The following is a 72,089-nucleotide window of genomic DNA, read 5'->3' on the forward strand; positions in this document are numbered from 1 at the left end:
TTACATTGCACTCAGAATTTGATAGTAATGAAATTAAAAATAGCATTACTTTCAAGTCAATATATATGATTTTTTTTTAACTGTTTTTAAACTCTGTACTTAGTAGTTCCATTATTTTTGAAATCTGGTCAGGAAAGCATCTTTCACACCTCAGTGTAGTCGCAGCAGAACTTTATTCAAACTGTGATTTATTGCTTGCAATAAAAGTAAGAAAGAGTTCAGACCCAGATTAACGCCTTGAAAATGTACTAAAGTGTCATCATGACTGACGTATGTTGTATATCCTTCTTCTGAGATACCAATGAGGGTTGATAGCATAGTGAAAAAGTTTGGTAAAAAACTCTGGATTTTCACAAGCAGGATTTAATTATAATATCAATAGTATCTTTTGCTATGATCTTTTCCCTGAGGTGTTAGTTTATATTAAAAGATAATATAATTCAAAAAAAAAGAGAAATATATACCAACACTGTTAATAAACAATGACCAAACTGAAGACAATAAGAATTCTATCTTCAAGTGGACTGGAATTTTGTCAGTGATGCATTAGTTTCTCTCGCTGCCCTGTTCCAACCCTCTGCAACTGCTTTCTTCTCCCAGAAAAATGTGTCTTGAACTGTTCCATTAAGCAAAAAAAAGGAAAAAAGGTAAAAGCAAATGCAAAATCATAACTCAAAATCCAGCACTTCTTAAACATTGATATCATAAATCTGAATGATATAAATATATGTATGCATATATAGGTAACGCTGTAGAATAAGACATACATTTGTAAAACAAAAGAAGAGAAAGAGAAAGGTAAGCAGTTTCAAACCAATTAAATCTAGATTTGGATCTGCTTTCTTTGCCTTAATCCAAATTTTTGTGTTGAAATTTATATATTTTTGTTCTTAAATAAGATCAGGAAATTAAATAGAGAAAAAGATCAGCTTTAAAAGCCTATGATTGTTTATATTTGCTTTAATCAAAGAACATTTTCCTGTCTAGATCTCTGATTGGCATTTTTCTTGCCTAAAAATGATGCTCTGGCTTACAGTAGTCTCACCTTAAATAAAATATTCAGTTAAAAAGCCAGTCTGGTAGTTACCTCATAATTTTCTTATTTTTTGAGTACATTCAAGGCAACATGTGACTAAATTTTGTGGAAATCTTGATGTCTTGTAGAAGGCACGCTGAGAATTATTTGCAGGGAAACACTGCAGTGTTGTTGTTTTGGGTTTTTTTTTGTTAACATGGTGTTACTTAGTCCATAAGAAAGTATCATTAGCTTCATTATTTCTCATATTGGATTTTTCATTCAGAAGCTATGTGATATTTTAAAATGTAAGCTGCAAAAACATTGGAATAATAACTTTTTACACTAAAGTTAGTACCTAACCATGTTTTTAAACTTCTTTGTGTTCAAATGTGCAAATTGCTGTGGTATGAGTAAATCCAGCCTTTCCTGCCCTTCAGGAGGATATCTAATCCTTATTGCAAGATGCCTGTGTCTATTGAAGACCACATCCCAAGGCCTCCTGTCTTTCTGGAAGGTTTCCTCCGCTCCCCAAAATGCCTTTGGCAGGAACCACTGGGTAAGTCCTCAGGCTTGTACTACATAGGTCAGATGATATGGTCTTAACATTCATGATGATTTAAGTTTGGAACCGTGTAAGACTTAAGCCTTTTCAGAGAATGCTGGCTTTGAGATGAAAAATTAAAACCTTCACTGTCCTTGCTGCCTGCTTTCCTTATCACTTCAGTTTATCTGACTTTCAGAGAAGGTTTGATGTTTTGGAAAATAAAAAGGTTCATCCTTAGTTTATTTGTGACATAAATATACTCTATCAATAGTGAAATGAAGATCTTACTTAGTGGGTTCTCTACTTAAAGTTAATGAGTGAAATGAATGCAGAGCTTCTCAAAACTCAATGAGGAATAGTTCCTGAATTAAACAAATACTGTGGGCAACAGGGAATGAGCACTCTTAATGTGCTACAACGACAGGAGAGCTAGAGATTTACCCGTGTTTCATTGTGGAGCCTCCATCAGGATTAGAGAACTTTGTTCCTTTAATTAATACAAGGCAAAACTTTTACTCCATGGCTTCTCATCCTCTTCTGTCCTTTTTTTTTTTTATTTCTTTTTAATTTAGTTCTTTAACAAATCCCTCTTTTCAGGGACCAAAAGCTGATATGTTCTGGGGAAATGCCAGCAAGATGTTAAAGATTGGCACAACTAGCTACTGTCATTCTATCAAGACAATAGGATTTGAGTGAAAGGGGTAGAGTTCTCCATGCAGAATTTAGCTGCTTAATCCTCTCTTGTGGGCTGGCACAAAATCAACAAAAGAAAGAAACCAAATTACCCAGCTCTGCTTTGGCAGATTTAGCCACTGTCAGCAGGCCAGAAGTTAATTCCCTCATATTCTTGTTTGCCACCAACTACGGCAGGCCTTGCTGAGCCAGCTTTCCTGTGTAAATCTGTCAGCTGAAATGATGCACAGCATGAAGAAGGAGAGAAAGGACATGCAAAGAGTGTGGTCCTTTCGCCAAATCAAGTCCCTATAAGTGTGGGACTGGCACTGGAACTACCTCTTTTTCTTCCTTATGAGTGACACTTTTGACATAAGATGAGAAAGATTTATAGTTTCTTAAACTACCATCACACACACACAACCCTTTCTTGCCAATAAGTAAAGATTGTTGTTACATTAAGCTCTGTGCGTGGGAGCCTGTTTCTCTTCTGGCACTCGACACAAGCTTCCAGCTGCTTAGCATCTTTCTGAGACTCAAGAGTGTGTAGGGTATGATATGTTAATAATGAGCACTACACAGTCATCAAGGCCAGTAAAACTGCAGTGAGGGTAGGAAATGCATCATCAGTTTGCTCTGTCACAAATACTTACTGACTAGTCACAGCGTATGGTGCCTTTTATTGTGCCCAAACTAAGCTCTTGGGTGGATAATGTGACATGGGAGGAATCAGGCTGTTGTGTGTCACTCATTATTCTCTTCTCTTAGAAATCAAGTAGCAACACTACTGTGAGAGGAGGTAAATCAGGTGCAAAATATTTTCAGCAACATGCAGAACAACTGAAATCACACAGCTTTTTGGGATCTCAATATGAACCCCTAAATTGATATAGTTTCATGAAAATTTTTACTTAGGGGTATTCCTTTAAAGCAGAAACAGGCTCACTGGTGAAAGTGAGAAAAATAGGAAGAAATATACAATCTACTTGCAAGGGAAGGTATATATATATAGCTTTTTATAAATGTAATGTTTTTCAAATGAAAATTACAAATGCCCAGGGATTTAACATGTTCTTAGTGTGAGAACGGACATTTCCTTAAAGTACTTACTGAAACATGTTTGACAGCATGAGTAATCCTGCAAATATGTATATCTGTGTGAAATTCTCAGATAGTCAAATTCTGTGTTAACAGTTCTGGTTGCCTTTTCTTTGTACAAGAAGGAGTTTCCACTTATATTAGACCAGTATATAGCATATATGCTGTACTAGGATAACAGTGTATGTCTGTAATGTAAGCAGTAAAATTTAGTGAGTTTTGTTAAAGTTCTGATAATTTATCTGTTTCAGATTATGTATAATGTCAATGATTGTGCAGTACAATTAGATTTTCTTTTTCCTGTGGTGAGACAAATTTTTATTAAATGCTCATTACAAACATATATATTGATTGTAACAATTGGATGAAAAGATAGATGAAATATTGTTTTCCTAATATTTGAACTCCTTTCTTGACATCAGCAAACTACATCTGGCTATATCACCAGTATATTATACCAGACTTACTATTTATGGCTACTGAACCTAAATATTAATGAGCAATTTTGTAATATTTATGTGCTCCAAATCTTGACACAATCAGTAGATAAAACTTGCTGTAAACCCTAAATTAAATGGACAGAAAACTAGCACAAAAAGAACCTCTCATCTATTTGTTATTTCTAGCTCTAACCCAAGACAGATGTTCATGTTATTAAAAACACTATGGAAATGTTTAATGGAAAATTGCCAACACTCCTAAACAGGTTAATCTGGATAAAACCCAGGATGCTACCTCACAGAAACAAGTGTAAGTTGACATACTTCTGGGGAAATAATCAACTGCATAAATACAGTATAAATACAGGGGATATTTAAACGACAAGGTTCTAGTTCTGTAGAAAAGGATGCAATCTATCACTGGTGGTGTCATATTTTTTTTTGTAATAGCCTTTAAGCATCAAAACTGGATTTTGGAGAGAGTTTAAAAGGGAAGGAAAAACAGACAGATCATACTTTGGCCTCAGCTCTAAATCTAAGCAATTCATTGAAACACCTGACCCTGGAGCAAAATCATGCACACTTCCTCTGTAACTAATGAAGAGAAATCAGCACTTCCAGAAGAACAGAAAATATTTTGGTCAGACTATGGAGATCTTCCTAGCTATCTCAATAAAATGTCTAAATTTGCATGTAATGGCTTCAGGTCTAAGTGTCTGCAAACTGATTTTTAGAAAGCCTGTAGCCTTGTCCGTTGCTTAAGTGATTTAAGTGCAATTTTGAACTGTGTTTCTGAACGTGTTTAAGTCACATAGAGAGACACAGCAGGCATTTTCAAGACATTAGATATGTTTACCTCATGATTATGACTGCTATCCCTGCTTATCACTGAGGTTTCAGTGGTGGAAGACAATAAGCCAACTCTGGAATTAGAAACTATATGGTTGCAATGCTGCCGTGTTGTACTTGCTGAGAAGGTGAGCTTATTATGCAGAACCTGAAGTTGCTCAGCCTTGCCAATAGCACACATGGCACTTTTCTTCACCTCCTAAATGATGTATAATGCTGCGGAAGTGCTTACCCGGGTGTGCCTTTTGCACTGTTCTACCTCATCTAGACATACTTAATATCTCAAGAACTAGTCCAAAAGAAGAATAGCCAACAGAAATCTACTCTATAGAAAAGGTCATGCTAGTCCTTTCAGCCTTATACTTGTGGGCATCCCTGTGCAGCACATCCAGTTGGGATTCATAATTAACAAACACTTGGGGGAGGAACGGGGTTGTGTGTGGAAACTGGACATTTTATTACAAGTTTTATGTAGATTAAGAAATGCTTCAGAAAAGAAAAGCAAAGCTGGTTCTCTGGAGAGATGCCTGCACTCTAATGGTCTAGTCAATAGGAGTGCATGGGTGTAACTGAGAGCAAGGTTTGGCTCACACAGTTTGAAATCTATTTGAACTCTTAAAAAAATAAGTTTTAAAAAGGATTTCCTTCCTGTCAGCAAAAAGCCACAGACATCAGAGGAGCAGAGTCAACCACATGTGTGTTTCTTTTCATGCTTCCTAATCAGATGTAACGATTGCTCACACTGTATGGATAGTTTTTATTCAAGGATGTGAATTCCTGTGTCTTAGGAGCCTGCCAAGTGTAAAAGCAAACATAACAAGCCACACATGAGGTGATATATGCCCTTAGGCTTTCCTAACAGTTTCTCTTCCATCCTGGCTGTTGTAAAGTTCTCAAGAGAAACCACAGCTGGCCTGGGTCCAGTAATCATCCTTTTATTGGGCTGGTAAGTTACTTTTCTAAGAGTGCAGAACAACAGCAGGAGGAAATGCACTTACAGGGGCTATAAATAGTTCTGTAGAAAATCTAAAAAAGGTGTCATAAAGTGCATGACTTAATCCACCATGCATGACGCCATTATTGACAGCGATTCACCAGTCTTATTGTGGAACAAGGGGAAAAATGAACATGCATGTTAATAAACTGAAATGCTGAAGAGTCACCAATTTTTTTCATATCATAAAGTTTTAACTAGAGTCCACTTTTTCTAGATCTGCCTATACTACAGATACCACAGTTTTTGCAGATGCAGTTGATCTAGTTCATGTATAACCAGCAAGTAGTAACAGCAATGCAAAACTTAGGAAAGAACTGCCTATGTTTTTATCCAATTTCTCAAGTAAATTTTGCAGCTGTATAAAGCTGTACGCTATTACAGACAGACTGGTAGCAGTACCCAAAGTAGATAATTAAAACCATACATAATTATGGGTATCTCCATGAACTCAATGATTATATACTCTATATGTCTACATACTCTAAAACAGTGCCTTTAGACAGCTTAAGGCTTTGGTTTCTTAAGAAATCTAAAGAAATATATAAATTCACTCCTGGGTTGAGAGTCAGGAGAACTGGGATTTATTTGTAGTCTGTTTTACTCATCCGTGATCTTAAAGATATCACTTCCCTCTGTCTTTCCTCTTCTCTGCCAAACATTATGGAAGAAGGAAGGTTGGAGCAGACATGGTTCTCCAGAAAATATTTACACAATGACGAATAAAATTGATTTTAATATTGGTGACTTAAAATCAGTTTTTCCAGTTTAAGTCCTGTCTCTGGCTGGGACTGTGCACATTGTTTCCCTGCTGAACATGCACACACACAGACACAAAAAGAAATTATTTTCATTCAGGCCTATGATGAATGTCAAAACTGCCATTCATCATGATCTCTGCAGCAGGAATCACAACTGTCATGCAAATACTTTCCTTCAAAGTGGGGGGAAAAATGCTTCTCATGATTAATATTAAATTACACTCTTTCTGCATGCTTTAGCTTTGAGTGTTTTTGTAGCTCCATTCATTCCAAATAATTAAGAGTGAGTGGTGATGGGCAGACAAAATGACATCAGGTGTCTGAAATGAGAAGACTGAGCTTGTGATATCACTAAATTTTTTCTCTGCTTTTGATTCTGCAGACATATGAAAGCAGCAGTTCACAAACATCAAGTCCATTCTTCTTTTAGGAGGATATTGAAGCTGTCTGTGAAAAGCATTTGACTTGGAAAACTAGTTAAGAAAGAAAAACTGCTGCAGTTTGTAGCTGTGATTAGATGATAGATGACCTGGAAAATAAATAGATAAAAACAAAATCTGGATTAGCAGCATGAACTATTCTTAACATGAAATAGACGAAAACTTATTTAACACCTCCCCCCCCCCCCCCCCCCCCGAATTTTAAGGTCAAAGAGTGTCAGCTTCAGCATAGTGTCACTTTACTCAACTATAACATTCTCTTATCCTTTAGCAGTGGACTTCCTTTGTCTTCATGTGTTTGTTGGTTATCTTCATTGAGATTGCTTGAAGTTACTGGAATACCAGTTTTTTAAATAAGGACAATGAATATACTTCCCAAAATTATGCCGCTTGACACTGAACAGAAGACTGTACAGATTGCTGTCTATCTAGTACAGCCACACCATCCTAGTAATGAAAATGTAACCAGGGCTGTTCTTAGTTCTGGAGGTCAACTGGCATGAAGCAGTCTGTGTACATTGCAATAAATTCCAATAGCAGCCAAACTGCCCACTGGGAACAGTTTCTGCCCATATTAAATCCCAGACTTTGCCCAGGAATTTTCAGGGACAGTGCTACTTGGCTGAGTTCAAAATCATTCAGGAGGTGTACAGCTTATCTTATATTTCTTTATGAAGAAGAAATAGGCTTGTTTAAGATGTGATTCATTCTACACATTCAAATATAGTCATGTAAAACAGGTCAAACGAAGCAAGCCATTGAAGATGTCTATTCCTTTTGTCTGTAAAGTGAATCTAGAGAGACTTATTAAAATATAGAGCAGAATTCTAGACATCTGCAGGGATGAATTTCCTTCATATGACTACAGTAGTTAGTGATAATGCATAGCTAGCAAAAAGCTTTACTTTTTGAGTATATGATGCTACCAACTTGGATAACAGCTTCTTCCAGGCACAGAATCCAGATCCACTCCTAGTTTTCAGATATCAAAAGGCTTTTGCATAAATCAGTTTATTTACATGTCCAGTACAGGTTTTTCAGGAATCTGAAATGAGCTGTTATTCTTGCAAGTGTGGTACGAAGTAATTAGACGTGGCAGCAAGAACTTGCATGATGATGAGCTAGAGCAGAAAAGTAGGAGCATAAGAAGAGCATGATAATAAGACCAGTCCCCTCCAGTACCGGTAGTCACAGATATCAAAAAATCCCTTTCTGAATATTTATCTGTATGAGCACGTATTTGTTCCTGTACTCTTACTGACTGAGTCAAATAACATCACTTCTCTGGTTCTTAACAAAGTTTCTTTCAGCTTCTAGCCTAACTTTATTCTTGACAAGTCTGTTTTTACTTTTTCTTGTGCCAAGTTCATAATTTATTTTACATAGTCATTTTACTTCCCTGCTGTTTGAGTCCATGAAATCCTTGTGTAGAGAAATCATATCTTCTCTCAGACTTCATTTCAGTGAACTACAACAATGAAGGTCTTCTGATCTACTACCTGTGTCTAGTCCAACTTTTATGTGTCTGTTGCAGTTTGAATTAGCCTTACTTGAATACAGCTTTCAAAAAAATATACAGTTAAAATTTCTCTAATTCCTTGCAATATTATTTCAGCTTATTATTTCTTTCAGTCTTTTCTGCAGTGTCAGGTTATCCTGATGCTTATTCTGTTCCTTTATTTGAGTGCAATGAGATCTTTGTGTTTTCCTAACATCTGAGGTGTGACTGTTCCCATCCTTTTGCATTAGATGAGAACCTTTCCTCCATGTTCAACTTCTTCACAGTTTTTGAGAGCTGAGGCAAAACCACCCCACTCATATTTTTTTGAAAAATCCTTTATTATATTTAGCCATACTCTCATCCTGAGATCAGAAATTTTGTCTGCTAAGGTACTTTGACAGCTGAGTAATTGTTTCAGTATCTCTAAGGTTTAACTAATTTTTTAGCTAAATCTCTTGCTTTTAATCATTTCTAAGTAATGAGATTTGTTTGTTTATTTGTTCAGGTTTTTTATTCTGTATGGCTTCTCTACTTAATCCTCATATTCTTTATGGCAGAGGTGATTCGTTGATACATTCATTGAAGAGGAATATCCATGGATGAGAGATTTTTCTTTGGAAGCTATTTGTTTTGCTTGGGATAAAACATCAAGGTAATTTCAGAGCCTTTAAGAATATATGACAATTTCTTCACATTTCAGTCACCGAGTTACAAAATTTAGTAATGTTTTATAAGTTTTAAGATTTATTTGTGAGTGTTCTGTTCTAAAACTGAAAATATTACTTACTGACTTACTTTTCTTTATATTTTAATGTAATTTAAAATGAGTAAATTCATTATGACTTTATCTAAGGTTATTTTCTGAAGCTATTGTATTACTACTAATGGAAAGATAATATCTTTTTCAAGGTTCCATTACACTTTGGCACAGTGTAGTGTTGGCTGTTGTGACTATACTAATACTAGTAGAATATGTTTTCTAACCTTTATCTGTGAAGTAAAATACCATAATGACTTACTTCATACTGATATTTATCTTCCTGACAGTAATAAATCTGTTCCTATTCAAATCCCACCTCAGGAGCCTACAACATGACTGTAGTAATGAGAACCCTTCCTTGCATAGAAGGAAAATCTGTCAAACCTGAGATATTTTGACATAAACACTTAAGGTTCAGTGAACAAGCAGACTTCTATAAAACTTTTCATCAAAGTTTCATCAGGAATTTTTCTCACCAGCTCCACACACATCTCCCATATAGATGATAGAAACTTTAATCAAACACAGATGTTCTTAAAAACGACAACCAGACAAACTACCAGCACCTGAAAAACAAAGACTTGCTCCTCTTTCCAAAGGACACGTCTTGTGCTAATTACAGTGCTTTCTGGTTTTTTCTCACTGGTTCCTTTAAATTGCCTGAAACATTTGATAAAGTGGGACACTATGTGGAGCCCAAGTATAAAGAGTCAATGGCAGGTCCTTTTCATATTTTGAGAGTTCCCATATAAGGAAACCATATTAAAAGGTTGGAAATACTAATAGAAGGTAAATTCACAGTACAGGACAAGTAATAGCAGTTTAATACATACAAATAGTTCTGCTAAAGTTATCTAAGGTACAAAGGGGGGGTATGTGTACATGTACATATACATACACACATATACATATGTGAAGGATAAACAGTCAGGACTTAGGAGCTCGAATGAAGCAATGGAGTAATTCATCAGTATTTTTCCAAATGCCAAACCAATAATCCTACAAGACGTGACATGACTTCATATGAGCTTGATATGAGAATCACAGACTCATAAAATAGTTAGGATTGGAAAGAACCTTTAAAGGTCATCTAGTCCAACACCCAGCAATGAGCAGGAACATCTTTAACTAAATCAGGCTGCTCAGTGCTCCATCCAATCTCACCTTGAATGTTTCCAGGGATGGAGTATCTACTACCTCCCTGGCCAACCTGTTGAGTGTTTCACCTCCCTCATGATAAAAAACTTCTTCCTTATATCTAGTTTGAATCAACCTTGTTTTCTTTTAAAACCACTATCCTTCATCCTATTGCAACGCCCTATTAAAAAGTCTGTCCCCAACATGGCCTTATTGGTTAGCTCTGTAAATGAGAGAGCAAGAGTAACCCATGATAGTAAGATTCTGGTGCATCTGCATTGCTTAGTACTAGCTTTTTCACATCGGTAACACTTCTCTTAGTATCTCATCTGGACTTCATGTGATATTTCTTACACTAAGGCATAATTATTAATTTTCTGTGTTTTCACAAGTCAAAATGTATGAAATAATAGGTAAGGTGTGTAGCAGCAGCATGAAGTTTTCACAGCATGAAACTCAGGTTATGAGTTGTACTGGTGATGGGTTGACATATAAGGGTACATAGATAACTGAGATCGCTTTTTGATTGTAAAGCTTACTGGGGAAATACTGAATGACTGTGCAATAAAGACAGATTGAAGCCAGGTTCAGGTCCATATATATTGCCTCTAATTTACAAGTCCTTGCATTTTGGAAACCCTGTGTAGGCTTGGATCAGTCAACAACAGAGCAAGGTAACAGTCAGTGTAGATAGAGTATCAAGAGTCAAAGACTTGAGGCTGTGCACTGACACTGCTGTTTACAAAAGCAGTAAACCCCTTAGCTCCCTAGTAGGTCAGATGCTACTACTTCTACGTCTTACTCTCTTTCATTAAAAATCTCACTCCATGAAGCAGACTTGACCTACATCTTTTAAAACTGTAAGACTTAGCCTAAAGTTGGTCCGCAGTCTAAAGACACAGTTTCAGGCTTGAAGAAACATGTTAATTTGTGTACATTTTTGCTTAAATTGACAAGTCCATACTTAGTTCCAAGCCAGCAATGAATTGTGGAAGAGGTCTCTGTCTAATTTGAGATCAAACTATACTGACACTTCTATAATGATAATTTTCTATGCTTCTAAATAGACTGCAATACATTTCTGTTGTTGACTGAAAATTGATAAATGTTATTTTCTACAGCTGTATTCTACAGTTTCATGAGAAATAATGAAGGTCATGGCATTTTGGAGAGGTTCTTGACTAGAAGAAAGCAGTTGTCCCTCTTATCTTCTAGAAAAGCAAAAGGGATAATCTGGGGACCAATAAACTGAGCAGCTTTACCTCAGTCCCTGAAAAGGCAACAAAGCAAATGATTCTGAAAAACATTTCCAAATTTATGAAGGGTGTGGACAAAAAGTAAAGAATATAGCTTTCACTGGTGTGTCAGCAGTTCCAGTCGAACACAAGCCAACACCCTGTGAAAAATTGTGTCAAATAATGGTTTTGTGGTTTGGAGAAGGGATCTTTTTCTACATCTGCTTCAAAGGATAAAGATTCAGCAAGATTAATAGCAGCTGCACCACAAGAAAACTATGGCTCTCCAGCATTTATATTGTAAAACACTAGTGGAATTTACAAGTACATATTTAATTATGAGCTGAATTATGTCTTTATGGACGTGTTGAACAGGTCTCGTGCCTCTTCTAGCTGTGTAGGTATCAGACACTGTATGGAAACCTTCAAACTCCAGTTATGTCTATGAACCTTCATCACAGCTTATTCGTTACAGAGTCTTATAAATTTGGAGGCAAAAACTATTGTTCTCCTTAATACTTTACACATATTTTTAAGGAGATATATGACTGGACTCCATGGGAGGGTATATATGTGTTTAAGATATTGCATACATGCTTTTTGGAATAGGAAGGAGAGTTTCTAATAATGTTTGCTAAACCATTTACCCAAAATAGTCATTAATGTGTTTGTTGGATATATTTTGGCTAAAAGAAAGGAGAATTGAAGTTGCTTTCAAATTACAAAAAATTTTGGAATTATTAGTATATTGTTAAATCATAGTTTGATTAATATTAATCTCTTTTTAAATATTAGTAGAAACAAGCCATCCTGCTTGAATTAAGGAATAAATTGCGTTATAATTCTCATCCTGCTAGGAGAAAGTTTTCCTTTTCTCTTAGACTTCTTGGCTGTACAGTAGTAGTGTATATATTTGAGATCAGAATGGACTGGATTTTCATTATTTATTATTCTTATTCAGTTATGGCTGGACTTTTTTGTAAGAAGGAACCACATTAATAAGACACATAATAAATTATATGACTACTCTAGGCTTTTAGAGAGAGGGATAGGTTTTTTTCTAGTAGCATAGATGCCAAAAATGGGCTTACGGACTGATCTTGAGTAGCAAGTACAGTGAAAATCTCCTGGGACCGAGAAATGAAAACTGATCTCATGAGCCAGGTATCTGTAAGAGATATCCAGCTCTTCCTGACTTCAAAAATCAGAGATGTGAGCTAAGGCCAGTAAGAATATTGAAAATAACAAACTTCCTTCAGACACACCAGCTACAGTACACTGCCAGTAAATGAAATGGTGCCAGAGCCCAGGCATCAGAACTTAGTTTATATGATTGAATTGGTAGAATGGACCCCACCAAGGTTTTGGCCTTGTTAAATTAACACTTTTCAACTGCACAGTTCAGAAGCCATCATAGGCCAGAATCCATTCCCAAAACAGTTTAGACTTATAGTAGTAAAAATTGCATTATATTATGGACATGACCAAATAATTTCAATTGGCTTCTGGACACCCTACTATTTATTTTATTGTTTGTTGGTTTGTGTACTGACAGAGATGTAGGCAGTGTCTCTCATCTTCTGGTAACCTTTTGGTAATCTTCTGATAACCTCTGGTAATGAAATGTGAAGTTTTGGCTCAAATAGCTTGCCCTGGCTTTTCACAACTGTTAAAATTCCTTTACCATTTGCATATTTGCATGCTCTAGTGCTCCCTCATTCACACCTTACCTGGTGAATGTTGGGAGCATAACTTTAGTTGCTTACACCCTCTTCCCATATATCTACTGTGATTTAAAAAAAAAAAAAAAAAAAAAAAAAGGTACTCTCAGTGGACAGTATCTTAATTTTAAGAAAGCAAAGAATAATTTTTTCCACAAACAACAGCAACAAAAAAAGTCTTTCTCACTTTGGACCTGGCATCCACCTGAAATCAAATATGTCTTCAGCTGTATTCTAAGTTGAGGGTTTTGATGGGAAAAAAAAAACACAAAAGAAATAAACTAGAAATGTGTCTGAATACCTCTTTGCTGAGTGTCTGATTTTCTGACATATGTATATACACATATATTCATATTTTTCTTTATCATTATATCTATGTCTAATTGATATCTATCTTTTATGTTTGCTGCGGTAAATATCAGTTCTGGTAACAGTTACCTGTTACCAGAATTCAGTCATCCTGTTGTTTATGCACATAATTCCCATTGCTTTCCATAAGCATCACATGACCCAAACCAACAGGATAATTAAGTTCCTGGATTGACTCCACTGATTGTAATTAAATTATCCCAGATTTACACTGGCATAACTCAGAGCAGAAGTTGACCTCACAGCCTTTATACAAGCTGTGTCTTAACCCAGTAAGATTTTGGTCAATCTCTTTCAAATATAAAAAAATGCCCTTTATAATAAAAGTCATAAGACTTTAGAGCATGACCCTCAGCTTTAACAATACAGAAGCTCCCAGGGTCTTTCCCTTCTTTAAAGAATGAGGATAAATTCTGACAGCTGAATAAATATAAAAGGTCTAATGTCAGTCTGTGGAAACAGGTTTTCATTATGCCACAAATGACTTTGGTTCACAGGTTCTCAGTGGAAAGGGAAATAGCATCTACTTAACATAGGATTGCTTGCTGTTCAGAACAGCCTATGGATAGAGAGCAGCAATCCCTACCACACACTCCCCACATTTACTGCACTACCAAACAGGCAGCGACAGAATAGAATTTTTTTCATACTAAATGCAAAATGACAGATTCACCTCCTCCTACACTTTCTCTTTTTCTCTTCACTAGCCTCCCACACACGCTTACACAGTGTTATACCTTCCCTTACGCTGCCAAGTCAGCTCGGCTTGCTTGGCTGGTGTTGTTGCAAGACAGTTTCTGTGTCCCTGAGTACCTATTAATGATTTCTATGTAAATGTGATGTTTCTTTTCTTGGAGGGGGCCCGGGGGGCGAGGGGGTGGGGGGTGAGAGGGGTGGTGTAGGGGGGGTGTTTGCTTTTTTGTTGTTTTGCTGGGTTTTTTTTTATATGACTGTAAACATAGAAATAATTCTACAGCCATTACCTTAGTCTTTAGTCAGTGCTTAAATGTACATTTGATAATTGTGTTTTCTATTAAAGCTCTCTACTTTACATTATATTCAAGGAGTTGATATTTAGTTTCACCATAAAGACAAAATAACTGTCCTTTTCTCTTATGGATAAAAATGAGAGGGAAAGATGAGTTTTAAACCAATACTGAAAGAGGCCCTTCCTTTTTTTTTTATGGATATTTTATTATATAGTGGGCATGTGTTACCATTCTTCTACTTTTCTTCTCTCTTTTTCTCTATTTTAACTGAGAACAGTGAGACAACCCTCCAGCTGAGGGTCTTAAAGCTTGTCAAGGAATTTGCTTCAGGAATGTATCAGAGAACAGGACTTTTTTTTTTATTTTCTTCATCATTTTTTGCTGTGCAGCTCAAGCATCATCACCCTGTTCATGTCCTCCTGTCAGCAATGCCTAATTCTTTCTAGGAATTTAAAGAATTCGATTTGGATCTGTGGTTTCTGCCCCTGTTTGGATTACCTAATATTTAGGTGTTGCACTGCTTTGTGTAGCAATGTCTAAACCTGGGCACAGCTGCTATTATAAAATAAGCATTAATGACAGAGTTGTAAGGCATGGCTGCCTTTCTGTACAGTTTACAGCTTCTGCAGTCACATATGCAAATATGCATCTTGAGGCATGCAGCCAAAAATCTACCTAATGTAGACTGCAGTAAATAATTCAGAATAAATAATTTATTTCAGAAAAGAGCTATGTATAACCATGAACAATATGAAACCGGGAGAGGCAGAACTCACTGAATACATTATTTTCTACAGATTATTTGTTCAGCTCCAGCCAGCATACATCATTCCTGATTTGCATTATGACAGAAAAATTAATATGAGTACAGTCACTCTTTCTTGTATCTTAAAATCTTTAGACCCTGAAAAATATCTAGGAATGTGTGTGTTCTTTCCCACAACAGATGCTAAATAACAGCTTGTAAGTAAAAAAAATGTTATCAAAGTCAGTGGTTCAAAAAATGCATGTGATTTTTCCCTTTGAACACATCTAATATATAACAGAAGATTAAAAATTATTAAGAAGGAGGGTTAAGTTATATATCAATCACAACTTTGATTATGCAGCAAAGGCTACCAAATGTTGACTTGATACAGAACATTTTGATCTAATAATATCTGTCTCCAAAACATTAGAAAGTATGATTTAAAGGATATTGAAGGCCATATGATTACTTCCACTGAACTCAGATAGTCCAGAACAGCTTCTCAGTCACCAGCAACAATAAAACAGGACAATTCAACTTGGCTGTAAGTCAACCAGGGGGTTTCCCAGTAGATCCATAGCCACCCACAACTGGAGAATAGCTGAAGCAAAGGTGGATGGCTAATGTTAATGAGAGAACCAAGCAGAGCAATAGGAAAGAAATAATTGTTTACACATGTTGAAATGCTTGTATAATATGTTCAGGATCCCCATATGGTACATTTGTGCTATAGAAAATAATCAGGTACATTTTACTACCAGGCTGTGTAAACACCCAGAATAACTAAGACCTTCATGAAACACTCACTGATTTTTTTCAAAAAGTGCTCCTCACATTTCAGTTCATACAGTTCCATATCTCTGTTACTTTAGGTGGTTCAGTGGTGCCATTGTATCAAAACAGAATTCAGGATGGGCCTCAGATTCAGTAACATACTTGAGCGTCCAGCAAACCAACATCTGTCCTTTAATACAGATGGCAATGGAAAGAATTAGGTTTCACTACAAAACACACAGGAAAAACAATATCTGAAACAGAAAGGTAGTGTAAAATTTATCGGGAAACCAAGAAAGACATTCTGTTGTACAGAGATATTTTTAGGTAGGTTTTCTTAGAAAAACATAAGTTAATGAAATCAAATAATTTGTCTTTGTTTCTTTTAACTTTTCTTCATTAACTTTTGAATGTTAATGAACAGTGACAATCTGACAGAGAAATAGCAGTTTTACAAAGCTCTTAAAACATCTGTGAAAACAAGATCAAAAAGAGACACAGAAGTCCCCTACAGTGCCCTGATAGCAAAAGAAGCATCACCAGAAGTTCACAGTTCATAAGACACCAGACACCCAACTGCAAGTTTCCAGCCACTGGGAAATTTCAATCAGAATTTACAGGGAACAATAAAACAGAAGCCCATAGAAGACTACACTTCATTCAACCATTCAACTCCATTCAACCAATTCAAAAGTAATTTATGAAGCTATTTGTGCTTTGGCGTGGTTTTTCATAGAATGGTTTGGGTTGGAAGGGACCTTAAATATCATCTAGTTCCAAAATCCTGCCATGGGCAGGGACACCTTCCACTAGACCAGGTTGCTCAAAGCCACCTTGAATACTTCCAGGGATGGGAAAGCCAGAGTTTTTCTCAGCAACCCGTACCAGCATCTCACCACTCTCATAGTAAAGAATGTTTTCCTGATATCTCATCTAAAACTCACCTCTTTCAGTTTAAAGCCATTCCTCCTTTTTCTATCCCTACTCACCCTTGTAAAAAGCGCCTCTTCAGACTTCCTGTAGGCCCCTTTAGGTATTGGAAGTCTGCTCTAAGGTGTCCCTGGAGCCTTCTTTTCTCCAGGTTAAACAAGCCCAAGCCTCTCTATCCATCTTCATCGGAGAGGTGCTCCATCCCTTGGATTATCTTCATGGCCCTCCTATGGACTTACTCCAGCAGGCCCACGTTGTTCTTATGGTGGGGACACCAGAGGTGAAAACAGTACTGTAGGTGGGAGTAGAGGGGAAAGAATGCTCTCCCTTGACCTGCTGATCACAATTCTTGTGGTGCAGCATAGGGTACACCAGGCTTTCTGGGCTGCAAGCGCACACTGCACATTTGGGTTTTGGTTTGGTTGGTTGATTGATTGATTTTCTTCTTGATATCAATAAAAACATGTTCACATTCACATGTAGCATAGGTGATTTAGAAACATAGAATAGAATCATAGAATAGTTAGGGTTGGAAGGAACCTTAAGATCATCTAGTTCCACCCCCCTGCCATGGGCAGGGACACCTCACACTAAACCGTATCACCCAAGGCCTCGTCCAACCTGCTCTTGAACACTGCCAGGGATGGAGCATTCACAACCTCCCTGGGCAACCTATTCCAGTGCCTCACCACCCTAACAGGAAAGAATTTCCTCCTTATATCCAATCTAAACTTCCCCTGTTTAAGTTTTAACCCGTTACCCCTTGTCCTATCACTACATTCCCTAAAGAAAGACACAATTTAAATTGTGTTTAAGGCATTCTAAGCTTTTATGGTTCAAATGAGCTGTAGTGTAACCAGTATAGCGTCTTGAATGTTGACCTGGTGAAATTTCTTTTCCTTTACCTCTTGTTTTCTGAAGTGCACATGTAGTAAATTGATATTTTATGATTCACTATGATTTTTGTGCGTTACTTGATTCATGTTACAGACTAGGTAGATTAAACACTACAGGATAAGATTACTGGAATTGTATTTGAAGATTTAAATATGTTAAGGGAGGAAAAAGATAAAATAAATGGCAAAGCAGCTCCTGCTTACAAATTCTGTACAAATATAGTGAGTCACAATCACAAAGATACAAATAAGGCTCTTAGTCATAGAATCATAGAATAGTTAGGGTTGGAAGGAACCTTAAGATCATCTAGTTCCAACCCCCTGCCACGGACAGGGACACCTCACACTAAACCATCTCACCCAAGGCTTCGTCCAACCGGCCCTTGAACACTGCCAGGGATGGAGCATTCACAAGCTCCCTGGGCAACCCATTCCAGTGCCTCACCACCCTAACAGGAAAGAATTTCTTTCTTATATCCAACTTAAACTTCCCCTGTTTAAGTTTGAACCTGTTACCCCTTGTCCTATCACTACAGTCTCTAATGAAGAGTCCCCTCTCAGCTATGGTGCAGGATCTAGTGCAGCACAACATAGCTCTGCAACTCAGGACAAGAAGTGAGGATAAGTTGATACAAATGGTCTTCACCTAAAATGGTGATAAGGCACTTACTAAAACATACATGCATACAGACCCAATCTGGCATTCTAAATCAGCCAGAACTTTACTTTTTACATAATAGTTTAGGAATTAAGTATTGATAACTTTAAATGTATGGGTAATTTCACACAAAAGAAGGACTGAATGACTTCTTTGCCTCGGTCTTCACTGGCAAAGGCTCTGACCAAATCACCCAAGTCTTGGAAGGCAGATGCAGGGACTGTGAGAATGAAGACCTTGTGCCCACAGTAGAAGAGGAACTGGTTCGAGACCATGTTAAAAAACTGAATGTGCACAAGTCGATGGGTCCTGATGAGATCCATCCGCGGGTCCTGAAGGAGCTAGCAAATGAAGTTGCTAAGGCACTGGCCATCATATTTGAGAAATCATGGCAGCCAGGTGAAGTTCCTGACGACTGGAAAAAGGGAAATATAACCCCCATTTTCAAGAAAGGGAAAATGGATGACCCGGGGAATCACAGACCAGTCAGTCTCACCTCTGTGCCTGGCAAAATCTTGGAGCAGATTCTCCTGGAAGGCATGCTAAGGCACATGAAAATCAACAAGGTGCTTGGTGACAGCCAGCATGGCTTCACTAAGGGGAAATCCTGCCTGACCAATTTGGTGGCCTTCTATGATGGGGCTACAGAACCGATGGGCAGGGGTAGAGCAGTTGATGTCATCTACCTGGACTTGTGCAAAGCATTTGACACTGTCCCACACAACATCCTTGTCTCTAAATTGGTGAGACATCAATTTGATAGGTGGACTGCTCAGTGGATAAAGAACTGGCTGGATGGCCGCACACAAAGAGTTGTGGTCAATGGCTCAATGTCTGGTCTGGAGACCAGTAACGAGTGGTGTCCCTCAGGGATTGGTGTTGGGACCGGTCTTGTTTAACATCTTCGTCGCTGACATGGACAGTGGGATTGAGTGCGCTCTCAGCAAGTTTGCCAATGACACCAAGCTGTGTGGTTCAGTTGATACCCTGGAGGGAAGGAATGCCATCCAGAGGGACCTCGACATGCTTGTGAGGTGGGCTGATGCTAACCTCATGAAGTTTAACCATGCCAAGTGCAAGGTCCTACAGCTGGGTTGGAGCAATCCCAGGCACAGCTACAGGTTGGGCGGAGAAGAGATTCAGAGCAGCCCTGCAGAGAAGGACTTGGGGGTGTTGGTCCATGAGATAATGAACATGAGCCAGCAGTGTGGGCTTGCAGCCCAGAAAGCCAACCGTATCCTGGGCTGCATCAAAAGGAGCGGGACCAGCAGGTCGAAGGAGGTGATCCTGCCCCTCTACTCTGCTCTTGTGAGACCTCACCTGCAGTACTGTGTGTAGTTCTGGTGTCTTCAACATAAAAAGGACATGGAACTGTTGGAACAAGTGCAGAGGAGGGCCACGAGGTTGATCAGGGGACTGGAGCACCTCCTGTATGAAGACAGGCTGAGGAAGTTGGGGCTGTTCAGCCTGGAGAAGAGAAGGCTGCGTGGAGACCTCATAGCAGCCTTCCAGTATCTGAAGGGGGCCTATAGGGATGCTGGAGAGGGACTCTTCATTAGGGACTGTAGTGATAGGACAAGGGGTAACGGGTTAAAACTTAAACAGGGGAAGTTTAAGTTGGATATAAGAAGGAAATTCTTTCCTGTTAGGGTGGTGAGGCACTGGAATAGGTTGCCCAGGGAAGTTGTGAATGCTCCATCCCTGGCTGTGTTCAAGAGCAGGTTGGACGAAGCCTTGGGTGATATGATTTAGCGTGAGGTGTCCCTGCCCACAGCAGGGGGGTTGGAACTAGATGATCTTAAGCTCCTTTCCAACCCTAACGATTCTATGATTCTATGACTAGGATACGGCTTAGTTTTTCTTTAAAAAAGGACAATTTAAACAAAAACCTAATCTTTGTCTAATTGCTCTAAAGGGGACCACACATTTGGACCCTGACAAAAAGCAGGGTTGAAGCTTATTTTCAGAATGTGAATCTCTCAAGTTTATGACAAGAAGAATTTAAGGAATTCAAATAAATTTCCAATGGAATGTACACAGACAGATTTGAGATTTTTTTAAAGAAGATTTTATGTCACATACCATACCATATGTTTTATGTCACATATGGCACTAATAGCCATTACATGTAATTCTTAATTGCTATGAAATTCTTCCAAAATATTTAACAAATAGTTTCTCATAATTTTAAGCCAAGCTGGAGGTATCTTTGAAAAGAGTTTGATTAGAATGAGCTAAAAGGCATCTCACCACCACCCATCACTACTGTCTTGGCTACTATTGGTTTTTTATATGAAATTTCATTGCGTGAACCAGAAATCTGCAAGATGCCCGAAGTCACCACAATGTTTTCCAGAACACAATGGTCTACCTACTGCAACTAGTAATTAATCTTGGGCTCAAGATTTCCTGATGGGAGCCTATTGACCCCAGCACAATAGATGAAAGTATTTTATCCTGTGTGTTCCCCTACTGACCCCTTGTCACCTTTTTTCACGCACTGTCTGCTCTCATACCAAACCAAAGAATTTGTCCTCCCTGATATTTGGGGCCTGCTTGATCCTCTCTTGCTCTTTGGAAGTAGATTTCTTAGCTTTGCTTTATATCATTTGCTTAAGAAAAGTCTGGCAAAGTTTTACCATACCCTGCAGCAAACACGAACGAGATCAGAAGTGTCAGGGATGCTGGGCTTTACTCACACCCCTGATACCACACAGTGTTTAATGGGAATTGCAGCGTACAGCAGGGCTGTGGGCTGCCTCTCTGTTCACTGGGAGGAAGACTGGAGAACCCTTGGTCACACTCAGGATGGCCTATGCAGAAGGGCTTCAGTACAGGTGCTCACAAATCACCATCATCATCCTCCTGGGATGGCTGCTGGAGGCTCCGAAACAAGCCTTCAAGCTGTCTGGCATGCCAAGTACTTACAAGGGTGGATGGGAAAAAGGTACATTGTACCACAGTCCATCCTTCTGTATTAACACCAGTATCCATGCCCAGAGGGTGTTCCTGTAGGCAGTACGTGGCAGCACGTGGACAATTTTGGCCATGAGCCCACTCTTGGGGCTAATGTACATAACAAGGTTAAAAAGCTAGCTATCTAATGTAGATATCTGAAGTGAAGCTGTTTTTTTTGAGAATGGCTGCTCAAAGTGTTCTTGAATTCAGGTCTCCAGGGTGTCTCAGACTGCAGAGTCAAGAATGGAGATGCTAAAACTCCTTGCCTGTTCCTGAGCATTGGTGGAATATTTTATTTCCCAGACGCTTACAGTCAAAGAAAGCAGACGGTCTCTTCCAGACCCCACCCAGATAGCGCAAAAAAACCCCATGTAACTACTGCTGGTTTCAGCTCTCAGGACAACAGTGCAAAAATTAAAGCTGGGTCTAAGTTTAAAGAGCTGTTCCATCCTCTCTGCTTTAGCAGCAAGTACCCTCTGCTGGGAAAGCTATGATGTAAATTTTCAGGGTCCCTTGACACACTCAGTGACAGCAACCCTCCAACTGCTACCCACAAGACACGTCAAAGGCCATCTTGGATAAATATCTGAAAACTGTCTTAAACTCTTACAGTAACTGTAGACCCAGAGTGGATATCCCCTCCCCCATTCCCACCCATCAGGCTCCCATCTACTGTAATTGCTTCATCTCCTTGCTCCTCTGTATCTGTCACTGGGAATACTTTCCAATGCAACATATCCACTCCCCAACATGGGCTTGAAAGAGAGTGAAAAAGAAAACACAGAAAAATATTTCCCCTGCAGATAATCATATAGTCATTAAAGCCTTTAAACTACACCAGTGTCTTCAATATTCAATTAATAAATGACCTTGGGCCCAGATCCTCATTTCATTAAATTAAAATAACATTCCTGTTATCAATGGTAATCCTCCCATTAAGCCTAACTGCATATCTGGATTTCCTGAATTCAGAGGAATTTTGCTACTGATTTGAGAAAAATGAAAACTTAAAATATGGATCTTCTTATTAACAGAAGATTTTGCTCTCTTAAATAGTCTGCTACTATCTACCAAATAAAAGTAGTGTAAGTAGAAGCCTGAAAACACAGTTTTCTATAATGATGCAGCTTGGGTAGTCTGACTGAAGAAAATGAAGAGCTGCAACCCTGGTTTGAGAGTGACTGGCACCCCTCTGTGACAAGGCAGTGTCTAGCAGGTGACCTGCAGGGCAAGGGGGCATGGGAGATGCTATGATTCCAAGTGACTGCCCAGGTGTGCTGAGAAAACTAATCATGCCTACTACCTTACTATCTCAGTTCAGAACACAGCGAAGTAGGAAACTATTGATTGCATTCTGCTGTCATCTCTATTAAAAATACCGGCAAAAGTAGATGCATGGGTGAGTCCAAGGAGCTTTAGAAAACAGAGACAGTGTCATATGGCTGTGGAGGAAGCTGAGGCATGTAAATATGGAAAAAGATTAGGTAGATATACATACAAATGTATACAGAAGTTAAAACCTTCCTCTGATGCTTTTTGGCAAATTTAAAGAACATGGAGAAGGGATTCTGAGTGCAGAGAAGCTGGGGGAGATGTGGGCAGGGAGGAGTGTTAAGGAGAGATGGTGGAAGGGTGGAATATTTACTTTGCTTCCAGGCGCAAAACAGCTCTTCTAAGGTCCTGCATGTATATGTACATGTATAAGTGCATGTGTGTTCAGAAAAGATGTATAAAATGTGAAGTTTTAGATTTCACATGTAGCTTTTTCTGACTTTGAAGCATCTGTGTGTGTCCTTCTTCCATAAATTTACCTACTAGTCCCTTTTAAATGGAATTTGGTCCTTCTTTGCTCTTTTTCTCATTGACTGAAAGGCTACCAAAGTCCCTGTCCCACCAATCAGACTCTATCTGGAGCAGACATTGATGATGAGGACTTAGATATTTAATTTGAGTGATATGCGTGTATACACAATGTTCATAGGGCTTATTCACCCTGAGAAGTGGCAAATGCCATGAAACATTTGCATTATCATCAGGTAAGTTCTGGCCTCTGGATGCAGCTGTTTTAACATACTGTGTTTCTGTAAAGCTCATGCAGTACTAATTGTGTGGCAGATGGTTGAAGTCCTTGACCCAGACTATGAGTTTTACAGGTGGAATTCTCCAATGATGAGGTTGTTCAAAGAGGTGGTAGGGGCCGATGCATGGGTGGTCTTGCATGTCCACTGGCATGATGCATTCAACCTGCCAGCAACACAAAGGAAACCTAGGAGTTCTCCTAAGAGACAAATGCAAAGCATACAATGATTTTATAGACACAGTTATCCTGTGGCATCTTTGGGGTCACCTAAGGGGAATTTCATCAGTAGTGCTCACACATCACCAGTGCCTAACACAAAGATGTTTTTCCTTTACAATGCTAACTGATGCAACCTTACTCACAAATGTAAAGCAAAGTGTATTATTTAACATTATCCAGTGTGCACATACCATAATTTCCTTTCAAATATTTTGTACTGGTTTTCAACATTTTTTTTTATATCACTGTCAAGTGAATAGTGACATGATAAATATTCAGTGGGAGTAGATAAAAAAATATTGATATATCTGAGCTACCTGATACTGTATAAGTAATCTGATTCTTTTAGGTTTTTTCTTTTCTTTTTTTCTTTTTTTCTTTTTTTTGTTGTTTTGTTTTGTATCTATGGGCACTTTGCTCCTAATATGAATTTGACTGATTTGAGTACTTGTCAAGATTTTATGTCAGAAAGAGCAGTTTTAATATCCTATCTGCATAGAATATGTCTTCCAAGCCAAGGGAATACACTAGACTAGACTAGACTGGTGTTGTGGTTTAAGCCTAGCCAGTAATTCAGAACCATGCAGCCACTTGCTCGCTCCTCCTCTCTTCTTTCACCCCCTGCTCTCAGAGGGATGAGGAGGAGAATCGAAAGAATGTACCACTCACAGGTTGAGATAAGAACAGCCCAGTAACTAAGGTATAACACAAACCACTACTGCTACCATCAATAATAATGATGATGGCTTGGCTTTGCGAGGGAGTGAAGATTTGGGAAGGGCTTTAACCATGCTTGCGACAAGCACAATGAATTAGACCATCAATAATAATAATGATAAGGGAAATAACAAGGGAAGGGAATACAGTCGCTCACCACCTGCCAACCTATACCCAGCCCGACCCAAGCAGCAATGTCTGCCTTCTGAGTAACTCCTGCCAGTTTATATACTAGGCATGATGTGCTGTGATATGAAATACCCCTTTGGCTACTCTGGATCAGGTGTCCTGTCTCTGCTTCCTCTCAGCTTCCCATACACCTCCTCACTGGCAGAGCATGAGACTGAAAAAGTCCTTCATCAGAGTAAACATTACTTAGCAACAACTAAACCCATCAGTGTGTTATCAGTGCCGTTCTTAGACTGAAGTAAAAAACACAGCACTGCACCAGCTGCTAAGAAGGAGAAAAAATGACTGCGGCAGCTGAACCCAAGACAATTGGACTGGAATGGACTGGAATGGACTGGAGGAAAGGGAAAGGAAAGGAAAGGAAAGGAAAGGAAAGGAAAGGAAAGGAAAGGAAAGGAAAGGAAAGGAAAGGAAAGGAAAGGAAAGGAAAGGAAAGGAAAGGAAAGGAAAGGAAAGGAATAGGACCAAAATAGCTTCTCAGAGTCAAGAAAGTCAAGAAAGACTTTAACTTTTGGAGCTAGGGAAAGCATAATTAATATGTGTTGCTGCTCATCTTTTCAACAGTCTACTAAAAGCTAGATAAAAAATTGCTAGGAATTTCTGATGTGGGAACTTATTTATTCTTGTACTATATTCACGCACCGATTAGTATTTTTTCCAATTATGAAATAGCTGATTGTGGAAGTTTACAATAGAAATCTATAATTATATGTTTTGACTATTAAATCTGGTCATTTAAATATCACAATATACTTAATTTTACCATGTTAGTTTTTAAACCTTTCTTTAACCAGCAGTCCCATCAATTTAATCAGTCTTCAGTGTTGTCAATGCAAGTGACCATAGCAATGAAACAGTGGCCATTCCTTCAACTGGTTGGTGTTTCTCATTCCCTGCTGCATTGGTGGAGCCTGATCAGCTGTAATCAGCTGTCTCCAGTATGCCCTTCTTTCTCCGCACTTCTCTTTTTCAGGTAGCTTTACTACCTGTAATGTTTTTTCTTATCTCTAGACCATGGTAGCTGTCTGTGAAGAGAGCATCCAAGCTATGTATTTTATAGTGCCTGTTATTGCTCTAAATTTATTAATTGGTATATTCATACTTTAGTTCAGTAACAGTTTACCATAGAAGAGATCTAGGAAAGAAGTGAGGCAGGATGATGAATTGAGACACTAGGAACCTCAGTCAGGGAATTAGCTGCATCCAAACTAAACCTACTAAAACATAGAGAGGTATAATGCAAGAACATCTATGTAGGCAACATATCACATAAGGTGTTTTAACTTGGATGTCACATCACATCTAAGAGATATTAGTAAATTCTCTTATGCACTACACCTTACTGTTTCCAGACTTTAAGGATCTCTTTTTTCCATTTCATGATGCATACTTAATTAGAGAGATACTACCTCAAAGAGAAGGAAGATAACAAAGTAATGTTATCGCTATACTATCCATGGATCAACAATCAAATTTCAGCCAGGTTGCAAGTTTGGTTCTCATCAGATTACACTTAATTTTTCCTCTCCTTAGTGTAGTGACAGAATAATTGAAATTACCTCGGCTTTTGACTTTCAGTTTTCTCTCAGAAGAAAAGAAGGTATTCTCTGCATTTATTCTATTTTATCTTTTTGACTCTGGATAGCCAGAGCTATATGGAATATCCCAGATGTTATTTTACTACCAACACTTTTTAAACTGATGCAATTCCAATTCTGAAAACCTTTACTAGGATGATTCGTATCTCTCACTTGCTTCCAACTCATAGTACGATCCTTATAAGTCTTAAAGATCAGATTCATCACAGCTGAAATTAGGTTTGCAGATATGTAAATTAGGAGCACAGTCATAATATCATCCTTAAATAAACAATGGTGGGACTGATTCAGATGAAATGTGAATGACTGCTTTATCTCTGAGCTTCAACTGGATGTCTGAAATTCAAAGAACTGAATCTGAATTTACAGTTCATTCATTTTTAAGTCAACAAGTTTAAAAAGTACAACTTATGCATTTTCATTAATATTATTGCCAAGGATAACTATAGGAAAACTTTTTTAACAATAATTCTTTCAGTATGAACTGCGGTCACATAGCCTGAAATAGTTGCCTTAATTTTATTAGAATGGTTCCATTTAATACCAATCTTTTTTGCATGTAATTGACACTATAAGGTCATACTTGTATGACATTGTATTACAGGCTTCACTTGGAACTGTTTATTTAGAAGTTCTGTTTTCTCATAAAAAAATATGCTGTTGCAGCACACCTAGGTTTTTTCAGGATCAGGCTACACTTTAGATATGCAAATGCACCCGTGACCCATATCTTCAATTCATTTTAATTATATTGGTACAATAATAGAAGGTGTGAACAAAAGGCTCCTACATGTCTTTAGAAAACTTAGTGCATATCTACCTGTCTTTGAAAGATGCAATTAGTCTGATGTTTTCTGTGAAGAATATTAACAATAATATTAAGTAGTAATGATAACAGCAATCATAATAAGTCACAAATAATAAGGATATACACATGATCTTTGTGTCAAGAGGAATGTGAGGGTTCAATTTATGTTTGCAAAGACTCTTGGAAATCAGTCCATATTATATAATAAGAGTACTATTGTTTGACAGCCAATGTATTTTGTAATTGTTGATGATTTTCAAGATCTCAAAGAAGAGAATACTAGTCTGTTTTAACTAAAGTTAATCTTGCAAAAAAAAAAGAGTAATGTTTTAAATTAATAAATCTGTCTTTCATTAATACTGCATTAATTTAGGAAAAATAATCCTGGTGTTCTGTCTAAGAATGCCTGCTGCATAATTTAATGAAGCAAAATGAGAACTAAAATATTTTTGCTCACCACTACTATTACGAAACAGAAGTACCTTTTCAGATGTCTCCAGCTTATCTCTCCCTGTGAAAATTTTGTCTCAGAGAACTCAGAGTACTGTTAACCTCTCACAGTCGATAACTGCACACTCGAATAAATCAAAATTAAGCTTAATTCATTTTTAACCCTACACTCAGCAACAGTAATGATTGAGTATTTGTGACAAAACTGCAGAAAGGAGCTCGTACTTTAAGGGTCCAAACATTGCCTGTGTTGAAGAAAATGGAAAGCTGAGGTGACCTGATCTGCCTCTGCCCATTAGGGACTTTTTGATAGTCATTGTCTTCAAGAAAAATAATTGCCTCCCAAGAATGCTCAGCTAAATCATTTTATTAGTGTGAACTGGATTAAGGTTATAGGAAGGTCCCTCTTGCTTCTTAGCCAATAATATCTGACCATGCATATCAAAGTGTGGAGGAGGCAAATTATTCATTATTTCACCAGCATAATGAAAGCATAAGGGAGGTTTAAAAGGACGCTATCTGCAGCAGGAAACTGTCAAAGAACGTGGGAACACAGCCCTCCTGCATTTTTGTTTCAGCTCCGTTGATCAGAAGATTGAAAGGCCTGCTCTACCTACAGGGGTCCTCTGTTCAGGCCCCATAGTGCAATTATAATCCGTCCTCACCTCCCTTAGAATGACAGGCCAAAAACAAAGCCCAGAGCTTTTGTACAGCTTAGCATTCCTAAGAAACACAAATCTTCATCTTTCTTTCTTTCTTTTTTTTTTTTTAACTCTTAAGAATTAATTAAAATTGCTCTTATATAATATTGAGGGATAAAACAGCTTGAAATTATCTAATACTTTTAAAATAGTGTGTAGAAGGATCAGTTGCTAACTGCCACAAGGTAGAGCAGCTTTGCTTTTGTCTTTGTGCTGCCTGCAGGAAAAAGGGAGTCCAGTTGGCAGTATTTTGCATGAGGCTGTTTAATTTCATTTTTTTCTGCTATTATTCTTGTTATTTATACATTTTAGTGACAGAAATTTGCAAGTAGTTATATACTTAATGACTCTTGCAGTTAATATTCTTGTTGAATCTCTGCATTTCAAACAATATTTGAACAAAAGCCATGCATCTCCTCAACCAGTATGTTATATTATGTCACTGTAAAAGGATCAAATGGTAGCAACTGTGATGGCTTAAGTATATTAAGAGATGTAGGATCTGTATGAATAACCAATATTTTCAGTAGCTTCCAACAGCAGATTACTTTGGAAGCAGCAAATATTTTTGCAATTTTGAAACAACAGCCCCAAACTATTAAACGTGCTAAACATACTAGTTATTTTAGCTTCCTTCAGCTGGCCCACCACATCACTGTGTTTATCTGAGGAATGCTGTAGATTGCATGATTCTGTGTTTAACATTAAATCTTCAGTCTTCCAGCATAAACCACCACCAAGCAGGCTGAAGTTAACTGTCAGTTTACATTGTAGAATGAGCACACAGGATGCATTTGGCAAGCAAATCTCACATCATGTGTGTGACCTTTAAATGCATATATTTGCAGGAGGTTAGACAAGATTCCAGGCTGCTTGAAAGTTTTAGTGGGTGAGATCAATATGAGATGCCACAGTTTAGTCTAGCTATGCATGTGAAAGTCTGCTTTAAAAATGCAAAATCTGGTGATAATAACAGCAATAGCAATGGCATGAATTTGTTTGGGTGTTCTCATCCTTTGATTTCTTATTTCCAGTCTGTGACAACCTAGAATGACATGTAAGCTGATTTGGGGGATTTTTTTTTTTTTTTTTTTTTTTTTTACCTTTAAAATGATGGCTACAATATCAGGGGTGAAATCTGGCTTCCAGGGATACAAGTACATTTACAGGTCAGGCTATATCACAACTCTTCTTGTTCTGATACTTACTGGTAAGTTCACACTTTTCTAGTATCAACATTTTACTATTAAAGTTATTTAGTAATTGCTTTGCAATTTTATATTTGTATTATTTTTAATTAGGAAAGAAACTCTTTAACATGTGTTACATGGATTGATTAGAGACCCTTTGCAAGCATTTAGGAAGATAGAATGCTAGTGAAAGCATGTTTAAAATGGGAAATATTTTAGTATCCTTTTCAAGGTTTATTTTGCTGTAGGGAAAGTGTAAGGCAATGTACATGAGAGTCAGGCCTCACAAAGCCACCTTTTTGGTTTGTTGTAGGTTGATTTACTTTGTTTGAAAGGGACAAAGGCATGTAATTTTATTCTTTTTCACATATGGTTTATCTCTTTGCCCTTTAAGTGACACCACTTGGATAGTTCCTGTAAGATACCCAGGAGCCTGAGGACAGAAGGGAACCAAGCAGTGAATGGTGAGTGGGGACATATCAAAAGCCAAGTGCCTCGTTTGTCATTCATTACGCATGCTGTTGCCTTCAGAAGTACTATGGCATGGGGGATCGACTTCTAGAGCAATAGATGTGTTCAGGGACTTTGTAGAACATCTGTCCCTGATATATTTCTGCATCAGAACCTGAAAAAGAATGTGAAGTGATTCTCTGAACTAGCCAGTGGAGTCCCACCAGTGAGGCATAGGTGGTAAAATGCTCAGAGATGTGGCCTTCTTCGAACATGCAGAAATCCTGTTCTTGGGAATACGCATTATCTATCTCTTGCTACACTTTAACAACAGTATTTAGTAGGTAGAACCTTGTGTTTTCTTCGACTAAGTAATTCTGCAAGTTTGCATGTCAGAATGGATGTAGTGCTTGACTTACCTTCAATTAACTGGTGCAAACCTATCCCTCTCTGGCATTCAGAAAAACTCTTTGATAACCTTTGGTAATGTGCAGGACCTATCTGCCTCCAAAGACTGGTCATGCCTTAACACTAAATGAAGGCTCAAATGAGATCAATCTGTCTTGTGGAAGAATATAACTCACCGAGCTCTATATTCCAAGTGAATGTGGAATTCTACCTGGAAAGCCAGGAGTTTTAACTGAAGATGGGTTTCTTTATAACTTTCATATAATTTTGCAAAGTTTCAGGTCAAAGCTGGCTTAATGAGTCATGATAACTTCAGATTTATTTCTATAGCTATTAATGGAAAACTGAAAGTTTCTAGCCATGTCTATTCCAGATTTCTATCCTACTACATAACACCTGATTTATAGCCTAATTCACTAAAAAAAAACAACTCCTTACTGATAGTGTGTATAAGGAAAAAAGAGTCTGTGGACAATATTTGTTACTATTAGACCTACTGTAATTAAGTATTTTGTATTGATTTCGCACATGTTTATGTTTTGTTTTGTCTTCTTTCATAAGGAATAGAATTAATGAGCTTTAAGGAAATTCTGAAACACCTAAAGGAGCTATGACAGATTTTTCAATTTGAGCAAATACACCATGGACATAATAAGCAGTCTTCATGTTTTTAGCCCTGCTGCCTTCAAAATATTGACTAAAGAAGAATGTATAGGCCTAAAAGGACAGTTTGAGTCAGTGTTTCCATTTTCTTTAATAATTTCTTTAATAGCATTTTTCTACAATGTTTCTCAAGTCACTTAAGCTTTTCCAGGAAGCACTTACTTTTAAAATACACAAAAGCACAGATATACAAAGCTACCTTACAATTTATTTCCTCCTTTTGTACAGTGTCATCTTTCAAGTATAGTTCCTGCAGAATGTTTTTTCCCATACAAAACTTCTCACAGTTTTACCTTTGAAACACAATGGTAATGTCATCCTTTCCTTGTAAACTGAGGGAATCACAAGAATAAAGCAGTACCATTGACCCCACAGCTGAGGGCTGAAAGCCAGAAGAGACACCCATCCTTAATGATCTGGAAGTATCTGTCTGTGCTTCCTAATGCAAGGAAATTGCACTGTGTTTGAATAGAAATACACCATTCAGAGTTGGTGGACTACTGGTAAGAAAGTAAGCATTTAGGGACTAAATTGAGATATTCTTGAATGTTTTTAGTTCGCTGCTGTTTCAGCTGTGAACTTCCTTTCTTTTTTTTTGAACTGAGTTCACATTAAAAAGTTCACTGGGTTTATAGCAGATTTCAGGTGCTGGATAAGCCAAAGCTGATTTGCTCCATTACACCTCTGTACCACTGGAAGACTAGACTGCATGTGTGTCCATGCACACCCATGTTCTTGAAGGGAAGACTCAGTTTCTAACAATATTTAGACTGTTCAGGTCAATCAGCCATGCCAGCCAACTCTTCCAGCTGCTGTGCCTACACCTCCACCCCCAAGAAATTCATAACTCTAATGGCCTCCAGGCATCCAGAATCTCTTCTGTTACCCTCGTCTGAACTGTTCTTTGTATAACAGCAAAGATATACTTACTCTGACCTCCACCATTGTCCCTAAAGATAGGAAAACTCAAGACACAGATGTGACACTCTCCATCTTTGCTTTTTATGTCAGGGTCTGAGCAAGAGGTGATTAGATTTTCTCCTTTAAGAGCTCTGATTTTGGAATTAGTAAAAGGATCCTCTTTAATTTTTTTCCAAACTTGTCTTACAGAAAGACTCATAGACTTATGAAACTTCCATCAACCTGTGCAAATTGTTAGGGTTTGAATAGCAGCTAGCTATGGATAATGCTCATTTTACCCATCTGGACACATTCTCATCACAAATCGCTTTCAAGTGAGAATACCTTAATGAAAGAAATGAGCCAGAGGATAATTAAATTAGGTGATGAATGTGTCTAAAAATGCACAAAGTAAACAAATAAAAAATATTTCTTGGATTTTTATTCAGTTGATTTTTTTTCAGCACTGTGTTTTGGGCTTGTACCTCACAGTTAGCTTTACTTCCAGAATGGAGACAAAGAATGCACAATATAGTGTTTTCAAAAGTCTTTTTTTTTTGTCAAACAACATACTGTTGGATTTACAGAGTTTGTCCTTGTGAGCTTAGAACTAGGACCTGAAATTCAGCTTCTTAGGCAAAATCAATGACAACTTATTTCAGCACCAAACATGTCAGATATGTTGTTTCCGGAGGGTCGCTCTAAAGATTAAAGTTTTCCCTCAAACTTGCAAACATTGGTTAGCCATGGCCAGAAGATGGATTCTGGATGCACGTGCCCTGGTATATCCAGGGCACATGCATACCTGATACCTGATATACCACCTGGCATGCCTGATATACCACCAGACAGTTTAAAAAAGCTTTCATAATCAATATATGTACCTGAAAAGTCACAGAGAGCTATGTGCTTATGTCATATGCCTTGGAGCCTGTCAGCTGTGATGGAGACACACTGTTCAGTTTCTGTGCTGGGAAATGGGTACCTTTATGGCTCTGGAAAGGTCCATAAGCTGCACAAAGACTAAAAATACCATAATACTGTTGTTTTGAAAAACCTGAGTTATTGGTTTGCAAGGGAGAAGAAGCATTTTCTCCCCAAAATTTGCTTTCCTTCTTTGGATATTCTACAGAAAGTAAAGAGGCTTCTGAAATCCTGCTTGTGTTGGTTAGGTTGAATTAGAAGTTCCTGATGGGTAATATCAGTAAAAATGTCAAACAGTCAGCTGAAGTTAATGTTCGAGATGGGGAAATTCTTATGCTGATGAGTATTGTTAGCAGGCTATTATGTATAATGCCACGTATGGTAATATAATATATAGAGATTATGCTGAAGGCAGTGATTATAATGAATGAATGTTGCAAAATATTATGGTGAATGAAGCTGCAAAATATTGCTGCTTATTGAGAACATCCTAAGCATTTCTGTTTAATTGCTACAGCCATGGAGTTAATATCAGGCAATTGCAGTCATGTTCATGCTTTTAGTACCTTCTTGTATCTTTTTTTGAAGGATTTTCACAAAGGTAGTTTGTTGCTTAGAGAATCTGGCTTCTGCTTCAAATACTTATTTTTAGAACAGACATGATAGTACATGCAGAGAACATCAACAGTTTTTATTAAGCTTTAGCAAGGCTCTTCCCCTCTTAGGAGAGTTTCCCCTGCCTGTTGAAGATTTTATGGACAGAGGAAACAACACATTTACTGGTTATAGCCTGTCAGAGGAAGGACAGCTGTAGCAACAACATAGTGAAGTTTTGGAGAAAAAGTGAAATAAAACTTCAGATCAAAACTGAAATTTGGTGCTAGTTTTTAAAGTGGAGCCCACTCAGGGTGTTGAGAAACAAAACAGAGGATTCAGTTTCTTAGCCCTTTTGTAGTTATGCTAATACTTTCCATGCAAAAGTAACTTCAAAGGATACCTCCAAGATATCTGTTTGAAAGCATGCCCTGCTTTACTTTTGCCCACACCAACTGAAGCAAACATAAATGAAGACATCTGCTTTGCAACATCAGATTTCTATTACAGCGCCAGTAGTAGAAGTCAGGTTTCGTGCCCATACTAACAGAAAATAAAAAAGGAGAAGAGTTACAGCAGCACAAACCACCAGATCTTCTAATTCCTTTCCCAGGGCCTTGAGAAAGCACTGCGGCTGTTTTGTTTAAGATCCAGGAGGTAAAATTCACTACTGCATGAAAGACATCATAAGGTTACTACACCCTCCCACTGCTACAGATATATCACCTGTGAATGAATCAAATCCATTTTGAAAAATGCTTTTTATGTTTCTCTTTAAATAGGCGAACTTTAGGAAAACATTAGCTTCAACACCAGCTTTCCTGAAGATATTAGACTTCAAAATGATAAGATACTTCCAGTTCATGAGTTCTTGTACCCATAGGCACTCTTTGGACTATCAGAGGAACTTTGTAAACTCTAGGGTAATGACCATAACAACACATGGTTTGTTATATCGCGCAGCTTAATCAACCATAAAGTGATTCCAATTTGAATATGTTCTATTTTAATTGGCAATTGTGTTGCTAACTGTGCTTACAAATAAAAGTCAGAATAGTCATGTTAAATTCTGTCATGCTGCTCTGCAGACTAATTTGAGCTATCTTAACAAAGGGTTTTGATTATTCAGAGTTAAATGAATTGTTTAGGTATGAATTTAACATAAGATTTCTGGGTTTAATAGTAGAAGTAATAGAGAATAAGTAATAAAATTAGGTGAAAGTGAAAAAAAAACAACAAACAACCCACAATATTTTAGATTGTGTTTGTTTTCCTCCTCAGGTAAATTGCCATATGCAATATGAAGGTATGATCTGACCTTATACCTGATTCTGTTTTGACAAGGAATCTGCACTAGACCTCCTCAGGTCCCTTGCAGTCTGAATTATCTCACCTTTAAAAATACCAAAATGAAAAAAAAAGGCCACTAAAATTCCACTTCTTCACTCTAATTCTGATTTCTGTTTGTTAACTCTTACATATTAAGAAATTTCTCATTTTCGTTATTGTTAACATAACTGCACTACAAGTCACTTTTTTTTATGTTATAGTTGGTACATTTAAAGAAAATACAAAGCAATTTAAAATGGTCTGTTACATGCCTGTTCAACATTTTTTACACTGAGGATTACACTGATTTTACAACTTCAGGAAAGACATGATTGGAAACTGTCTATCCTCTACAGAATGCTTTTCCTTTCATTAAAGAGAAATTTTCTTCATTACAGTGCTATCGGATCACCCAAGCAACTAAAATAACAAAGGAAGACACTTTTGAAACACCTGATTAAAAGTGTAAGACTTCTGCTTCACAATTAGCTTCATTTTACTACTCAACATTTTGGAGTGAATGCAAGAAAAACATTAACATACATGATGTGGAAATCATTCTATTTACCAGGTGCTCTTTCCTTTTTCCTACTTTGTCACCAGCTGTTGTGATGTTTGATGCCTATGATACAAAAACACAGTTTATAAAAAAGAGAGGAGAAAAAGAAGCAATTACTCCTCCACATGCATTATTGTAATTTCATGGGTTTTAACAGCAGTAACTGGAACCAAGTCAGCCATCTCCTGACTTGACACTGCTGTAAAGAATAAAGATATACTTTGTCACATTCTAATAAGCAAAAGAAATCTTGGGCTCTCTTTGAGAAAAAAAAAAAATGCTTTATTAGGACATGGCAAACAGGTGCTTCTTGAGCTCATCTTTGCCTTCATGCAGAAGCCTGGGAAGGTTGGAGCAGCCACGCACCAGGTTGCATAGGGGAAACACGAGTCAGCCAATACTGATTTTTGGCTCCAGCAGTAAGGGTACAGAAGTAGGGTGAACTTTAAACACAGGTGCAGCATGCAAAGCAGTAAAACAAACCATTGCATTCAGGCAATGCATTCTGTCAAATAAGAACCTTTACAGAAAAATAATCTAGATTTACAAGGTAACAGTTATCTTTCTTTTACATATTTAAACTGGGGTACAAAATTGAGAACTTGGATGTCCCTCCTCTTCAGCTTCCTCTAAGTATCTTAGAACTCCATAGATATGTTTCTTTTCTGGAGTGCAGGGTGAGGCCCTTCCTGCATAAAACAAAATAGCTCCACTCAATTTTTGGAACTCCACTGGTGAAACTCTTTATTCATATTACCTGTCCCTTTTGTCTCTTCAGATTAGTGCAATATAGTTTGTTTTTATGCCTCTTTAATTAAATGGAAGATCACATTCAGAGCAAAATCTAACAGTTTTTTTCATGAAAAAAAGATATTGTATAAAAAGGTTTTTAGAGCTGGCAGATCATCCAACAATTAATAAATAAATGGTTTCAGTGGTGTAAGGATACAATATCCTCAAAATGTTCCCTTGCATGCACACACATGCCCACTCTTGCCTGCAGATTCACAGATTCGTGCTATCATCACAAGTGTTACCAGAAAATTGATTTATTTCTGAGTACAATAAGACAGATTGCCCATTCAGGTACAAGTTATAGTTACTACATTTTGTGTAGACACATTCGTTTATGAGACCTGAACAGCCAATCCTTTTTCTTCAAAACCAAATAGTGGAACTAGTTTTTTTCAGTTCTGAGTAGTAATAACAAAGTAACAGTAAAGATATACATCTTCATAAAGAAAGGAAATAATTATTTTCTATCCAGCAATGCCCATTTGGCTGGACTATAGCACATCTAAATAGCAATGCACGACAAATATGCATACATTTCCCCTAGTGTGTATGTGCGGACACTGTGAAATAATAAATTCTTCCTAAGCTTGTCAAAGGACTGAAAATCTCTTTCCAGTGATGCAGAACCTGATGAAATCAGTCCCCACACTGACTACTGCATAAGAATGAAGCTCTGAGTCCTGAATACAGTCACCATGTAAAACATTCAGATCGTTGTTATGTCATTTTATCTACCCCTGTTGATATGCAGACCCAGGTGACTGTAAGGCTATTGTTATTAATAAGACAGAGAAAAAGAGGCTGGATATGATAAATAGGACAAAAGAGGGGTCTACACTGAGTATCAGAGAGATATATATAACACTCTTAGTTCCACACAAGAAGACACACGTACAAGGAAGAAGACGCCATGACTGCCTTTTGCATAGACATAGTGGACTGTTAAATTTTTGGTTTCTCAGTAGTTTGCATGGACAGGAGTCACCATACAGGTCCTGTGGGTACTTTCAGAAGTGAGAGGTCAGTGAGTAGAAAGAACAGATAATGAAAGAAATAAAATGAACAATTATAGTGAATATGGTAGGAAGGGAGCAGACTGCATGCCAGAATCTCCATGTCACACAATTCTCCAGGCAGTTCCAGAAATCATAAGAATTATGTGTGCTCAAAAGCCACTGTTCGGTTCCCTCAGCTTTAGGTCATCACATCCAGCCAGCTGTTAACAACAGCAGCAGTCATACTATAAATACAAATGGCTCAGCCTTTGAACTAGTTACATTTTCAGTTCTTGTTGCTATTGGAAGACTCTTGGCAAAAGACCAAGAAAGTACATTCTGGTTTCCTAAATGTATTCACAGCCATGGCTCATTTGTCCAGGTGCCAGCCTTTCTTTTATTTTTAATGCTTTCATGGTATTTGCCAGTGTGCGTTTTAGAGAGTAGTTATGTTTTCTCCGTGCCTTCTTCTGGCTAAGCCTGTCAAGCCAAACTGTTCCAACATGAAAAATTATCTCATTTTATTGATTATTTTAACAACTCCACAAATGCAGATAATTCATACATCTTAGGAAAGAAGCCTCATTTTTATTGCATCCACATCTGTTCTGTTCCAGCTGTTCCTGAGGTGCAGTCTCTGACTTCATCACTAACAGCTTCATGAACCCGTGCGGTACTGGAGGGAGGTGGTGCTTATGTCCTGTCCCTGATAAAAAATTATGTTTGCCTGGGTTGAGAGGTAGCCAAGGAAACTGAACGATCTCAGGGTCATTTTTATGCCCATTCAGCTCTTTCATCAAGCCCTGAAGAAAGCTTTTCAGCAAAGGGTCCCTTGCCCATAAGGACAGCAGGGGTCTCTGCAGGAGATTAATACTTTGTAATATCCTAAGCTGCTTGAGCTTTTGCTGACAGTTTAGGGAAGCGGATGAGGTAGACCAGCTTGTTTCTTTTGCCCTCTATTACCATAATGATTTCACCAACAGGTAAAGGAAGTCCTCAGTTTCTCCTTTCCCTGTGTGATGTGAATGTGGCAATATCCTGAGAGTGCTCCTAACCTGCTGCTTCTCACCCTATCCTGAAGTATGTGTTTGCATCATATTAGCAAATAAATTATCACAGGGAGCCTGTATTCTAGCTCATTTATCCACCTCAACTATGTCACAAATAGTTATATGATTCTGGAGCTACAGATCCCTAGTACATGAAAAAATAGGCCAGTTATTCACAGAATACTATTGTAAGTCCTGAATCAAAATACGTGATCATATCTTCATGCAAGTAAATAGTACCTTCTTGATTCTGTAGTGTCCTTTCCCTAACTCAGAATCAACCTGCCTGCTGCAGCTAAGAATCAAAAATGCCTTTGATTTCTACATCATTTTGCCTTCTAATTCTGTTTAAGATGTTCCAGAAGGTATCTATTTCTGATGACTGTGAAGAATTCAGCACTTAAAGTATCTTCCTTTCCTATAATGTACAATAAGAATGCACTGATTGGAACTTTTTGCAAAATACAGACTTGGTAAAAGACACATTGTCTGCAAATCTGGCATGCTAATTTCCCATGTGTGATTGGTTCAATGTGCATATACTCAATGGTAAATAAATGCAAAGGTTTTTTGAAAAGAATTTCTGAGTACGTTTATTAGGTTAAAAACTGTTTTGTTTTGGTGTGCCACTGTTGTTGTTTTTTCTTGGTCCCACATGGAGAGCAAACATGGCCTGGAAGAGTGTTATGTCAAGTACCTCCCATCATGCATTGTCACTGCTCAGTGAACTGGAGTCTAAAAAAAGTAATTCCTCATTTTCATCTTGACTAGGATTCCCCTTTTCTTTGCTGTGAAGCTGCACTAATCCTTCATTCAGCACAACCCACACCCTCTGGTTCCACTCGGAGTTCTCCCTTTCTAACATCATTGTATTCTTTATCTGGGCCTTCTTCTTCCAATAGTACTTCTTGAAAGCTCTTTCACAGACAAGAAAGGACCAGCTCCATAATGGCCAAGTTGGCCCTTTTCTTTTCTTTCTCTTTTTTTTTAAGCTTCCGACTGAGCTTTGCTATTTAATCTTCTTGAGGCGTTCAAGATGTCACTTGCCTCTGATGACTATAGACAAAGGGGAAATCCATCCAACTTGAATGCAGTGTATACTTGAATACATAGGGTTGCTTTGAAGAGAGTTTCTTGAAGTCTCTGTGTTTCATTGGCTGTCCTGGTGGCCTCCTTGCAGGTCTTTATGTGAAATCATATGCCTTTTCACAGATCCCATTTCTCGGAATGTTACCTGAGCTTATACAGCCCTAAATATTAACAGGTGAGATATTAATCAAAAGAGATTGTTTCAATCAGTTTTTTTTTAATAAGTTAATGGGAATTCCCCCACCACCACCAGGGTATATGACACTTGAAGTCTTGTGGATGCTTTGACTGCTTGGTTTGCACATATTTTACAGGTAGCTATGTCATATTCCCCCATTTTACTGCTGCAAGCTGGAAAAAGAGAGAACATACAGACAACTGGGCACAGCATCGCCTCGCACCAAGCCCTCCGTTCCCTATTTGAGCACTAAAAATTAACATTTGCCTCTCTATACTGCATTACCTCAAGATTAATTTTGTACTTCCTATACTGTAGGAAACCTGAAATATTAAGTATTTTAATAACTGTTATGGACAGTATAGGTAAACCATATTTATTTATACACATAAATGTTATACATATTATTTAAAGGACCCTGATTTTCCTTAAGTCCTGAAGGCTTCAAGACACATAACTCTTTAGGTACTGGCTACCTATGAATATTTATACCAACTGACAACAGATTGGTGGTATGAAGAATGTTGGATGAACAGGTATTTGCCCATATCGGTTATTAGTCTGAGTAGTTTATATGTTCTTAGTCTGTATAAATACAGGTTTGTGAACTAATTTCTATATTTCATATATAAATAAAGTTCTAGGAAAACAACAAAGTTGATGACATCCATTGAAATGTGGATGTAAGTGCTAGCTTTTTTATTAAATGGAAATATAGAATAGAATTTTCTGCATTAAAACATTAATCTACAATTCCTAGCAATGGTCAGAAGAAGAAAACACACACTCTTTGTAGAGGTATATACAACTTTTCATTTCCCATATCAATCATGAGAACAAGTTGAAGTTCAGATAATGGCCAGTTCAATTTACCCTAATTGTTAAGGACTTAGCCTGACTGTTTGCATTACAGACTGTGGCCACTGGGTTCTCAGTAGGGGTTTGCGGCCTACTCCATCCCGTAACAAACCCATGTTCATGCGTCGATTCAGATCCATCACCCTGAGATAAACTGTGAATATTGCCCTTTGTCCTGCGCTGCATTCTTTCATGCATTGTGTAGTGACTATTTAAGGATTTAAAGGCTCATTTGCACAATTCTTTTGTCAGCAGCCTCAGTGCAGAATGGAAAAGTGATGGCTTCTCTGTCTGGGTTATGCCCTGAAGCTCTTGTGAGAGAAATCTACATACATAAGTTTTTCTTACACATGCAGAATGTCAACACTAAAAAAAAAAAAAAATGACCTGTCTGTTTCTGTAGCTTAAAAGGTTATGGGTTAATATATGATGTGATTTGTTTTCCTCTTTTGTTGTATTAAAAAAAAGAAATCAACACTTGAAAACAAACAGTAAAGGAATACAGAAACACTGGGTGTTTAAAAAATTCAGCTGATTAAGGTTGCTGGAATTTGCAAAATAAATCTCCTTTGCCGGAGGAGATTGATAACATTCATAATTTAGACACTCTCAATTGCTCAGAAAATACCTGAGAAGATAGTATTTCAAAGGTCCATCTCATCTGCCCATTATGCTTGTCTGTTTTGTTATATAAATACCTTTACATATATTTACTTATTTTAGAAAAAGATCTTGATATTCTTCCCCTCAAAGCAAACTGGCTGAAAGGTTACAAAACAAAATTAAAATTTGGCAAAATCTCTTCCTTTCACTCTGGTAGTGATTCGGAGAAAACTCCAGGAACAAACTCGCCAACAGAGTTTCAAGTTGACAAGCAGGTATTCTTTATTGCGGCGCCGGGAGACAGGGGGATAGCTCCTCCTAACGTGTGTTCCCGTATTGCCGTGCAGGCCATCCTTATATGGTCACTGAGCATATTACATCATTGTCCAAAAAGTTTCCGGCATGCGTACAAAAATGTGGTGGTCTTTAAGGGTCGTTCAATTCTCCCAAAAAGCTTAATTAACATTACAGACATAGCAATCATCCTGGCCTTCTACTTATCAGTTAGTTTATCTGTGCCCATCCTGGACATCTGCTAGTCCTGGATACCCCCCATCCCCAGGTCCTGTCCTTCTATTCTGCTTTTCTCACACCTTTTGTACTGAGGTCCTGAGGTCCTGAAACTATGTCAACTACCTTCAAGCACCGCAGTTATTTTCCATTACAAAGCCATCAAACTTAACATTACCTAGAACTGATTACATTTTGTACTTTTGTGCCTCCTTGTCTCAAATCCCCCCTTTTTCTGTCCTTTTGCAAATCCTTTTGCAACATTTTAAATACTGCCATTACCATCTGGAGTCTTTTTGAAATAGTTTTCTGTTTCTACTTGCTTAAATTTCATTTCTTTTTCCAATCTTCATAATTTATCATAGTTCGTTTACAATTCCAGAAAGAAAATTTTGTTATACCACAAATAATCAATATTAAAACAATTAACATTGCTATTTCTGCAACCAGTTGCCTTAACCAGGAGAGATTAGGTAACCATGAGGTTAACTTTTTCCATATTTCTTCAAACCCCCAGGAGGTATCATCCTTGAAATATCTTTGTTTCCAAATTTCCTCCAGATCTGTTTCAGAACAGCAACTTTCATTGATTCTTGTTCCACTTGGATTATATCAATGGTTTTAGTTTCTATTTCCTCTATGGTTGCTGAGATATTTTATGATTGCCTTCTCTAATTTACTTACTCCCAAAGAAGGAATTAGCCATCTCACGAAACTATGAAATCAGAAAAACTTCTAACCCGGGTTCCAAGATGGGGTATCACAGCACCCCAGGTGCATGCCCCCTTCCAGTTGGGGGTAGGGTCTTATAAGCATTTTCTCCGCATAACCAATGAGATCCTTTCCCTTCAGGAACTGGCCACCACTGAACCACAATACCATCTATATTAATAGTGTGATTGCAATTTGAATAGTGACTTACACCTGTGGCATTTAAACAAACCTCATACTCTGGTTCCTGGTGTAATACATCTTCGTATACAGGTATAATATTCTTTACTTCGATTAGGATTAACTATTCCAAATCTTAAATTTGTCCATGAGATAGTGTTGGAATGCCAGTTAATGGAAGGCCCTGATCTTTTCCTGATTAAGGCAACTGTGCACACACCCAACAGTCACTACAATTAACAACTTTAGTAACATTCTGCCATTAATTTCAGGTAAATATTGGTCCCAAGCTAGTATGCCAGTTATCACATAAATCCAAATTACGACTGATAAAATTTCATATGTGAAGGTTCAATCCGCCATGTCTTCTCTGGCTCTGGTGCTTTCTTCATTTTTGAAAAAAGGTTGTTTCTTTATCTTCACTGCTGTAAAGGTGGTCAATATTATCTGGTGCAGTCTGCTCCACTTCTCCTGTAGAGGATCTCCTGAAAAATTCTTAACATAAAACCAGTCTCTGGATCTAAAATGGTGAGTTGTATAATCCATGCCTCTCGCTCTTGTCCCCAGTATTCTCTTATTTCTTCTAATTGCTTTCCCAGATTGATCAGAAACTCTAGGAGGTAACCTTCTCCCACTTCCAGACTTTCTCCTTTAAACTGGGACTTATATGGTCTTGCATGTAGAATTTTACATGGGATAGCCTCTTCTTTCGACCAAGGTTTAGTTCAAATTCTCAATAGAGCCAGTGGTAAAGCTTGGTATCAATATCTTGACATATTTTACTAATCTGTTGTTTGATCATCTTTCCTACTTGCCCACTGGCCTGAGGCCTTTAAGGAACATGTAGTTGCCAATCAATTTCTAATTTTTGCTAATTTCTTGTAACTATTTTGCACTAAAGGGCGAGCCTCGGTTGGAAAAAAATGCCTCTGGTACTCCAAAACAAGCTATTATACTGTTTAACAATGTTCCAGTTACTTGTCTTGAATTATTTATTCTACAAGGGAATGCTTCTGGCCACCCTCAAAAAGTATTCATTAACACCAACAAATATTGGTCTCGGTAGTTCAGAAAAATTCATTTGGCAGTGCTGTCAGTTGTACCAATTTGGTTTCTATTTTCAATTTTAGGATTATTCTTGAGACAGAGCTGACATTGTCACTAATTGAACTATGTTATATAGATTCCTTCCTGCAATTTGTTCATCTAAGTATTTTTACAAGGAGTTGCTACCCCAATGAGTTTTGTCATGTTTCTCCTGAACTAGATTCCAGAGTTGGTTATAGGGGATTACAGTTCACCCACCAGGTATCTGAACCCAATCTTCTTTGTTTTTCTCTCCTTTGAGAGCTCCAATCAATTTTCTACCCTCCTTTGAATATCTAGGTTTAGATTTCTCAATTGTTAGTCTGCAGTCAGGGATTAAGGGAATGAGTTTAGATTGTTCAGCTTCTCGTTTGGCTTCAGAATCGGCCAAATTTCACCTTGTTGGTGCCCTCGACAATACATAATAACTACTTCCTCAGGTAGCTGAAGAGCTTTCAGTAGTCATAGAATTTCTGTAGCATGTTTAATCTATTTCTCCTGTGTGTTCAATGGTCCTGGTTCTTTCCAGATGGCACCATGTGCATGGACCACACCAAATGCATATTTAGAGTCAGTCCAAATATTTATCCTTTTGTCTTTAGCCAATTCCAGGGCATGTTCCAGAGGTTTCTTTCAAATCTGGTTGACTTGAATATACAGTTTCATATAGTGGCCAAGCAGTCGTGTGTTAATAGTCTGTTGGTTGTTCCTGCAAAAGGATGCTGGATTGGCAACATTAGTGACCACAATTTCTATATCATCGTGTTGCACAAGGGTGGCTTGGTGTTTTAAAAAACATGAAAGAGAAAACCAGTGGGCTTCTTTCTGTTCCAGGAATGCTGATACAACATGGGACACTAGTACAGTAATTTTTGTCCCAAGGTAAATATGCAGGCCACTTCAATATTCATGACAACTGCTGCCACAGCCCTTAGGCATCCGGGCCACGCTTTGCTGGTTTCATTCAGCTGTTTTGAAGAAATACACCACTGCCTTCTTACAGGGTCTTAGTTTCTGAGTAAGGACCACCAAAGCTATTCCCCGTTCTTCATAGGAATATAGCCAAAAGGATTCAGTCACATCCAGAAGTCAGAGCTGCAGTTCTCATTAGCTCTGCTTTTAAATTTCTAAAGCCCTCCTCTGCTGAAACAGTCCATTCCAAAGAGAGAGGGGTTTCTTTTAAGAGCTCATATAGGGGTCTTACTAGAACACCATAATCATGCATCCAAAGTCTGCATCACCCAGTCATTCCCAGGAACGTCTGGAGCTCCTTGGTGCTTGACAGTCATGGAGTTTGACAAATGGCTTCTAAATAGCAGTTCCAAGTTCTCTCTGTCCTCTTGTTATTTCATATCCTAGGTAGGAAACTCGGGTTTGGATTAGTTGGGCCTTTTGTTTGGATACCCAATAACCATTCACTCCCAGAAAATTCAATAATCCCACCATTCACTGGACACATTCTGCCTTTGTTTCTGTGGCAATTAATAGGTCATCCACATATTGTAAGAGTCCCTGTCTGAGTGGCTAGTTTCCATGATTCTAGTTCCAGTGCCAACTGATTTCAAAAAATCATTGGACTGTTTTAAACCCCTTAGGTAATACTGTCCAAGTTAATTGGGTTTTCCTTATTGTATCAGGATGTTCCCATTCGAAAGCAAATAAATTCTGGTTTTCTTTGGCCAATGGTAAGCAAAAGAAAGAGTCCTTTAAATCCAAGATGGCAAACCATTTCTGATTCAATTTAGTCAAGGTATACAGATTAGCTATTACTGAATATCCTCTACAAATTTGTTGATTCCTGAGATCTTGAACCAATCTGCAACTTTTCCTTACTGTCAAGATAGGAGTATTATATTCCAATTCATATTCAATTAATAATTTATTTTTTTAAAGCAATGATTTTTTAACTCCTTTTCCTGCAATTTTAGGGGATAGTTTTATTCTAATTGGGCAGCCCCCCCCTTTTTTTCTTTCTACTTTAACAGGCAAAATATTTTTCGCCTTACCTGGAACTTCAGATGCCCATACTCCCAGATATACCTGGATTAAGGATTTCTCCTATTTCAGGGAGGTCCTCCTGTTCGCTTTTCTGTTGAATTAAAGATAAACTCAAAACTGCAATTAATTGATTTTTAACTCTTAATTCCATTTTGCCTTCTTTAAATGTTGCTTCTCGCCCTAATAAAGATTTCAGAGAATTTAGCATGCATAAAAAATTTATGCATTCCTGTTTGTTTTCCCAATTTGTACTTTAAGAGTTTCAGAAAGAATGCCTCTTTTTTCCTTTTTTTTTCTTTTCTTTTTCTCTCTTTTTTTTTTTTTTCTCTTTTCCTTGGTGGCCAGTAGCTCCCACATCTGTAACAAATTCTTTTCCCTCTGATTTAACACCGAATAAGTTGCTCCTGTATACACTAGAATTCCACTTTATTCCCTCTAGTCCCTAGTTTTAATTTAACCAGTGGATCTGCTAGGGTAGGTTCCCCAGTTCCCTTGTCAGTCTAGTTCCAATTCAGCCAACAGAGCCACCCCATGGCACTCTCCTCCCCCTGGGCAGTCTCACTTCCAACTTCCAAAACTTCCCACAGCACACACACACCGATTCAGTCCCACAGGAGAAGAGCCCAGTCCCCCTCCACCCGACATCCCTCCACCTGCCCAGCACTCATCCCACGCTCAAACACAGGAGCTGCCCGAGCTCCCCTCCTTTCCCCTTTGGTTTTCCTGAACTTTAAGCATCTTTCCCCAGTATCACAATCTGAACATCTCTCCAGCTTAGCTTTCAGGTTTTTTTCTGTCCTTTTCCAAAGCCAAAAATAAAGGATCTGTCGGAGCTATATTAATTTCACATTCCATCTGTCACTTGGGGCGGTTTCTTAAAGTGAAAAACATATCTGCATGAATTACTTCATCCCATTTTCCTTGCCCCCTCAAAACCAACATTAATTGTAACAATGTCTCATAGTTCAAAGTTTCATTTTTAGGCTATTTTTCCTGATCTTCCAAAGTATACAAAAGCCATCATTGGTTACAATCTTTTACCAATGTTTTCTCGTTTACCAAGCCTCCAGGAAACCCAGTTCTTTCCAGTGTGCCAAAATGCACTCTAAAGGACTTTTTCAAGATCTCTCCACTCTGCTGATTTCCTAGTATCAATCTCGCATTCACACACCCACACGGGATCCCACAGACACACTCCACACAGTTACAGCACTCGAGACAAACATTGTATCAAACTAACAATTAACAGTTATAAAAGTCTGTCACCAACACCAGAATTACAAGAACAAAATCTTACTACACTTGAAACAAAGACAACAATTAATAATGCATTTATAACAGTCTGTCACCAACACCAAAATCACAAGGCCAAAATCATAACAAGCCACAACATAAGTCATATAACGGTAAAACCAAAACCTTTTCTACAAGACGCCCACTGCGTCTTGTGGGACCCAAACCACAAGATGCTCCCTGCTTCTCATGTGTTTATACCAATAAAAAGTAAAACCTTTAGTGCAAGACTCCCACTGTGTCTTGCAGGATCCAAACCACAAGATGCCCTCTGCTTCTTGTGATTGTATACCGGTAAAACCAAAACCTTTTCTACAAGACAACCCACTGTGTCTTGCAGGACCCAAACCACAAGATGCCCCCTGCTTCTTGTGCATATATACCAATAAAAAGTAAAACCTTCAGTGCAAGAGGCCCACTGCGTCTTGTCGGACCCAAACCACAAGATGCCCTCTGCTTTTTGTGATTGTATACCAGTAAAACCAAAACCTTTTCTCCAAGACAGCCTACTGTGTCTTGCAGGACCCAAACCACAAGATGCCCCATGCTTCTTGTGGGTGTACACCAAACGGAAGCTAGCAGCCAGGTATACTCCTTTACCCATGAGATTTCCTATCTCGATTTACGGAAGGCTTCCACACCATGCGTACGCTTACCAAACCAATTTACCAAACTGAGATGCCCCCTGCACTTTACAAACTATATAAAAGAAAAGAATATCTTTTATGAGATGGTCCTTGTCTGCTCCCACAATGATTGAATGAGTTGAGGGGACCCTCCAGGAAAAATTCCCGCGGGCCCTAGGGAGCCCTGTCCTCAGAGGGTCCCGCAGCCAAGCAGAGAGGGTTCCATCTGGGGTGCCAAATTGATTCAGAGAAAACTCCAGGAGTAAACTCGCCAACAGAGTTTCAAGTTGACAAGCAGGTATTCTTTATTGCGGCGCCGGGAGACAGGGGGATAGCTCCTCCTAACGTGTGTTCCCGTATTGCCGTGCAGGCCATCCTTATATGGTCACTGAGCATATTACATCATTGTCCAAAAAGTTTCCGGCATGCATACAAAAATGTGGTGGTCTTTAAGGGTCGTTTACTTTTCCCAACAAGCTTAATTAACATTACAGACATAGCAATCATCCTGGCCTTCTACTTATCAGTTAGTTTAACTGCTCTCATCCTGGGCATCTGCTAGTCCGGGATACTCTCCATCCCCAGGTCCTGTCCTTCTGTTCTGCTTTTCTCACACTTTTTGTACTGAGGCCCCCTCAGGAAGCTCTCGGGAGAACTGGCTACACAGGATTTAGAGAAGGCTGAGGTTCTGAATGACTTCTTTGCCTCGGTCTTCACTGGCAAAGGCTCTGACTGCACCACCCAAGTCTTGAAAGGCAGATGCACGGACTGTGAGAATGAAGACCTTGGGCCCACTGTAGGAGAGGAATTGGATCGAGACCATCTTAAAAACCTGAATGTGTACAAGTCCGTGGGACCTGATGAGATCCATCCCTGGGTCCTGAAGAAGCTGGCAAATGAAGTTGCTAAGACACTGGCCATCATATTTGAAAAATCATGGCAGTTAGGTGAAGTTCCTGATGACTGGAAAAAGGGAACTATAGCCCCCATTTTCAGGAAGGGGAAAATGGATGACCTGGGGAATTACAGACCAGTCAGTCTCACCTCTGTGCCTGGCAAAATCTTGGAGCAGATTCTCCTGGAAGGCATGCTAAGGCACATGAAAATCAACAAGGTGCTTGGTGACAGCCAGCATGGCTTCACCAAGGGGAAATCCTGCCTGACCAATTTGATGGCCTTCTATGATGGGGCTACAGAGCCAATGGGCAGGGGTAGAGCAGTTGGTGTCACCTTCCTGGACTTGTGCAAAGCATTTGACACTGTCCCACACGACATCCTTTTCTCTAAATTGGAGAGACATCAATTTGATAGGTGGACCACTCAGTGGATACTGGCTGGATGGCCACACACAAAGTGTTGTGGTCAATGGCTCAATGTCCAGCTGGAGACCAGTAACGAGTGGTGTCCCTCAGGGATCGGTGTTGGGACCGGTCTTGTTCAACATCTTCGTCGCTGACATGGACAGTGGGATTGAGTGTGCCCTCAGCAAGTTTGCCGATGACACCAACTGTGTGGTTCAGTTGATACCCTGGAGGGAAGGAATGCCATCCAGAGGGACCTTGACACGCTTGTGAGGTGGGCTGACGCCAACCTCATGAAGTTTAACCATGCCAAGTGCAAGGTCCTACAGCTGGGTCGAAGTAATCCCAGGCACAGCTACAGGTTGGGCAGAGAAGAGATTCAAAGCAGCCCTGTGGAGAAGGACTTGGGGGTGCCGGTCGATGAGAAAATGAACATGAGCCGGCTTCAGTGTGTGCCTTGTCCTGGGTTCAGCAGTAGCAGTCATGTTTCTCCTTCGTGGTAGCTGGTGCAGTGCTGTGTTTTGACTTCCAGCCTGGGAACAATGTTGGTGATACCGATGTTTTCAGTTGTTGCTAAGTGATGTTTACCCTGACCAAGGACTTTGTGAGGCTCATGCTCTGCCAGGGAGGAGGGGAAGCTGTGAGGAAGCAGAGACGGGGCGCCTGACCCAGGCTAGCCAAAGAGGTATTCCATACCACAGCACGTCATGTCTGGGGTGGGGGGTAACTGGGAGTTACCCAGAAGGACACGGGCTTCCGGGTGGGACTCGTTTTCTTGGCCGGTGGTATCGTATTCTCTTTCCTTGTTATTTTCTCTTATCACTGTTGTCGTTGGTAGTAGCAGTGGTGATTTGTGTTGTACATTGGTTGCTGGACTGTTCTTGTCTCAACCCATAGGAGTTCCACCCTTTAGATCCTCCTCCCCGTTCCTCCGGGAGTGAAGGGGAGAGCCCAGGGCGGGGGGGGGGGCTCGATTGCTGTCAGCCCGGCACCACTCACTGGGAGTGAGTGAAAAAGTTGCCCGACTGGGTTTAAGCCACGACAGCCTTTAGCCCAGAAAGCCAACCGTATCCTGGGCTTCATCAAAAGAAATGTGACTAGTAGGTCGAAGGAGGCGATCCTGCCCCTTTACTCTGCTCTTGTGTGACCTAACCTGGAATATTGTGTACAGTTGTGGTGTCCTCAACATAAAAAGGACATGGAACTGTTGGAACATGGGCAGAGGAGGGCCACGAGGATGATCAGGGGACTGGAGCACCTCCTGTATGAAGACAGGCTGAGGAAGTTGGGGCTGTTCAGCCTGGAGAAGAGAAGGCTGCGTGGAGACCTCATAGCAGCCTTCCAGTATCTGAAGGGGGCCTATAGGGATGCTGGGGAGGGACTCTTCATTGGCGGCTGTAGTGATAGGACAAGCGGTAACAGGTTCAAACTTAAACAGGGGAAGTTTAAGTTGGATATAAGAAAGAAATTCTTTCCTGTTAGGGTGGTGAGGCACTGGAATGGGTTGCCCAGGGAGCTTGTGAATGCTCCATCCCTGGCAGTGTTCAAGGGCCGGTTGGACGAAGCCTTGGGTGAGATGGTTTAGTGTGAGGTGTCCCTGTCCGTGGCAGGGGGGTTGGAACTAGATGATCTTAAGGTTCCTTCCAACCCTAACTATTCTATGATTCTATGACTAAGAGCCTTATTTGTATCTTTGTGATTGTGACTCACTATATTTGTACAGAATTTGTAAGCAGGAGCTGCTTTGCCATTTATTTTATCTTTTTCCTCCCTTAACATATTTAAATCTTCAAATACAATTCCAGTAATCTTATCCTGTAGTGTTTAATCTACCTAGTCTGTAACATGAATCATGTAACACACAAAAATCATAGTGAATCATAAAATATCAATTTACTACATGTGCACTTCAGAAAACAAGAGGTAAAGGAAAAGAAATTTCACCAGGTCAACATTCAAGACGCTATACTGGTTACACTACAGCTCATTTGAACCATAAAAGCTTAGAATGCCTTAAACACAATTTAAATTGTGTCTTTCTTTAGGGAATGTTGTGATAGGACAAGGGGTAACGGGTTAAAACTTAAACAGGGGAAGTTTAGATTGGATATAAGGAGGAAATTCTTTCCTGTTAGGGTGGTGGGGACTAGGTTGCCCAGGGAGGTTGTGAATGCTCCATCCCTGGCAGTGTTCAAGACCAGGTTGGATGAGGCCTTGAGTGTGTGAGGTGTCCCTACCCACGGTGGGGTGGTTGGAACTTGATGATCTTAAGGTCCTTTCCAACCCTAACTGTTCTATTATTCTATGATTAATACTTTTTATTTGACATGGATGGATGAATCATTATGTTCATAAATTTTACATTCATTTCTCACCAATAAGCATGGGGGATTTGAAATCAAATAGCAAACTGATATTTTAACAAATTCAAGGTGGTTAGCTGCTGGTGAGAGGAATGCATTGCCTTCTTCCGTACAGCATTTTTCATTAAAGTTTATGGCTTAGAGTCCTTAGGTATAGGCTGCAGTTCTTTTTCAATGTTTTCAAAATAAATTGTTTCATAATATGTCTCATATAATTTGGTCTGAATAAAATGTGTGAGGCAACTAACTCATGCAGTTGGTAAAAATCTTTGAAACATAAAAGGTTTTGGCCATCATAATAAATCTAGATGATTTTTTTTTTAGACCACTATAACTTTAACAATAGGACTATAAAAAATTAATACTTTGTAGACTATACTATTTTCCCCTCTGTTTGCCACCTACAAGTTATTCATTAGACTGAATACTGAAATCTGTTGAGACTGGCTTTAATTGGATTTCATGTGACATTAGTCAAACTCTAGCAGTATGGTTTGGTTGGTTTGTTTTGTTTTTTTTTCTAAAAAAAGTATTCTGTTGGGGCATTCCAGTTTTTTATATCAGTCATTCATTCACTCTGTTCCACAAATATTGTTTATCACCCAAATGTCCGCTTTTCCCAGAGTTATTAAACCTAATAAATCTACGCGTGTGGGCAAAATATCTAACGCTATAATGTTCGTCAAATTTCTCCTTAGAGCTTATTTTTGCTGTGGTCCAGCCTCCATCTGGTGAGAAATGATGGAAAGTGATATGTTCAAAATGATATTATTATCAGTAACATTTGGCTTAATCAACCTACAACTCAGGCATATATCCACTGTAATCCCTGCTAAGGCTTCTGACTACTTTGGTGACCATGTCTTTCCGCTGTCTTTTTGCCTATCTGCTAGGGTTTGGTCCGTGTTTCACCTTGTGTTGCAGACTCCAGGTGACACAAGGGCAGCTACCAGCTTTGTAGGGCCCTTAAGATCCTGAAGGTTTACCATGGAAAATATGTGTAACTGCCTCAACAGTAACTGAACCACCAGTCTTAAATCCACTTCTGGTGAAACATCTGTTTATTTGATATTAATATAGAGATTTTTTTTTCTTTTGAATCTGTTAAGAATATAAATGCTTTGAAAACTAAGACTGAATAATTTGTAATTTTTTTATATGGGACATATTGAAACTGCATTTACAATGTATATTTTTTCCTTCTATTTGCTAAAATGCAGGTAGAACTTTGAGAAATAAAAAAGAAAGTCTTAAACTGGATAATTCTGATAAGATTGTAGGATGCAGATCCTTAGAAGTTATGTAGATCAATGTCTGCATATCTGAAGGTTTGTCTGCCATCCTAAACCATAATCTCAACCTTTGGTCCTCCCCTCTGGGGCATTCCATTAAATTTGGTGCTATGATACATGTCTTGTCTAAACAAGACATGCTCTGTTTTGTTTATTGCATTCCTTAGCATGAAGATATGCAAAATTCTGTGAATCCCAGTGTAATGTGTTCTCTCTGACAGACTGATGTCACTGACTCAAAATAGACTTTGAACACTGGCTCATGGTCCTGGCTGTGAGAAATTGTTCTATCAGACAGGATTCTAAGTACTGACGCAGTTTTGGAATAATGAGGTGTCCTGGGTTTAGCAGTAGAAGTCAATTTTTCTCCTTCTTGGTAGCTGGTGCAGTGCTGCGTTTTGGCTTTTAGCCTGGGAACAGTGCTGATAATACCAATGTGTTCAGTTGTTGCTAAGTAATGTCTACCCTGACCAAGGACTTTGTGAGGCTCATGCTCTGCCAGGGAGGAGGGGAAGCCAGGAGGAAGCAGAGACAGGACACCTGACCCAAACTAGCCAAAGAGGTATTCCATACCACAGCACGTCATGACTGGGGGGGTAACTGGGAGACACCCAGAAGGACACAGGGTCGTCTGGGTCAGACTTGTTTTTCGGCGGTTGGTATTGTATTCTCTTCCCTTGTTATTTTCTCTTATCATTGCTGTCATTGGTGGTAGCAGTGGTGATTTGTGTTGTAAGTTGTTTGTTGGACTGTTCTTGTCTCAACCCGTGGGAGTTGTATTCTTTCAATTCTCCTCCCCATTCCTCTGGGAGCAGGGAAGGGGATAGCCCCCGTGGGGGGGGATATGGGATGTGTTAGGACGGACATGGGCCTCAATTGCTTCCAGCCCGGCACCACTCACTGGGGGTGACTGAACAAGCTGTCTGGCTAGGTTTAAACCACCACATGGGGGCTGAGCTCTGCCTTGACCCCACTACCTCAGTTAAATGTAAATGACCATTTGAATATCTTTGTTTCCAACATGTATCAATAAGATGTACAACACATAAAATATTCTGGTGTCCAGGACAGTGACTAACATTTATTCCTAATTGCATCAATAGAGTATAACTGTGTAAAAGAGTGCAGGTGAAGGCCTGGACCAGATCATTGAGCACCAGGGAATTTAGCTGGTTGTAATGGGTCCCTTCATAGATGAAAATATTGCGCATAGTCTTCCTGAGTCACAGAAGAATTGCCTCTTCACATGTTCCCTGTCATTCTTCAACACTTTGAAAATGCCAGCTTCAAATCCAGAAACCTGCAGAAATGGTGTGAAGGAACTCTCATTAGTTCAAAAATTCAGGTTTGAAGAGCCAGCTTGTTCCAGCCCACATGGAGGACTGACCATCTCACCCATTTCTTCACTTTGCTTAAGGGTCATCATTCATTGTCTGCAATAGTGAATGAAAAGCTGGCTGATAGGCAGAAAGTGGCTGATGAACAGCTTGTGAAGAAACAAGGTGCTAGAAAGAGTTTCAAGAAAGCATCCAATGAACACCAAAGGAGGGCAAATACATCTAGTACCAGATCTTCCTGAAAGATTTGTGCTTAAGCCATTCCAAAAAATCTCAGATCAATAAGATTTTTTGACTTTTCCTGAGTTTGGAGTTTTAAACCAATAGAAGACTTGCATTTTGCACCTTTAATACTTAGCAACATGTGGTTTTCTCCCACATTCAAATATTTAAGAAATATACACTGAAAAAATTCCAACACTTTTTCCTCCATTATCTTTCATAATTTGCCTGTGAGTTTCTGTAGGTTATGAGTTCACACAAGGGAGTCAAACCACAAAAGAGCTTTACGTTTTGATTTGTGTGTGGGAAGAGCCATTGCAATTTTATTAATTTCTTATAAAACCAACACCCATATTTATGAACTTCTAATTTTGCAGGTGTTTTGCTTTCTTAAGAGGAAAAGAGTGTCACAGTAGGTATCAGTCATGGAGGGAAAGGCTATCACTCATTAACTAGTTGGATAGCTTTTGCTTTTGCATGGATATATTTAACAAAGCAGTGACTTTGGCGTGGATTTTATTCATCACAGTGCAGAACAGAAAGAGGAATACCTGGAGTGCAGTGGACATCATGACCTGTGAGCTGATTGGCCACCTGGAGCTTCCCCAATGCATGTATCTATATAGGTTTTTGATTCAAGAGAGTCCCAAGTTGTTGATTGAGGCAGCAATCTGTAGTGCCTTTGGAATTAGCCTATTTTATAAAGAGGGTGATACATTTTTCCCAAACATCTACCATCCTTTCCCTTGTCTAGCCTCGTTTCAGCATCAGCTAACTATTTTTACTATAGGAGCTGATTTAAATTAGCCTTTAGAAAGATGAGTGATGGTTCTATGCATGACTGACATAAAAACATATATAGTGTATATGAGCGGTTATAGACAATCCAAATCAATTTAAGCAGATTCAGACCAAGTAAAGTCATAAAAATATATTCCAGTATGTTACTATTCATTATATTAATATTAATGGTGATCATGATGAACTTTTTTTCATCTGGAGCCAGACGTCTAAATTTGCATCTAATGTTAACCCATGGCACTTAACAATGTTTTCCTCAATATTTTATGGCAAGATGAATATCAACTACAGTGATGACAGTTTTCTATCACATTGATTATTTGTTTAGTTCTTAAGATTCAAGGTCATAAATTTTATTCAAGTTACACTGGAATTATCCTTAATCATCAAATTCTTCGAAGGCAAGAATATCCAGATTGGAATGCCAAGCTTCTGTATGTGGATAGGTAGAACGGATTTTTCTGATCACAATTTACTAAGAGGAATGACTTATTTTATTTTCAATCCAGTCAACCATAGATGAATCAAGTACAATACAATTTCACATTAAACACCTGAATATTTGTTTTCATAGGAATGGAAACACAATTCTGTTATATCTCTCTGTTAAAAACATGGGGTTGATACCATCAGTAGTTTTCTTATTGAACATTCAGATATTCATCAGAGATATGAAAAATTTTGGTTGAGAAGTTTGCAGAAGTTGTTTCATAAATTTCCTGGTGTCCTGGGTTCAGCAGTAGCAGTCATTTTTCCCCTTCTTGGTAGCTGATGCAGTGCTGTGTTTTGACTTTCGGCCTGGGAACAGAGCTGATAACAGTGATGTTTTGGTTTGGCCAAGGACTTTGTGAGCCTCATGCTCTGCCAGGGGGAGGGGAAGCCAGGAGGAAGCAGAGACAGGACACCTGACCCAAACTGACCAAAGAGGTATTCCATACCACAGCACGTCATGCCCAGGATGTAACTGGGAGTTAGCCGGAAGGGCTGGGAGACTGCAGGGTTGGAGGAGGTATCAGTTGGAGCTTGGTCGGGCTTGGGGGCCGAGTTATCGGTCAGCTGGTGCTGAGGTGTTGTATTCTCTTCCCTTGTTATTTCCTTTATCATTATTATCATTGGTGGTAGCAGTAGTGATCTGTGTTATACCTTACTTACTAAACTGTTCTTATCTCAACCCGTGGGAGTTGCATTCTTTTCGATTCTCCTCTCCGTCCCTCTGGGAGTAGGGGGAGGGAAAGAAGGGGGGGGTGAGTGAACGAGTTACCTGACTGGGTTTAAACCATGACACCTGGGACTTCTAGTTTAAGTGTCATGTTACTCATGAGCACAAGGGTAATACTAGTAAATAAACAAATATATAGGCTGTTAACATTGTCACATGTTGAACTACATAAACTAATGATAACATTTAATGGTTTAATAGTTTGGAAATGATGAAAGTAGAAAAAAAAGGTTTTTTTTCTTATTTCTGCTATGATTCCTTTATATTGAGCACATGTGTATTGGTGGGATTTTTTTGCACACGTGAAAGAACTGTCTGATCTAAATCAGATTTTGATAAGGGAAATTTTTTAATGTATCTTAGTTCTAAATATTAAATAGTTGCACAAATTCTATTAAAAATTTTTCATTTTGTTGCAATTGTTTTTCTTAGGATAAATTTATGTCATACATTTTTCTTCTCAGAAAGTCATTAATAGTTTTAAACTGGAAGCCTTCTACTTTACATGCACTGTTAGAATTTTTGATAATGTCTTCTACTTGTCTTCTGTCAAAAATTTCATTTAGGAACAAGATAGACACAATCTGTCTTGCACTGCGTCTTGGTGTCAACAGAAGTTAGTTTCCTACAACAAAGATAATAAGATCAACCCACTTTTAAGAAAATGCCAACATTCTGATATGTAAAATTAATTCACTTATTTATAGGGATGGATAATCTTCTTTCTAGGTTGTGTGCAGACCTAGAAGTCATCTGGAAATTTCAAGGGAAGCAGGACACAATAATTCAACAGTAAGACAGCAGCTGGCAACAGGAAAAATATTAGAAAGGGGAAAAAAAATTAGAAACGAACAATGAAAACTGAATAATTACAAGCCCACTGAACAAGTAATAGTACAGTCGAACACAGAGAAAGCAGCACTTTGGAAGCACTGGTGGGACACCAGTATCCTATAGGAGAGTTTTGGCAGCGTTAGCATCCAGGTAGGAGCAAACAGAGAACAAGGTGATTGTAGGCTCTGGAATGAATATTTCCAGACTTCTGACAAACCTTGTTTAGTCTTCATCTGTGTAGGCTGAAAACAAATTTCTTGGAAGCTTTAAAGAGTCACAGGTCAACCCCTCCAAATGCAATAAAGTTACCGAGATGTAGCCCAAGGCAGGGATAAAGCAGTAGCAAGGAATATGTTAACAAGTTCTGAAGCTAGTGCTAAATCTGGAACTATACCACCATAACAGGATCTGTCAAGGAATAGCATCTGACCCTTAAAGATTATTAAGATTTGATCATTTGCTTCATCTCTATATTATTAAACTTGTTTCTAAATCATGGTGACTATATTCAAACTACCTATAAGAAATGGTGCCTAGATTATGCTAGCTCCTGAACTGTGATGAGAGTAGGCCTGGGAGTGCACTAGCTGAGTGACCAAAACATCAATGTTCATGCTAACAATATAATGACATGTGTGATTCAGTTCTAGTGACGGGGCTCTGGTACATGTAACTGCATTAGCATGGCCATAGCCTGAGAAACATCTTCCAGGGTACAAACCAGATAGTCAGGTGGAGAAGAATGAAGTCAATGAATTTGTTTTAATGCTAGCACATTGCTGATGCAAACAGGGATCTGAGCAATGAACTCACAAAATATAATACAAAGAGCAGCAAAACCAGCAAAATAAATCAAATGTCATGAGATTACCTTTTTATTTTCCTCTGATTACCTTAGCCAGCTCCCCACAGAGCATGTTGTCTTTTATGCTCTCCAGTCAGAAGTCTTTAACTGCACAGAGACTCTAAGACCGTGCCTGAAAAGCAAACTGTGTTGTATGCTCCTGTGCCCCCCTCTCATTGTCATCTGCAATGTTCACCCGTTATTGATCCCTGTCTCTTACACAAGGTGCTCAGAGTATCTTCTCAAAATATTCATGTATAGTGCCCAGGGATTCACACTGCTAATAGGTATTTGGGTGTGGCCAGACTTTTTTTAGAGCACCTAGCCATGTGAATGCTGATCATGCCATGGCAGTTGGCCACTCTAGCATACAGCCATGTCTGCATTATTTTATTTTCGAGCACAGCTTACTCTAGGTGTCAGATTCAAGGCTGTGAATTCCCAGAACTGCAGATTTTAGTGAATCCCTTTACAATTCTTGCCCTAACAGTCTAACCCCATTGACTTTAATAGAAGTTATGCTCTTAGACACTTCCACAAAGGGCTCATAGTAGAATTTTTTAGGTGTTTATGTATAAACATATATAGCTTTAAAAACAAAACCTGTAAACTGCAAATCTTTGATCTAGAGCTGTGGTTTAATTTGTCTTCAAATTTTTGCAGTTGGTGACCCTGTAGAAATAATGTCAGAATAAAACAGAAAATTACATTAGCTATCCATGTTAGTTTGCTACATCATTCTCATACAACAGTGTCTTTAGTGTACAAGAAGTTGACTAGAGTGATTAGTATTCATAAATATGTATTTTCAGGGCATTTTTTTTTTTCCCCTACTACCTCTTCCCCGTTACCCTTTCACATTTTGTTTTATTTTATTCTCACTTTGACACTTTTAACATATAATATAACTACATTTTCATTTAATAATTTGCATAATATAATTGAAATAAACTTTAAATGAAAGCTTGCAGATTATAAAAATGCAGAGCTCAGCAATACTTAAGTAGACACATAGAAGAATGATGATGATAAGGCAATCTGCCTTGCTAATAAGCATAGTAAAATCTGGTTCCTTAAGCCACAAAACAAAGCTAATTAAGACAGAAGAATTCAAACAGAAATTGAAAGTGATCTTTTTTTTTGTTTGTTTTCCAGTTGTGAAGAGTTTTTCTCTGAAAGTGGCATATATAATACAGTGTATCTTGGATTTATTCCAAAAAGAATTGTCAGCCAGTGCAGAAGGCCACACTGGGATTAACAAATATATAAAAGCATTTCCTCCAGGAGTACAGCTGGAAATAAACAGTGTATGATGACCTAACAATTTATGTTTACAAGAGACACAGAAATATACCCAAGTTTGAAACAGAAGATGCCTGACTGTTCTGTTTGAGGCTGCAAGAATTTGAGAGGGAATTGAAGAAATTACTTTTCCTCCTCAGAGCAAAAGACTCTGCTGTGAGCATTATTAAGCTCTGCTGCCCTGATTAATTTTAAACTTCCCTATGATATGAAAAGAGTATTTCTCACTCAGAGAAATGCTATTCTATGGCTCTTTCTTTGCAATATCATAATCTTGTCTTCCCTTTCCTTCTTGCCTAAGTCTTCACACTTAATATTCTATTAATCTCCTGCCATTGCCACCTATACTCCTGTGCCTTTTCAGTCCTCTGTCGCTCTTCCCCTTATTTTTTATAAGCCATCCTGTACTTCTCTCCTCCTTAAACCCACCATGTGGCGTCTTTCTGTTCCTGGATGCCATATTCTCTAGGAAAATTCCTCCCATTAAGCCTTTTTCCTAGGCAGCCTCTTTCTCCCTGCCTGGGCATCCTTTAGCTTACTGCCCATTCTTCACAGGCCTGCTCCTTATTCACTCTCATCTCTGTCCCTTCATGGTCACCTAACCTCTACCAGTGCATCTTCCTATAGTTTAGGACTGGTATTTTCCTGAAAAAAATCTTGGCATTAGTAAGCCTAACTTTCTCTGGAAACACTGCAAAACAGTAAATCCTCTTGCCAAAGTAATACAGAACTCCAAACTTCCACAAGGTACAGGAAAAAACCAAAGCCATTTTGCCTTTCAATGAAAAAACGTGTAGACAAGATTCAACATTTGGACCCAATCTGCTGGCTTTCAGTCACTCCTGTGATCATTTATATTGACATAGCCAGAAAGTTTGAAGAATGAGTGCCTTGGGTAATTTCAGTAGAGATTACTGTAAATTGTCTGTGCTATAGTTATTCTGGGGACAGACAGAAGTTGTGGCTAGCTTGGCATCACTTTGCATTACCACAGAAGTGAATTTTAGAATGAACAAAGGGGGTCAGCACAGCCATGGATAATTGACTGTGGTACAATAGCAGGATAAATAATGCTTAAGAAGAATGCGTTCATTGCGCAGGATGCTCAATGAGACACAGCAAATCTTCAGCCTTAATTCTGTAGCTTGCTAAATTAGCAAAGACACAAAGTGACCTGAATTTTAGACACATTTTCCTCCCATTCTGAAACAGCAGCGTTTCCTCTTGCAGTCACAGTTTTACAGGGGAAAGGAAGTGAGACTTTTAGCTACTGTTTAAAACTGTACAAAAAAGAAAGCAGTAGGTAAAGAACTTTCATTCTGAAGTATCACTGGAGCATAACTCAAAATAATGAGAATCTGAGTTAAGTTTTTACTTCTTATGCTTATTCCATGGTTGTATTGAAGGCTGTAGCCCTCAGTATTATGAGCTTTTATCATTGTAAATTCAGCTAAATCAAAATTTGCAATATATATATTTATCCCGTTCTTGATCTTTCAGTCACACAGGCCAAGTATTTATGGCAGTCATGTCAATAACATTATTTGTGGAGAAAAAGTTCTCCATCATCAGCTTGACACCTAATCCTTCTCCTCTTAAAGCTAATAGAGATTCCTTTATTAATTGTTCCAAAAAGTTACTGTGAGAGTCCTAATGTGCAATATGATGTTTTCTCAATGATGGTGGTTAGGGCATCCATGAACTATAAATGGTATAGTAAAAAGGGAAGTCTTGGAAACAGTCTTAAATTACGGTGAACATCTAAACTTATATTCTATTTATTTAATGCTCTGTTCAGCCAAATATCACTGTTAAGTGTTTTCAACAAGCAAACTCAAGAGAAAGATTAGTATTATCGACAGGACTTATGTTTTTAATTAAAAGATATAATCTCAAATATATCTGTGAAATGTGTGCCATCAATCAGGGCCTATTTGCATCTCCTGTCTCACAATTTGCAAGTTTAAAAGGAAAATTAATGCCTGTTTTCTAAAAACACCTCCACAACTTTGCTTCTTTCCATTAATTCACATAGAATGTGCAGTTCAAACAACAAAGAGGAGCTGTCTGAGATATTTTATTATCATACTGCTGTTTGAAAGGTATTTTTCAACTCCTGCTCTCTTTAAAGACCTTACGGGGATTTTTTCCAACTTTCACAACATATAATTTCAAATCACCTTTTGAAAACAGAAAAGCTATGGTTTTCTTAGAAATACACAGGGTAGCAAAAAAATGCTGGACTGCATTCATAAATAGTATGTAGGACAGGACTAACCCTAGGGGCTGGTTTGCAGTGAGCGTGTGCTGCCCTGGAACCAGACAGCCGTAGCAGTGCTGCAGCTGAACAGAGGTCTTGTCAGAACACAATAGTAAATCCCCAGAGTAATCTGACTGTGGCTGACTTGAATTTGTTGATTTACATTCTCTGAGACACTGTGCAGTTTCTTCTAATAATTACATAACCATTTTTCTTAATTATTCATCAGCTTTAACATATGCCATTATGAGCCATTGCTAAATGAGTCTTGAACATAAATATAATACTTTATTTTCCTCTTTCATATGTGATCCAAAAAATAGACACTTAAAAGCACCCAAAACTTCCCTTGTTTTAAAGGGAATTTCTTTCCAAATTGATTAAATTACTTCCATGAAAAAAGGCCCAAGATAAAAAAAAAAAAAAGTTGAAAAACAAAAGTCGAGATTAGCATTTGTGTACACCTTCAGGAGCTGCCATGGGAAATAATTTACTTGAATCCCAGCTGAATAAACTGAGGAGAAATATCCTTAGCAATGCACATCATCATCTTGTTAGACTGTGCCTGAAGTCTGGAAATGCTTGTAAAAATCAGTGTAAAAGACATAGGGCTAAATTCACCTTTGGCATAGGTTTAAAATGTTAAATAAGTGGACTCAGCAAAGAAAAACAAACTATGGATCTGGTACAAATTGTCTTCAACTTTTCTGCTAGCAGGCCCTAGGTAGCATAAAACCACAACCCTTATCCTTAGTCACATAATAAAATAACATTATATCAAGAATAGTTAGCCAGTTAAGGAACCAAGTACAGTTTGAACAGTGTAAGCATTCATTCCATAGTTTAAAAAGCGGAATATGTAAGACATCCAAAATAAATTCTCATTTAATAAAATGGCATTAAAAAGGTATAATAAAATTCAGAATAAAAAGATTATAGACATGAAAAATCAGATCACCTAAAGTTATACTTGTTTTCAAGAATTTCTGCCTTGAAGGAATGAGCATAACGTTTAAGAACTGTAAGCAATCTAACAGCTACCTGTTCCCCTTAGGTAAACTCTTGCATTAGCATGGAGTTTTGTCCATACAGCTGTAAGCCAAAAAATGTTAACATACTAAGAAGACCTTTGCTAACACAACTTCTGTCTCCAACATAGAAATGTCAACAGGTTAGTGATAGTCAATATTGTTCTTGCTTTTGATAGTGCCTTTTATTTTGTGAGAACTGCTGAGTAAGTAAAACTGAGAGAAAGGCTGCCAAGCCAAATCAATGAGGTCTGTAAACAAGTTCTTTCCAGCTGGCCATTTCATACCAACATAACTGCAGACTAGACATAGTCTCTTAGACTCTGAGGATATGAAAATAAAGTAAGGTGTGCGCTCAGATGACGTGAAGAGAAATGGAAGTATCATGGGTGCACTGGAGAACACTGTTTAACTTACCATAGAATCACAGAATAGTTAGGGTTAGAAAGGACCTTAAGATCATCTAGTTCCAACCCCCCTGCCATGGGCAGGGACACCTTACACTAAATCATATCACCCCAGGCGTTGTCCAACCTAGTCTTGAGCACTGCCAGGAATGGAGCATTCACAACCTCCCTGGGCAACCTATTCCAGTGCCTCACCACCCTAACAGGAAAGAATCTCCTCCTTATATCCAATCTAAACTTCCCCTGTTTAATTTTTAACCCGTTACCCCTTGACCTATCACTACAGTCTCTAATGAAGAGTCCTTCTCCAGCATCCCTATAGCCCCCCTTCAGATACTGGAAGGCTGCTAGGAGGTCTCCACGCAGCCTTCTCTTCTCCAGGCTGAACAGCTTCAACTTCCTCAGCCTGTCTTCATACAGGAGGTGCTCCAGTCCCCTGATCATCCTTGTGGCCCTCCTCTGCACTTGTTCCAACAGTTCCATGTCCTTTTTATGTTGAGGACACCAGAACTGCACACAATACTCCAGGTGAGGTCTCACAAGAGCAGAGTAGAGGGGCAGGATCACCTCCTTTGACCCACTGGTCCCGCTCCTTTTGATGCAGCCCAGGATACGGTTGGCTTTCCGGGTTGCAAGCACACCCTGAAGCCAGCTCATGTTCATTTTCTCATCGACCAGCACCCCCAAGTCCTTCTCCACAGAGCTGCTCTGAATCTCTTCTCCGCCCAACCTGTAGCTGTGCCTGGGATTGCTCCAACCCAGCTGTAGGACCTTGCACTTGGCATGGTTAAACTTCATGAGGTTGGCATCAGCCCACCTCACAAGTGTGTCGAGGCCCCTCTGGATGGCATTTCTTCCCTCCAGGGTATCAACTGAACCACACAGCTTGGTGTCATCAGCAAACTTGCTGAGGGCGCACTCAATCCCACTGCCCATTTCAGCGACGAAGAGGTTAAATAAGACCGGTCCTAACACCGATCCCTGAGGGACACCACTCATTACTGGTCTCCAGCCGGACATTGAGACATTGACCACAACACTTTGCGTGTGGCCATCCAGCCAGTTCTTTATCCACCGAGTGGTCCATCCATCAAATTGATGTCTCTCCAATTTAGAGACAAGGATGTTGTGTGGGACAGTGTCAAATGCTTTGCACAAGTCCAGGTAGATGACATCAACTGCTCTACCCCTGCCCATTGGCTCTATAGCCCCATCATAGAAGGCCACCAAATTGGTCAGGCAGGATTTCCCCTTAGTGAAGCCATGCTGGCTGTCACCAAGCACCTTGTTGATTTTCATGTGCCTTAGCATGCCTTCCAGGAGAATCTGCTCCAAGATTTTGCCAGGCACAGAGGTGAGACTGACTGGTCTGTGATTCCCTGGGTCATCCATTTTCCCTTTCTTGAAAATGGGGGTTATATTTCCCTCTTTCCAGTCATCGGGAACTTCACCTGACTGCCATGATTTTTCAAATATGATGGCTTAGCAACTTCATTTGCCAGCTCCTTCAGGACCCGCGGATGGATTTCATTAGGTCCCATGGACTTGTGCATGTTCAGATTTTTAAGATGGTCTCGAACCAAACATGCTATCCAACATTAGGACTCTGGAGGTCATCTCAGGAGTAAACCAAAGGTGCATCTCTTATAAACTCTGTGAGACTGATAGATTTTAATGGACATTTCATTTAAAATAGCTGTTTATGTCTTGTTAGAGAAGGTAAATGTTGAAGGACAACATACTGAGGTACAAACACTTATGCTTAAGCCAAAGATGGACTACAAGCAATCTGGAGAGGGACGTTTTACAAGGGCATGTAGGACAAGGGGAATGGCTTTAAGCTGAAGGAGTGTAGATCTAGATAAGATATTAGGACACTATTCTTCACTGTGAGGGTGGTGAGACACTAGAACAGTTTGCCCAGATAAGCTGTGGCTGCCCCACCTCTGGCAGTATTCAAGGCCAGGTTGGATGGGGCTTTGAGCAACCTGGTCTAGTGTAAGGTGTCCCTGTCCGTTGCAAGGGGATTTGACTTAGATGATCTTTAAGGTCCTTTCCAACCCTAACTATTCTATCATCCTGTGGCAATCTTAATCTCCTATTGTCTCACAGGTGATCAGTTAGGAAGCTGCTAGACAAAAAGATGATGAAGTAATGCCGTGCGTTCTTTGAGAATTCTGTTCCCACACTGTCAACAAGATACGAGTAATAGCAGCTGCTGCTCTCCTGGATTTTCCCAGCTGTGTTGGGATGAGTGATGGCATACTTGTCTCTGTTCCTGCTTTTCCTTACCCAGCCATGATTCCATATACATAAGAACAGATTGTTCTCCATCACGATGTAAGCCACTCTATTCCAACTCACATGTTCCAGCACAGGATTTCAAATCTTCTTCATGGTCTAAGACACGCCAGCACGCCAGTATCCCACTTGCTGGATCCACTAGCTGGCTACACTTTCATTCCATCCCTGTAGCTTGCAAACCCTCACAAGATCTTCCAGCCTTGACAACAGTCCTCATTAGATTGTCTTTTCCTGAGCAGTTCTAAAGTCCCAATGAAAACCAGGAACTTGCCTGCCTGAAGGCAAATGGAAACATCTCTTTGTTGATCAATAGTGCAGCATCAATTCCCTTTGGTGACTATTACCTCTTTAGAGCATTTTGGTCAACTTCGTTCTGGAAAAAGTTGTTTTATATAGTTAACCCCCTTTTGTTTTATGCGTATGGCACATTTAATTTTGTAGTAAATGGCCTGAAACTGAACTACCAATACAAAGATTAATATTTTACTGCTGAGCAGTTTGAATGCAAGTGATCAAAGTCAACTTACAACTTGCTTTGTTGATGTTAGTCTCCGCTGTTTCAGTCTTCTGTTGTGCCAGTGTGTCTGTTCATGCTCACCTTATTTTTGCTGCATTATGTTCCTCCCAAAAATGCATTTTAAAAGCTTTCCCATTCACAATGTTTCTCATAGTCTGTAAGTATAATAATATATATTAAGGTGTAGGATTGTATGACTGATTACATCTTTTAAAGATAATTAAAATAAACCCAGGAATTTCAAACCCCAGAATAATAGAAATTGTAATTGAATGAGCACTTTTAAAGCTATGCATTTTGCTTTATACAGTGAAAAAAAAACACAGGCTAAGTAACCATCAGTTATTAAGAGCACAACAAGTTTAGTCTTGAACTTTTTGAAGTTAATAATTTCCCAGTATTTGGCCCCTTACACACATTTTCTAGCTAAATTATAGTGACAGTTGATTTTAGCAGCTCCATTCTTGTTCCTCATGCTCCAGTAAGAAACAATTGGTTTATTTTTCTGAATACATTTTTACAGTTATTTAGTCCATAACACACACTATTCCTCTTTTTAGGCATCATTAAAACCAAACTAAACAACAGTCAAAATGATCAGTTAACAAACTGTTACAGGGTATAGACAAGCTACTACATGCAGGAAGACAAACTGTTCATACAGGCTTTAACTACACTTGTGGTATGATGACTTGTAGCAGTAAGTTAATAGTTTTTAAAGCTTAAAAGTTATTAAAGTGACTACATTACAGTGACTACTGGGAAAGCAAAATAAACAACATTAAAAGAATATGCATAGCTTTGGCAGAGAACCGTAGGCAGGTTTTTGATGGCATTACCTGGTTACCTGCTCTCAAAATTAATAAAATCCTCTCAGGGGGACAAAAAACTTGCAATAACTTCCTCAATGACAGGTTCTCCTTCTTATCAAAATCAGAAGGGAGTCTGTTGGATTAATGAGTGGCAGGACAAACTTCAGCAAAAGGTCTTGCCCTGGAAAAAGTTGTGGAATTGTGTCACCAGGACTGTCCTGTGGGTTAAGAAAAAATTCCCCAAAATGAAAAATTTAAAACCCAGCAAAGTACAGGTGTATTACAGAACCACTGATCTATAGGCCTTCTCACAGTCCAGAAGTTTATACCCTGTACTCAGATATGAAGGTCTTCTAAGAATTTTGAAGAGGTTTATGAGAAGTAACTAAGAAAATCAAGCTCCTGTATACTATACATTAGATGAAATGTGTGAAATTTCTGCATCACCAGTAGAATCTTTTAGGAGGCTACAAATGAAAAATAGATGAAAGTTTCTAGCTTTACACATAATATTCTGAATTGCAGCAGGGTCCAATATCTGGTCCATCATTAATAGATGTTAAATTTGTCTAACTTGGTCTTACAAACCCTTCATAGAAGAGGATTCTGCAACAAGTTTTGAAAAATGTTTTAGACAAACATCTGTTATTCATGATATCTACCTGTTTATGACATTTATGTAAAACTTGCTTTATGAAATATCCCATTGAAAGCAATGAATTCCTTCTTAATCTACAATAATTTAAAGGAAACTAAAGCATTATCTGACCTGGAAGGCTGCAAAGTGAACATGTAAAAGTCCATGTTCCTGCAAAGTTCTCACACACATGGAAAAATGTTAATTATAAAGAATAGTTCATAGGAAAGTCCTTCACTGGCCTTGGGAGAAATCCTGGTGAAAAGCAGATGTTGAGGCATGTCTATGTACAAAGTGAGGGCTGCAGCTAGTTTCATAATTATAGCACGAAAGTGACCCATGTACTTAGCCCTGATCTTGAGCTTATTTTCCTGAGGTGAGATAAATATAGCTTTTAAAGAGAATAATGTTGGTGTCATGGTTAAACCCCAGCTGGCAACTAAGCATCATCCAGCCACTCACTCACTGCCCCTGCAATGGGATGGCAGACAGAATTGGAAGGATAAATGTGAGAAAACCCGTGGGTTGAGATAAAGGCAGCTTAATAGATAAAGCAAAAAGTGCAAACAAGCAAAACAAACCACAAACACTTCCCATTGGCAGGCAGCTGTTCAACCTTCCCCAGGAAAGCAGGGCTTCATTACACGTAACAGTTACTTGGAAAGACAAACACCATCACTCCGAATGTGCCCTCCTTCCTTCTTATTTCCCCAGCTTCATACCCTGAGCATGACACCATACGGATTGTAACATCCCTTGAGTCATTTCAGATCAGCTGTCCCAGCTGTGACTCCTTTTAAATTCTTGCGCAGGCCCCCACCCTCCTCCCCCCCCTAAACTACTTGCTAGTGGTGTGGTGTAAGGAGCAGAAAAGGCCTCGATGCTGTGTAAGAACTGTTCAGGAATAATAAAAGCATCCCTGTTTTTAGTGCAATTCCAAAGCATAGCCTTATGAAGAAAATTTACTCCAGGCAAAACCGGAACAGGTTTCTGAACATCTACAGCTTTTCACTGCAGTGCCCTGATGGTGCAACTTGCCAGTCAGGCCAATTCATCTAGAATGTGGAGGTTTCAAGATTTTGTTGCAGATTAGTTTGGATAGAAAGTAGAACTGTATCTCCACCTTCTATTACCCCAAGGCAAGTTGTTCAACTGTTGAACTATTTTGAATAACCTTCTCTTGTTTTCTATACTGGGATAGAAAAAAACACCAGCCATTTTTTGGAAACATCATTTTTATTTTCCTTCCAGCTCTACTAAAATATGATAACTACTGTCTTTGGTCTGAATACCTGTATCTTCTTTGAGAATTCTGCATCCACATTTCCATGATCTAGCTGTGTATTAAATTAATGTATACACTCACAATGCTGTAATATAGGAATGCATAACACTAAAACATCCCTGCTTTACACTTCTTTGAGAAAGCAGGGGCTAAGTCTGGTCTTAAAAAGATTGAACTCCAGTGAAAATAAGGTAATAGGTGATGGATTTTTATAATTCCATGCATCTTCAGGTCCTAAATTCATATGCATAATACCTACAAATTGATCCAATTTTCAAAGCTAGTGATTTCAGTACCTTTTTATGTTTCCTACTTGTTCTCTTTACTTTGCATGACATAACTACTGCTTCAAAACACTCTTTTTCAGAGAAAGAAATTATCTAATATTAGGTAATGTAAATATATCCACCTATTGTACAATAAAGCAGAAGTATATAGATCAATTTGTTAATGTATGTGTAGTTCTTTGAAGATTTAACATTGAAGAGTTATTTAAGTATTTTTGGCAAATAAGCATAAAATGTTGGCTATTTTTGCACTGTCTAAAGAATTTGTCTGTGTTGTAGATCTTTCCATAACATATTTGTCTCAATAGCTGAACCTCTGGAGAAGTTACTTCAATTATTTACAAACAAGCATCCATATATAAGTAACGGTGGACCCCTAAAAATATTCAAAACATTAAATGGATAGATAGATAGATAGATAGATAGATAGATAGATAGATAGATAGATAGATAGATAGATAATATTTTCTATAACAGTAAGAATTCTGCAGCTGTTGTGACATACACTCCTTGAAGAGTAACTCTTCACTATCTGCAATGTACTTTCTACTTTTTGCTACTCTTTTTTTTTTTTCCTGTATGCCTTGCATTTTCATGATGACTGAAATAGCCATCATAGATCACAGATAAAATTAAATCTGTCAAGTATATTTCAATCCTGTGCCATGAAAGGCCGATAATATGGCATGTTTTGGGGAGAACAGGTAAGATTGTACAAAATTATATCATATGAACTGGAATACTTTCCATACTAGACAGGGGCATAAACAGACTATGTGTAAACAGATAGTTTGTAGAGTATGATCCAAACACCTTTTCAAACCAATGGAGTTTATTCAATGAAGTTTATTCAATTAGTAGTTTTGAACAAGTTCTGTTTTGTAGAAGTTTCGAGTGACAAATGACGCATACAGCACATTTCTGCTGAAGTATTTTACTGTGAGAACCTAGGCCATTCTGACTTTTATAAAACCAGGTCTATCTCTTTGTAAGAACATTTTCCAGTTTGCTTTCTGTAACCCAGCTTTTCAAATTTGGTGGATGTTAATTTCTGTTTCTTTGAAGTGGATGCTAAAAAGAACCTGTTGCTTTTGGCAGGCCCTTTTATTTCTTCATTAATAATGTACACACACACAGAGTATGCTAGAGATTGGAAGGGACCTCAAAGATTATCTAGTCCAATCCCCCTGCCGGAGCAAGAAAACCTAGATAATGTTACACAGGAATGTACATTTTATCTTTTATTTGCCTTATTCCTAAGACAACAGCAGCTTGTCATTGTGTTTGTGTTGGTTAAGTAAGGCAGCTAGAAGTTCAAATATTAAACAAAACCATATTTTAACATATGAAAGTCATAATAACCTGGAAGTACCTATCTGAATATATACAATATATATAACATATAGGTGGCTATGTCTGTGTGTGAAACAATCACTATGGTGAGTGCATTGTGATGTATTTGATAGATAATGTTTCAGAAGGTTTTTCTTTTACCTCATGAATTAGCAAGCCACGCTACTTTGCTACATTCACAATTTACTTAAGTAAAGCAAGACTTCTGCACCTTTTTGACTTCACCTTATATGCAGTACCAGCTAAGTAAGTCTGGATGACCTTCATCTTCTGTTCTGGATGAGTCAAAAAATTAGTTGGTTTTAGCCTGTTCTCATTGTGCTGTAATGCATTCATTTATTCTAGAGCTCATTTATTCTAGAACAAACTTTAGATTGTTCTGAATTTGTGGGAAGTCTTAACTATGTGAAAGAAATTAATTTGTATTATGTTTTGGTGAATGTTTTCAGTTGGTTAGCATGAGTATGGTTCTATCCTTTTCTTCTTGCCCTACAAACCTTCACTATTTCCTCCTTGGATTACAAGTGGTCTCTTTTCCAGAGAAGTGCCTCAAATGCATATAAATTATGGTGGCCACTGAAATCATTGGGTGGCACACTTTGCATGTAAACATGCCAATCTGCACTAAAGTGAGATTGTTCCAATAGTCCTGAGTTGCTTATTTTACCTTCCGACTTTTAAATTCCCCCTGAAATTATAATTCAGAGTTCATTTTATTATACTCAATTAAGTGTGCACTTTATTCTGGGCTTCTCAGCTGCAGCTTTATTTTCATTTAGACCTCTTTCTAATAAATACCTGTAAATCTAGCAATGTTTTCTGTATTCCTAAGAAGAAATATTACTCCAGTTACAAATGACACAATTGAGAGAGCCCTACTACCTTGTGCACCCCAAGAGCATTTCAATAACAAAACATATCTCTCATCAGAACAACTGCTGTTGCTCTTTGAGAATTGTTAGAAATGATTTAGAGAGGAAGTGAGAAGCTTGTGGTTTAGTCACTATATTCAGCTCCCAAGCTGGGCCACAAGCTTCCTGTGTGACTCTGAGAAAGTCACTTCATGTTTGGCATTAGCTCACTAACCAGGAAATAGAGGCAATGCAGACATCCTATACAGGCTTCATGAGAGTAACTTTATTGATTTTAGAGGCACCAATACACCTATTTTAAGTATTTATTTCAGATGTTATTAATCTCATAGCATTTTGCATGATTTACAGGGACATATTAGGAGATTGTGATTGAAGCGACCCATCTTGGTCTACACCAAAGCCAGTGTACCAGACACTTAGCATTAGCATTGTGCATAGTCTTTAGGATATTCTCCCTTCATCATCTGGTTACAGGTGAGAAGTCAGAGAACAGACTGTAAAGGGGACTTCAGAATGACATTAGCATTCATCGAAGCCTGAATTCAGTCTAATGCATAGACCAAGGATTCCACAGACCACAGACAGATGGGGTTGGAGGGTCATTCAGAGATCATACAATATGCATAGTATAGGAATATTACTGTCCTAATGCAGAAACAGCTAAGACTATTCCCAATATTTGTCTATCCAGTTCTTTAAAGCTACCACAGCTCCTGACAAATTCTGTCTCAGTGTTTAAAAATCCTCACTGAAAACTCTTCCCAAGGTAATCTTCCTTGCTGCCTATTTATACTGTTTACAATGGATGTAGTGAACAATATACAACCTTTTTGCTACTGACTACCTTTACCATATGCAAACTCTTCAGTCTTCATTTCTTTATATTAAATAATTTTATTTGTGGACTCTTAAGTTTGTCTACATCTCTCTTGAAAAGCACATGCCATATCTCACACCTAATATGCTTAAGCTTTAGCAGTGAAATGATCTGTGGATGGGGCAGCTCTGCAGCAGAGCACAGAAGTGAGATTACCAAGATAATGCTGTTGTGATGCCCCACTGCATTTCTGAAATGCATCCAGCATCAGCCCACCAAGAATCCTGTAGTCTGGTGTTGACAATCCTGACTTAAAAGACTGTAACAAAGACATTAATCTGATTTATGTAGAGAAAACAACTGAACATACACGTCCCACACCTGGTATCAGTTCCCTGACCATTGGGTATGGAATAAAGGCAATGCTGCTCCAGTTTTGTGCAGTCTGGTTCAGTTGACAGGCTCTCAGAGTAACCTCAACATCCTAAACTGAGAGTGCTCACCATAGCAGAAGTGATGAAGCATATAGAGGCACAACTTACTCATGAGACAGGTATGGGATTAACTTCTGTGAATTCTGACAAGTTTTAAGTTAAAAAAAGACACAAAACTGCTAAAAAATCTTACAGACAGAGATAGAGTGGTAGGGATTAACTAGGGACTGCCAATGACTACATCTCAGGCTGGGCCCAGGTTATGTAGCACAATGCCACACTGATACACCTGTGTTTACTTTTTGTATAAACTGTT

The sequence above is a fragment of the Pezoporus wallicus genome, unplaced genomic scaffold (genome assembly GCF_028554395.1).
Source record: "Pezoporus wallicus isolate ANWC-B61680 ecotype Strahan unplaced genomic scaffold, APGP_CSIRO_Pwel_v1 contig_161, whole genome shotgun sequence".
Taxonomy (NCBI): domain Eukaryota; kingdom Metazoa; phylum Chordata; class Aves; order Psittaciformes; family Psittacidae; genus Pezoporus; species Pezoporus wallicus.